Source organism: Carex rostrata, chromosome 8, assembly GCF_964058835.1.
Source record: "Carex rostrata chromosome 8, lpCarRost1.2, whole genome shotgun sequence".
Classification (NCBI taxonomy): domain Eukaryota; kingdom Viridiplantae; phylum Streptophyta; class Magnoliopsida; order Poales; family Cyperaceae; genus Carex; species Carex rostrata.
The window spans coordinates 5622852-5683799 of record NC_135925.1 but is presented as its reverse complement, the minus strand read 5'-3'; the positions used below and the strand labels follow the sequence as shown (position 1 = coordinate 5683799).

The window sequence follows — 60948 nt, the reverse complement described above, 5'->3', positions numbered from 1 at the left end:
TTAAATAGTTCAGATTGTCTGTTTAGACTTTGAAAATTCAAAATTGCTTAATAAGAATCACTTGTTCAGTAGAACTAGATTAAGAAAAAGGCACCAAGGAGGTGAAAAAGGTGCTAAAGCCTCTTTAATTCAATACAATTGGCGTCTTAAGAATCTGAGCAAAAGGCTCAAAGGAGGTTTAATCCGGAACAAAGGAATAAATCTTAATCCGGATTAAGGAGATGTTCTTCGGTGGGATTAAGAGACTAAGGAGTCTGAAATAGGCTTAAGGAGTACTAAGGAGGGGTTACCGAACACCCACATGATCAGTGTTGAAGTTCTTATATAAATGTATTAGTCGGACTCTATTATATATGAATAATTATTTCAATCCCCACACTCCAGTACCCCCATTGTACCCCCATCTCTTAAACAGATTTTAACTTCCCATAAACTAACTAGTTTAATTAAATTAATTCAAAACACTAGTATAAATACTTGGAAGATAATAAATTAATACTTGCAAATTAAGATATTAATACTTGCATGTCTAACTTGATATAACTATATAGAGGAATCACTCAAATTACATGGGGAGAAGAATTATACATATTTTTAGAGGTGGGTTTTTTTTTTCTTTTTTTTCAATATCTTCCACATTTCTCACGCTCTATGAGGAATTTTGCGAATCTAAAACCACGAATGTATTCTACGCAATTTTATCTTTCAAATGAGATCCATGATGACGTACTTTCGGATTCATCGTCATACAAGTATTTATACCTCATTGTGCAAATATTTATACCGCATCGTACAAGTATTTATACCTATACTTGTAAGTATTTATCTCCAATCGTGGACCCCGCATCTCCGCATCACATTTACCTAATCGTCCCTGCGTCAACCTTTCTCTAACAAAAATAGTTGACCACATAGGTATAAATACTTCAGTGCATAGCTATAAATACTTGTAATACTTGATATTAATACTTTTAAATGTCAGCAGTGTCATATGTAAAAAATACTAGATATAAATACTTAAATGACGATGTATAAATACTTGTGTGATGACGAGCTCGAAAGTATGTTATCATGGATCTCATTTGAAAGATAAAATTGCGTAGAAGACGTTCGTGGTTTTATATTCGTAAAATTTCTTATAGATCATGAGAAATGTTGACGAGATTGAACAAATAAAATTGGGAGGATAATGGGGGTATGGGAGTGCGGGTACTCATATCATCTCCCATTATATATATATCACGTAGATTATACCTATGAAATTGAAAGTTTCTATTTAATTTATTTTGACGATTATCAAATTCTCAAACTAAAATTTTATTTTTCGTTATCTAAGCATCCAATAATAATGTATTATGGCGAAGTGCTTATGATAATATTGTAAATATCCAATCACTTTTATACTATGTGCTAATGCTAGACTTCGAGAGCTAGCGAAACAGAATACAACGAACTCTCTTTACAACACGCACATACAATTTGAATTAGAGAAATAAAATTGTATTTTTTGTGCCGATCAGTTTTTGCTTTGCTTGCGATGGATCTGATGAATCCACCAAAAATTTATAACGATCCGTTATAAATGGCCCGTGCGTTATAGGCGTGGGTTGAATTGATTTAGATTTCGATCGGATGGTTCAGAGTTAAACTCAAATGGTACGTTACTGCAGAGGATGCTAACTCATCTCGCCTCTAGAGGTGGCAACGATCTAGCTTGGTCTGAGTTAGGTCCTAGCTCAGTTTGTTAATTTTAGACCGAGCTATAGCTGAACGAGCTGGATATCTAGGACAACCGAGCTAAAACCTCAACTTAAAATCGTGACAAGCCAGCCCGAGTTAGCTCACACGCTGACAAACTGGCTCGCTGGATCTAACCAGATATTGTTTTAAGAAGAAAATGAATTATACAATTTTTTTGGATCGAGCTGAACCAAGTTGGACCGAACTAGACAGTATAAAATGCACACAAATTCATACAAATTCACAAATTGATGCCTAGTTGAACTAGTTCACGAGCTGACGAGCAAGTTAGACTCTAATTTGAACTCGTTAATTTTGAATCGAACTAGTAGCGAGCTGGCTCGTTAATAGCCCAGTCCAGTAACGAGCGAGCTGTTAGCGAGTGAGTCAGACACGAGTCACAATCGTGCCACGAGCTATGAGCTTTTTTTTTCCCACCCTTACACCTCCCACCCCCACACGGCCACACATCAATATTCTGAGTCCAAATCCTGAGGTAATTCACCGTATGAGTTTAAATTTGAACTGTCCTGTCAGAATTCAGATCAATTCAATTCAATTATGTAATGTATAGAGTTCTTTAAAAATTCGTGTTAGTATACGGGGAATGGACTGAGTTCAAACTCAAAAATTGAGATCACTTGGTGATATGAGCTTGAATTTCTCACATTATTGTCTTACATAGTATATTTGAACAATAATTCTAACTTCATCAAATATATGTTTTTGCACGTTTTGCTCGGTGAACGACAGAGTATGACATTTTACTTGTGATATATATTCAATTTATTTTCTTATTAAAAAAAATGTCTTTTCTTTTTCCAATTAATAAAATTTTCGGCAAAAATCTTTGCTTTCAGCCTTTACTTTATTGAAACAACTAATGACGAGTTGCCACGTGCACTCTATGATTGGCCCAGCTCATAGTCCGCAGATCATGGTTTTGTTGTAATGTTTATGGACCGTCAATCCAGATCCGACGACTCAAATTAAAACACCCATTTTCAAAAGGGTTTGCAGCGCGGTTTTGCCTCTTATTATTTCCTTTCTCACTTTGCACCCAAAAATAGATCATGTAACATCCAACATCGCTTTAAATTGCTCTAAAAAAATCCATAAAAAGGAAATAACTACTTAACCCTCCTAAAGTAAAACGAGACTTACAAAAAAAATATATATATTTTATTCATATTTTTCGGATTTTTTTATATTTTTATATATTATTACATACTTATTTAACTATTTCTTAGCAAAAAAAAAATTAACTGATACATTAATACGGACATGATCTCTATTTTTTCTAAAAAAAAAAACTATTTCTTAACGAAATTTCAGATAAGAGAAAAAAAAAATCCTGCGTGACACGCTGAAAAACACCTTACCATGCTGCGTTGTGCCCACTGCCAACATCGTGTAGTACAACACGACCTATCAAGTTTTAATTTTTTTATTAATATCTATTTTTAGAAATTATAATTTCATATTCTTTTCTTAAACATTATGCATCAAATGTTTTATTATAATATAAACTAAAATACTATTCTAAATATATATTATATTGTTTATCATAATAAATTAATAATATAATACATTACAATAATAAAATTAAAATAACAACAGCATTTTTAAATTTTAGTAAGACGGTCTTTTGTTAAAGTTATAAAACTGGTCATTACTTTTGATTTATTTTTGGATATTATATTAATCTTTACCATAAATATTATCCTCATGTTTTATACGTAACATTAAATTATTCAAAAAATTCCAAAATAATCTTAAATGTTTATATAGATAAACAGCACATTTTAAAGGGACCATACAAGAAAGTTTTGAAATATTTCATTTCCAACAGACAAACAAACGCTTTTGTAAATAACTGCTCTTTTTTATAAATATTTATGTTGCTCGGTAATTCCCGACAACCTTAAAAAAGAAAAAGAAAAAAAAAAAAAAAGCACAGACAAACAAACAAACCTGTATATTATAGTAAGTTTTTATATCTTTACAAGTAAGCTTTATCTAAGATACATACATTAGCCGATAAAATAACAAAATTTACAATATATAATCACTCTGTAAAAAATAAAATTAAAAAGGAAAAAAAAAAGATTTTATACTAGAATCATCTCGTCAACCAAATCTCTCGTCAGTTCTGTTATGAGACCACTCGTCAAGTGTTTCTCCAATTCTTTTGCAATTTCACACTTCTCAAAATGCGTTTGATTCCAACCAAATTCCCACATGCAATTGGCATCAGGATTTCCACCCCTGATTTCTCTCTCAATGATCCTCTGCAAATCAAACTTCTCCGACTTTTTCGCATAATCCAAGCTTCTAATATCAGAATCCAACTCTCTGATTAGAGAATTTAAGCCCTGGATTTTGATATTCTTACAAATGTCGAGTCTTGTGGCCTTCCTTTTAAGAATTTCATGGACAGTGTGCAAAAGAGCTGTGTTATTTTCCTTCTCCAAGGGTGTTTTGGTAATTTCAAATTCGACAGTAGTTACTTTAGTTGCGAATAACGCTTGGGATAAATCAAGGAATTCAGGATCACACAATAACATTTCTTTGAGTAGAATCTGATTCTCTGTAAGCAAATCTTCATGGTATACATTTGTAGATCCCTTGGTGCAATCACATGAATCTGTAAAGGGGTAAATTATTTTTTGTTAATGCGTTGCTGTAAATTAATTGAGAAATCAATGTCCTTAACCAATTACTACCGCCACGCTGCTCTGGTTATGCTTAAAGTACTGGTAATGGTTAAGCCCCATGGTAGCACCTACTGGCCAGTGGTACTAACATTGTACTGGTACCTTGAAAAGTCTGTCAATACAAGAAAAAGTACATTCTCAGTACATTTCAGGCCAGAAACTAATCTATATCAGATACCATTACCAGCTGTTAGGATCCGGTACAGTGGTTAAAGATAAACAACAGTCCATGCATTGATTTCATGTATTCTAAACAGGAAAATAACTTCATACCGGTTTGTTCTTCTTCAGGTACTAGTAGTTGTTCTTGTCCAGAAACTGAGGTCTGTGGTTCTTGGTGTGCATCAAGATTCGTGCCAGATATTTCATACTGTATGGTTATAAAAAAACACTCAAACATTGTACAATCTGTAAAAATTATGTATAATGAAATAAGTTTCGTAGACCAGATAAGAAGGAAATCTAGTACTGATTTTGGTTTTTTGGTTTCAGTTTCTCTACCCTTTTGTCAAGCCTTATACATACCAACTGGTACCGGTTACTGCATGTATCCAGTCAGTACTAACCTGTGATACAAGTACAATACTGGTATGACATTACATTTTGCCACACTGTGTGGTAATGAAATGGTAGCTTTTGATCCATGCTGGTTAAATACATAATAAATGATAAACAAATGACTTACATTATTTTTTTCATTGGAACTCTGATCAAGTACCACTTTGCCACTATTGATGTCATCTTTTCTCACATCATTTTCGGCCAAATCTGCAATTTTGACCTCAGTTTGTCTTCCCTTTTCCTTCCCCAATCCCATCAAAACTTTATTTTTCTGCACATGCTTTTCTCCAATTTTGCATCCTTTCTCTAACACTTTCTTATTCTTAGATTGCCACATATTACCATCAACTTCCTTCTTTTTGTTTATCGAGTTACTGACTACTACTTTACCAGGAAGAGAATTAGTTATGGACCGTTTCTTCATTAAAGCTTTATCCATACATTGAACTTTCTGAACAACCTTTTCTGGTGCAATGACAGTCTTTTGCTTGACTACATTATTTGGTTTCTCTTTTTTCTTTTGGTTTCGTACTGTATGCACCTTTTCATCATTCCTTTTTGGTGGGATGTTTTCCGCATTTATTGCACATTTTCCAAATAGGCCCTTTTTACTGTCAATATAAGTTCTTGTTATCCTCTCTAACCTAGTTTCTTCTCTGGCTTCAACCTGACACTTTGCTGACATGTCATTTTCTTTTTTTCTAGATTGCTTAATGTTATCTACACTTTCCTCCTCTTTTCCTTGAGGCTCCACTTCTTTGATCTCTACCTTTGGTTTTACGGGTTCTGGCAAATCCTCTAGCCCCATCAATCGTGCAATTACATTTGGTATTCTCAGCTTGCTGTACTCAGAGTTCCCTCTGGAAGAGTTACTGTAATTAGAATTCATGAAATTACTATTGCTGGTATTTGCATTTGTACCACTGTTCACGGACCTTTGGAAAGAATTGCTCTTCTTGTCTGAATTCAACTTACTTCGTTTAGGAGACTTCCTTCTGATATCTTTCTCGCTTTCTTCTTTATCTTTAAGCAATAAAACCTGATTTCTATTGGATGCACCCATGTGATCTGAGGCATCTTGTAACATTATAAGCATATTTAGAGACTCCTCTAATTCCATGGCTAAAGAGCCTTTATGCTTTCTACCATTAGAATATGCACTAATCATCTCACTTAATTTTTTTTTAAACCCAAAATTTGGTAGAAGTAGGAATTCGTTCCTATTGCTTGCCCTTCCATTTGACGGGAATGGAGAATTTGGGCTTGAGAAATGGATTGATCCACGATGCGTAACAAACTGTGTACCGACCTTGGTACGGCTCAGGACCTCTATGTTTTGTAGCTTACCGGTATTGCTTAATGCTAGTGCAAGTGCCATGGACACATCAGCATTGGCCATTGATGCTGTTTGTGCTTTTCGGTATGGTACAATTTCTTGTGATGATGCATTTAATGTGGGTTGTTTAGTTTTTCTCTGAGGAGAAGGAAGTCCTTTATTGTTGCTGCTCTGTGGATGCTGCATAAATAGTACAGGTATGTTAAATAATGAAGGAATAACAATATATCATTACTACAAATGATATATGCTACATATCTAATTCTTCAATAACATTTTTTTGGGCTTACAAAATTATTCTTGGTTGTCCCCTGTGCACTTCGGAAAGATCTACTGGAGTTGGCTTCAGCATCTACATGCCAAATGGTAAGTAGTCTGAGAACTAAAACTTTATCATGTTGTCAAGGATAATTAGATAATATATCATGACTCAATCAAGAGAACTCCAAGAAAATTGATAGCAGCATTTATTAATAAAAACACAAATGCAAAAAGAGCCTGTTGCAGTGTTGCTTGAATTGATACAGAAATTATCCTTTTCATGTTTTAGTGGTACAAAAATTTCTCTCTGATGGAAGTTAGCTTTTTCTAGGAAACTTGGAATAAATTTATGTAAAATTTGTTTCACATATGCCCTTTTAAAAACGTAACCATGGCATTTCCATTTGTTTCTTGGAAATCCTAGCATAAACAAATTCATACAGTTATTTATTTCACAAACAGAAAAAAGGTAAAAACAGGAACAACGAGATTTTCAAATGACCATATAAGCATAATTCATGTAGTCTAAAATATTAAGAATATAATAACATAGTTACTTACTAAATGAAGGGCTAGTGTGGCTTGATCGTTGCCCCGATGATGCATATCCAAGCCGTTCTTTTCGTGTACGGATATCACCCAACAACTTTTGTGCAAAATCTGAATTTAAATCAGGTCTCCTCGCCATTTTAAAAATGGAAGTGTCCAAAGTCTCTAGCACATATGTTTATTTAGATGTTATTTTTCCTAGATATTAGGGAAAATAGAGGCATCAGGGGTTTCCTTCCATTGAAGTTGGCAGTGCATATTTCTCACTTTTTAGCTTTTATTTTTGTGTCCCAGTGAGTGATCAAAGTTGAGACTTGAGAGGGAAAGGGAGGTGAGGGAGGTGAGATGTCATCTCTAGTGGGTATTATCCCACTAAAGTTTGAAGTGTAAGCTACCTTTGATTTGGTGTGCCAGTAACTGGTTGGATCGGGTTTCACTGCCCGGATCCAATAATATATTGGTTATTGGCCTACTGGGACGCATAATTCATTGTTCATCAGACAAGTTCCTTTGTGTATCTAAGGAAAACGGTATAGTTGTTTTACTCTTTATTATTGATTTTTCATTTTTTTACCCTTAATCTACCAATAAGCGAAAGGAATATATTTGGATATCATGCGTAATTTTTAACTCCAAAAAAACCCGTTATACATCCCGGCCTACTTACATTTTTTTTATTTGTATTGTTTCTAATCAACCGAAATTAAAATTAAATTATCCGGAAGAAGATGGTGGCTCAGCGAATCGTACTTATAAAATTGTATTGTTTAATTGGTATTTTATACATGGGACCGATAATGGGTTTGTCGGGTATACTGTCAAGTTGGGTCAGGTTGAGTTGCATCAAAGCTTTACCCCATTCCAAGCAAAGTCTTTGGTTGCTTTACGATTTTTTAGCACCTCCTTGCAAAGTTCGTACAAGTCGCTATAAACTGTGCGTCAGGCATGTTGACTTACATGCAAGTGGGTAGGTTTCTAATTTTCTATACAAGATTCATATCACAATATCTTTGGCGGTCCGCGCCTCTCATCTAGTCATCTGTCACTTACTGGTGCTCAGGAATTCAGTGGTGCTTTCTGTCTGGCTGTCCGTGCACAAATTAGCTGGCATTAGGGGCGAATAAATTGCTCATGACTCGTAATTCACTTATTATCAACTCGCTTAAATTCGCTCATTAACAACTCGCTCATTAAGAATTTGTCACATTCAATTCCAAATGAATCAATGAATTATGTTGATGCTATTCTAGTTTCTAGGAAGAAATTTTGTAATATGTTGATGCTATTTTAGTTTTTCAAGAGAAACTTTGTAATATGTTGATTCTATTTTTGTTAGTTTCTATTAGATTTCTATTCTATTTTATTTAAATTAATTATGACAATTTGTTAAATTCTGTTACTCATAACTCGTGACTTGCTCATAACTGGCTCATTAAAAACTCGCTCTTTTACTTAATGAGTCGAGCATGAGCATACCCCAACTCGCTCATGCTTGCTCATTAATCACCCGTAGCTGGCATGAACCTATTTTTCCCGTATTAATCAAGGGAGCTGATAATAGTACCCGCAGGGGGACCACCGAAAATTAAATGTGAAAACATAACTTCTTGTGGAGATCGCAAAAACTGCACAATACGAATTTTTTTCCTAAAGTATTAATACCTATGAACGGAAATATTTATACCTATAATGTAAACAATTATTTATTGCGTGGATTATGTAGCGCAAAGATAACAATGCCAGCGCTAGAGTACTCGCACTGTACCTGCGCTACAATACCCGCATTGTACCCGCACCAAATACCCGGGGACCATTGAAAATTAAATGCATAAATGTAACTTCCTACGGATATCACAAAAACTCCACAATTTAATTATTTTTTTTCTGAAGTATTAATATCTATGCAATTTTTTCTTTCAAATGAGATCCATGATGATGTACTTTCATACTCATCGTCACGCAAGTATTTATACCTCGCCATACAAATATTTGTACTTACACTTGCAAGTATGTTTTACATATGACATTGATAGTATTAATATCTAAGTATGGAAAATATTTATACTTATACACTGAAGTATTTATACCTATACGCTGAAGTATTTATACCTATGAGGTCAACTATGTTTGTTAGAAGAAGGTTGATATGAGAATGATTGGAGAACTCGAAAAGAGATTATCATAACAAGTTAAGCATCAAAGTATTAATATCTTGGTGTAAGCCTAATAATGATGAGACCTACACCAATATGAGGTTAGCGCTATCATTATTAGACTTACACCAATATGAGGTTAGCGCTATAATTTGGGAACCTAAAGAAGCTACTTGAAACTAACCATGATTTTACCAATGGATGCCACTTAATTGCATCAGGTAGGCACTATTATAATCTTGTTGGAGACCGATACATCCACAGGGGACAACAGTTATTGGGATTCAGAGGAAGATCCTATTCATGGTTTAGAGGGGTCAGACCTCTCTGTCTATCATAGAGACAGAGAGGAGATTGAAGCTATGGACGTTGCCTTCCTGCAAAACCCCATTGCCAATTCATCACTAGCTACAAGTTCATTAGATGATTAGCTACTACCTATATTCTGCTTAGTCTGTTATGCATGTTTTAGCTCTATGTTTTGTATGATTTGTATGTCATGCCCCCCTAACTGTTAGATGCTGATTAGTGTTTGCTCATCCTCTGATTGCTTAACAATCAGATTGATAACTAGCCTATTGGCTACTATTATGCTTTTGAGTACTGTAACTGCCAATATGGCACATTTTGTAAGAATAATTTATTTTCTAATGAAACTGGTGGCCCATGCCACTTTTATCAAAAAAAAAAGTATTAATATCTTTTTTTTTTAAGTGCTAATATCTTATCTTCTAAGTATTTATATCTACGAAGGTATAAAAATCTAAGTATTTTTTACATATGACGCTGAAAGTATTAATATCTAAGTATTGAAAGTATTTTTATCTATGCACTGAAGTATTTATTTTTATGAGGTCAACTATTTTTATTAGAGAAATGTTGACGCAGAATTAGCATTGGGACTTTGAAGGGGGATCATAGAGAAAGGGTACTGTTGAGATTTTAGAATAATAATTAGTTGAGACTATATAATATCTTTTTATAATAATAATTAGTGAGCACAATATAATTAGTGAAGACCATAATACATTATTCATCTAAGTGCGGATACTGTAGCAAGGATATTGTAGCGCGGGTACAGTGTAGGTACTGTAGTGCGGTACTGAAATAATTATTCATTAATCAAATCCATCTAAACTCTTGAATTGAATTAAGCCAAGTTCCAAATACAACTAAAATTATTGGAGAAAATATGCGCAGTGCAGGTTAGATAGAACCTAGGCCAGTTGAGTTTGATTTGGGCTGCTTCGTTTCAGAGTTAAGCCCAATATCGAATGAGAATACATTATTTGGGCCTAGACTGGGAATATATCAATGTAACCAGAATATATTTTATTTCCGTTTTATAGAAACTACACGCAGAGAGGCAACCAAGGAACGGAGAAGTTGCACTTCACTTGCACAATAATTTCATTGGTCCATGAACCATGACTTTTTAAAAGAAAAGAATTAGCATTAAAATTACCTACCACTACTAAGCACACGCCAATTTCATTGTTTCTAGGCGCAGGATATATTGTTTCCATTTTCTTGGGAGACAATTTATACACAACACCTTTCAATTTTTACAGAACATTTTTTTTGGATGGACCATTTTACCCTTCAGTGAATTCGAACTCAAGATTGGCTAGGTATAGAAAGAGAATAGAGAGGATATGAACACAATTGTTTATTTTTAAAAATAGATGAATTCTCTAAAAATTTATATCTCATAGAAATAATTAAATCGTTAATTGAAAAAGTAAAGAAACCAAATTATTCTGAAATTTTTATTAATAACATGTAAAAATATTAAATTAAATGAAAATAATAAATCTTTCTGAAAAATTTCAAAATAACATTTTTTACTGAATAAGAATTATCCAGCGGACTTAAAAATATAAATTTCACTTAATAATCTAACGGACTTGAAATTAAATTTTATTTTAATATTAAATGGCCCTGCTTGGTTTGATGCTTTTCAGATGACACGTGCCCATCATGACTATTCAATGCTTGGTCCGCCAATCAAGTGAGCCATCAGCTATATATTTTAGTTATTAAATGAAGGTAAAATGGTCCGTCCAAAAAACGTGTTATGTAAAAATTGAAAGATGTTACGTATAAATTGCCTCCCCATTTTCTTATATATGCATGACATTAGCATCAATATATCAAATATCTAATCATTGCACTTTAAATATGAATTTTCTTTAGGCGGCTATAAAATTATCAGAGTAGAACTAGGGTGTTATTAAGCTCACAAAAGTTTTTGGTGAGCTTAACTCCAAAATTCATCAAATTAGTTTCAAATGATAAATTCAAACTATTAGAATCCGCCTACCTTACGAGTGATGCGTCTATATGTAAAAATTTTAAACATTCGAATTAATTTAGTATAAAGTCAATCGGTCAAAATTAGAAGGTTAATAAATTAATTTTAGTGCATTCATTTTTTGAACTTTTTTTTGACCGCTTGACTTTATACTAAATTAATTCGAATGTTTAAAATTTTCACATGTAGACGCATCACTTGTAAGATAGACGGATTTCAACAGTTCAAATTCGTCATTTGAAACTGATTTAATGAATTTTGAAGTTAAGCTCATCAAACACTTTGGTAAGCTTAAGAACACCCTAGTTCTACTCAAATTATCAAATTAAAGCCTGCCGACTATTCACAATCGCAAGTCAAAAGAAGAGAAATTATTCCAATAAAAGGTGTACATTACGCAGCTAAACGACAAGTGTTTTGCGGACAAGTTTATATTTCCTATAAAACAATGGGCTACACAAGTGATGAAATTATTTTATTCACGTTCCTTTCGTTATTTTTTTTTTTTGACGTGACGTTCCTTTCGTTATCAAGGTACAAATTGGGTTGGTTTCAGTTGTTGTCTTGTTGATCGATGAATCCTATGTGTAGTAGATCTTCCCAAGGAAATGAATCAAAGCAACGAATAAAATACCCGATACCGTACAGGTACAGGTACAGGTACATGTAGGGTTGGGAATTTTTTATTGGTAGTAATTAATAGAAAAGAAGAGAGAGAAACAGAAAGAGTACAGCTTTTTTTTATATGGGTAGTAAGATTGATACTGTTCATATCGATTCTAATTTTTTTTTTTAAGTTAAGATCGGTACTGTTCATACCGATTTAAATTTTTTTTTTTTAAGTTAGGATCGGTATTGTTCATACCGATCTAAACTTTTTTTTTTTTGCAAAGTTTGGATTGGTATTTTAAAACATATCAAAGTTTGGATCGGTACTGTTCATACCGATCCTAACTTTTTTTTTTAAGTTGCAAAAAAAACAAAATTAGAATCGATATGAACAGTACCGATCTTACTACCCATATAAAAAAAGCTGTACTCTTTTTGTTTCTCTCTCTTCTTTTCTGTTAATTACTATCAATAAAAAATTCCCGGTAGGGTCGGGTCTTTCCTAATGCATGCCTGATATACGTTTATTGGATCTGAACTTTTAGTGATGATTAATTGAGGATTAATTATTTAGTAGATCGTGATGGATTACTTTTATGTTAGTTGAAAGGAATAAAAAAAAGAACAAATAAAACAAAGTAATCGGCATTAAAAATTGATTTGTTTTTTTAAATATAATAACATATAATATTATTAATAAAACAAGCACCATTGATTGAAATTTTACAAAAAAACACCTCCACCGATCCTGCAGATCAGTGGAGCAAACATGTTTATGTTGCAACCGATCCTGCGGATCGGTGAAGCTGCTTTATATAAAAACTTTGCAACCGATCCTGCGGATCGGTGAAGCTGCTTTATATAAAAACCAAATCAATGATGCTTGTTATGTTAAAATATTTAAAATTAGTTCTATTTAAAAAAAAAAAAATCTTAAAAATGGCACCCCTAGTCTCTAGAATCACGCTGTCTATTTCTCTTCTACAACATAATCAAAACGAAATATCAACAAATCTAGAAAGAAGGAAGAGACAGAATAGCTTCACAACAACAACAAAAAAAAAAAAAAAAAAACTGCTTGTGCCCCTAAATATTACACTTGAAACTTAGTGAACATAACAACTGTCAAGTGTTAACATTATTAATGCAGATGATAACCTAATGCCGATGTAACATAAAGGTTGCACTTAAACAAAGCAAAACATTTTGGATCTATTGAAACACAGAGAATTTTTCAAGCTTTTTATCAATAAACTTTCTCCCAAAAAAAAATGTAAATTAAATCTTGAACTTTCATTGCACTAAATAAGTGTTTAAATATTGGTAAAAAAAATACTAACTCTCTCAAAATGACTAACTTGATTTTAAGAGATGTTCAAAAACTTGGTTGTTTTTAAAATCTAAGTACTTGTTCGGCACCTCAACTTTAACTTCTTTAGAGCTCTTTAGCTCTCCAATTTCACCGAACGGCCGTTCCTTAGAGGGACTTAAAGCCTCTCCTTAGACAAAAAAATTTAAGGTGAGTGTCCCCCTTCCTTAAACGATTCGCTTCCTTAGCGTCTCCTTAGTGTTTAAAAAAATATTTTATTTTGACAGTTCTGCCTCGTTGGAAGAGCTCCTTACACCCTGTTTGGATGGAGAGTAGAGGAAGGAACGGGAGGTAAAGAATAGAAGGGAATGAAATAGAATAGAATAGAAATGAAGATTAACATATTTAATTTATTCGTGTTTTGATGATTAATGAGAGAAAATAAATTTAACTTTCATTTCTGTCTTATTTCTTGTTTGGTTGATTAAAATTTAGGAAGTTAATGAGAAATTCGGTGATTGTTGTAGGTTTGAGGAAAAAAATTTGTATGAAAATTATATATGTAAGATATAGGGTTAGTTATTTGTGTGATTTTTTCTAAAAATATTTGTAACAAAAAAAAATTTCATCCGTTACACTCCAATTTGAGAGGAAAACTAATTCTATTAATTATAATAATACAAGATTAAACCTTTCATCTCCTGCACCCTTCACCTCCGACATAATTTTATCAACTAAACACGATTCAATGGAAAGTTTTTGTTCCTTTCCATTCCCTCCCTTCCTCTACTCTCCATCCAAACAAGGTGTTAAGGTCTTTTTATTATTTAATTGTTTTCTAAGTCTCTCCAATGCTTGAATGATTCCCTAGGCAAAGAAAGTTCATCTTCTGCAACTTTTGTAGCTGAACAATCACTCCTTTGGAGAGATTAAATATTTAATCCTGACTCCTCAAGGAGGGTTGCCGAACACCCCCTAAAGGATTAGCTTTGTATAAATGAAAATTCAGGGGCAATTTGATTCTTTTTTTTTTTTTTTTTAGTAAAAGTTGGAGGTCAAATCACCTAACTATTTAATACCTTTGTTATTACAACAACGAATTTCCTTCATTTGGATTTCGAATCCATGACCTCTCACATAAAGACCATGTGCCTTTGCCACTAGACCAAAGGCTAGTTCTCGGGGCCAATTTGATTCTTTTTACAAAAGTTCAACAACCAACTACGTAGTTTCTTTTGCAAGTTTAAGAATCAATATGATGCAAATGTAAGTTTAGAGACCAACTTGATTATTCTTTTGGGAAAGTTTCAAGGACCAGAGATAAAAAAACAAAAACTTGAGGACATAATTGAGCAAATGCAAATTTTAGGGCGGAAAAAGAAACATGCCTGAAAAAAGCTGTATCAGACAATTTTGCCTCGTATTGCATGGGATCAGTATTAAGATAGTCATCAAAAAAATACACAATAGATATAGCAAAATACATTTAATTAGACAGATAAATTGTAGATGATATCTTTCCTCAGAAAACACAGCAAAAGATGATATTTTATTTTTTGAAAAGTTAAAAGGTTAAATAAGTAATTACATAAAAAACGGTCAGTAGTTCTCAACTCAGCATGCACAGAAGTCGTACACTATCCAATTAGCTTCTTATGACAAAGAGTAACATGAACTAAACTCTCTACATACCACCATACAAAACTGAAAGACAAAAAAAATTGTTTCACAGTTTTCACAAAAGTCGTCGCCTGAAATTTCTGGTAGTACTTTGGTAGGTGCTAACCATCAAGCCAACCCCTATTCCAATCCCAACACACACACCAAGGCCAATACCAACCCCGACTCGCACTCCTGCATTGAACCAAGAAATTTCTTCATCCTCGCCTTCTAAAAACTCGCTGCCTTCTCTGGCATAATATATATTATTATTTTCTGTGTCAGTGTCACTATCAAGCTTGTGATCTTGGTATTCTGATACCTGAAAAGATATAATCACAATTACTTGTGTTAATTTGGAAGGTTGGAGTTTAAACTCTGATTATTAATTTTGATTAATTGATCGAGATTTTATCAGGTTCAGCAGTACATGTTGATAGAAATCTATCAGGATAAGGATCACATGGAAAACAGAACTGACTAGGCAATAAAGTATTAACTGAGACTGTTGAGACTAAATTCTGCTTGATGGAGGTTTACTTGTCATTAACTGAAATGATAACCATATTTTTATAGAGAAGGAGAGAGTAAGAGAGAGAGAGAGAGCAGTTAGTACCTTCAAAGTATCATGGCGAGATTTTTGTTGTTCTTCTACCATCTCATATTCTGGTATTGTTTGCAACATAATCTTTCTGTGGGTCTTCTTCCTCAAACCAAGCTGGACGGTGTTAGTCAAAACGATAGGTGTCCCTGAAAAGCTCCCCGCAACATATAACTCTATTACAGGATGCAACCCCTCCTGCCCCTTCAGAAAGCCATTGCATGCCACAGTTGACTGACACTTTATTGCCCATTTCTTCATTCCATTTCCGTGGTCATTATTCAATTCTAGGTCTCCTGTTAACAACAAATCATCCTTGTCAAAAACCTGAAAGCGCACGCTTCCTGTCATTCTCATGCTATCTGTGGTGACAAAAGTAGCTTCTTCTGAGTCTTTGTCAACCCGGTCCCGTCTGAGGGAAGAGGAAATCCACTCGGTGTAAATGCTGCTTCTAGTGCCGTTCACCTCAATAATCGTGTCAGGAGAGAGTGGTATATGGTTGAGCGTTAAGTGGTCCGGTGTGGAGCTATTTAGCTCACAATTGCTTATACGTATGTAGAAAATGCAGAGATCAAGCCACGGAGATGATCGCTGGGTGTAAAGTGGATGCATTATAATTTTCCTCCCGTTATCAGGTTTCAGATCCCCATCCAATGAGCTGTCGATTGGCTTCATTATTTGAGGCATAAGATCTTCAATTTAATTTGTGGGGAGGACGAAGGTTTGAAACAAGAAGGAGGCTTTGAGGTTCCTTCAACTGTCAAATAGAAAAGAGAAAGATTATATATTAATTGATTGCACCAAAACTAATACATACTTTGTTGATGGTAAATTAAAGTTAAACCAGTACTTGCTTTGATTCATGTACATAGTTGGTAAGCTACCAGAACGAATCAGTATTTGTCTCTGGATTGAGACAGGTACCAAATGCTCCGGAATAGTACAATTTCAGAGAAATTAAACATAATTTACAAAATATTTTAAATATTGACTGGAAAATATTCCAAGTCTTCAGGTAAAATTATCAGCATCATTGAGCGAGTTAGGTTTTCATCTGATAACAAAATTCAAATTAACATCAGAACCAGGCAACCAGCTTCATGCATCAAACAAAACAGAAAAACAAATTATATTCAATAATTGGACATGTTTCCTAGTTTTCAACAAAATTTCTTATCAACAAATTGGTTGAGTTTATTTTCCAATAGAACCTCAATTGAAAGAGCGTGAATAAAAAACCTACCAGTGTAAGCAAATTGATTAAAAATCCCCACTAAACCGAGAGATGTTGGTCAAAAAGCCCATAGCAAGGAATAGGCATAAATTGGGCAACAGAATTCGCCACAAATAAGATAAACCAAATCCACAATCAAATATAAATCGAATAGAAGTTATAATTAAACACTCACCCCAATAATACAATAAGGAAGATCTCCGTATCTATGAGCAATTCCTCTTCACTAGTTTCTACAAAAGTAGATGGGAAATAGGAGAAATTCTAAAGGCGAAACAGAGGGGGAAGAGAGGGAAGAGAGGGAAGGGAGCGATTGTGATATTTTCTCGGAGCGCGACTGTATTGAAATGGTACAGTACCTAATGGGAACAAGAATTAAAGTAGTGGAGACAGTAAAACCATTGGCCTTTTATTGTCATCTTGCTTGCTGTGTCTTTATCCGTAATGAATTTGATTTGTTTTTTGTTTTTTGTTCTCTTCCTTTTTAATTGATTTTGTTTGGTAGAAATTATGGATTTGCTGTGGCTTTTGAGTTTGTAGCCTTTGACTGTGGCTGTTCCGGAGTCCCGGACTTGGTGGTTGACTTTGTCGTTGAAAACAACTGGCGTTAAACCTAATTTTAGTTTCTGTTGGAGGATTATGACTGAGATTTTGCACGCGCAATAAATATTACTAAAAAGGACATCAATTTTCAGTAACTTGAAAAAGGCAAGATTCATAAGTCAGAAAACCAATCTGAAACTTCAATATTTTATACGGAAATAATCATCCGATATTGCATTACGATCAAGTATTGAATTTTCAGTTTCAAGTCTTTCTTTCTTTTTGCGTCTATGGCCCATTCAGATATGAATATAGGGGTGCAAACGGATCGGATAGTGGTAAAATCACATCCGTATCCATTTTTATTTTTCGAATACGGATACAGATATGGATCGAATATTAACCGGATACGGATACAGATATTTTCTTTTTATAATAGTGAATGACTTAATTTTTTTCAAAATACATATTAAATTATATAATATATATCTACTATTTAAATACCAATAATTAAAATTCAAAATCATATATGTATCCGTATCCGCACATATATTCAGATATCGAATATCCGTATTAAATTTTCAGATACGGAATCGGATACGATCGGATAATATCCAACCTGTTTGCACCCCTGTATGAATAGCTGCCCATCTCTCTCCTAAGTGGCTCGAAAAGTTTTCAGCGAAATGGAGACCTCTTCGTCGGATTGTTCCCATAGTTGAGTCAATTCTTAGTGCATCTTCTACACCTGGCGTGCACCCTTCTCTCTTAACTGTGACTGTGAGTGGGCCCTCCATTCCTGCCGTGTCTATTCCTCTGGTTGCATCTTTGGCCTCTCCTGTCGTTCCGTGTGAGCCGCGTAAAGACCGACAGGGTCCTCTACGGCTCTACCTACAACTTTGGCCCATTCTCTCGTGGAGGCGCCCCCTGATAAAACAATACATTCAATAAATATCTCCAGTTCAACAATTGAAATCAATTACTAAACAGTAATAATAAAAAATTTAGAAATTAAATAATCCACCTCTATATTGGTACAATCAATCAAATACTTGAGAATTAAACACTTAGCCAATAAAAATTAAATATTTGACCAACTCATCTTTGAAAAAAAATTTCTTATTAAGCAATTATTTTCAACAATTACTAAATAAGTAATAGCCATACAATCCAACAATTATATTAGCAATTGACACATCAGATTAACAATCTAAAAACAATTACTATAGATGCTAACCTCCCAAAAGCACCAAACAATAGAAAAACACAAACAAAGAAATTTCATACAAAAATGCAAAATAAAGTGACATTTAGGGGCTGTTAAAACCAATTAAGATAGATCAGCGTGGGCTAATACATTAATAGATAGGGAGATAATAAATTGATCATATCATATCAATGAAACAAGGGGAATGATACTAGTTCTTGTCTACCAGGTGTAGATACAATACATCAACCAACCATATATAACATCTTGCAAGCATAAACAATGTACAATACAAAGGGGGTTAAATTGAAAAAAAGGGCCTAATAAGAGTAGAGTTCATTCGAATAAAGGCACTCGTCAACTAGTTGGCGTAGATTTGGGTTCTCCAATGCTGCCGCCACTCTTTCTTTGTCATTTAGCTGTTTGTTCACTGCAATTTTCAAACATGCATTATTGGTAAGATTTGTTTATACCAAGGTTTAAATAAAAGTACTTCCTACGATAATATTTTGACTAAAATTGCTAAACAGGGCATGCCATAAGGTATTTGACGAGTGCCTGACCAACTTATTAACATCTAATAGTTCTTGGCTGAATCCTAATGATCAAGTATTATTCTTTTCGAACAATACGGAATTAAAAAGGACATGGAACAATTTTAGAGATGTAATTGCCAATAAGGTACTGCTAGTGGTTGGAATGCTAGCTCAATAGAAATACTTGGAATTTTACCATGTCATTCATTAGTACATTATTTTTTTTTTGGCCAGTTGTATTAAAATTGCACACATGAGGCCAGATGATTCAACAGTTGAAGCGCTTAATCACAGGGTTTAATTGCCTGGTTGAGCAACAAAGGCACGGGATGGTTGGTGGGTGGGGTTGGGAGGGTGGTTCAGTGTGTACTGTACAGCATACAGCTGTCAAAATAACTGTGTATCGGATAAGAATTAAAATTTCTTCATTACACGTGCACGGCAAGAGAATAGCTGTAAAAGAAGAGCCTCATGACACTCTGCATGTAACAGTACATATACTGCTACAGAATATGGCCAGATTCCAAACTGACTGGGACATAATATATGAGTTTTCTCAAAATTTTAAGGGCCTATTAAGTGTCACCAAGAGCCAAAATTAAAATAAACATGTTAAAAGCTAACATGCTAATTTGATGCAATGTACATATGTACCTGCTTCTTCATTTGTAAGAGAGCCTGGGGATACCTTAATGTCAACCTTCAGAGAAAAAAAGGACAAATTACTCCAGAAATTTTAATTTCAACTTCCTATAGCTTAAAAAAGATTTAGCATTCACCATTGGTCATTTTGTTCCCACTACATTTCATCTTCCAAGAAAACAGATGTCAGTCTCTGATCTACTGAGGGTACTACCAGAATAAGGAAAATTGCAATACTTCAAATTTAGTTTTCCAAATGTGTGTGGATCCACTGACAATGAATTAACTCAACAGTCTTCACAATACTATCAAATTAATTTAAAAAATATTTTCAAAATTAGAAACTTTTTTATAACTCAACAGGCTGTTTATGCCATTTAAGAGTCATTTGATATTCCAGCAAATGCCATTTAATATGGACCATTGTAAACTTCAAGTTGTTTGATGAAAGATAAAACTTGCATTAAATTTATCATCTTGATGTGCATGACAAACAAGTAGTATAATTCACATTCTTAATGTGGGATTAAAATTAGAAACTTATTTTAAGATTGTCAAGATTGCCTTAATAAATCATTATCAACGGATCCCCACTTTTTGCAAATTACCTTTAGAACTAACCCACATTTAAATTTCCAGGCACACTCACTAGCATGGATAAATCAGATTAATCTCAAATTAATGTCAGAAAAGAAAAGGTGGGATCATGGGAGCATTTGTCATTTAAATTTAGGCAGATCCTCAAAAAGACGTCTAACCTTGAAGTGAGGAGGGAAGCATTGCATTAGTTTAACTCTCAGGCACAATCCTATCACAGCTGCCATACTACAGTGTTGGACTGTAGGTGTGAATGTTATTCTGCATAAAATAAAATGGTCACAAATTAAGTTGTAATTCAACTCTTAAGTTAACAATAATTCCTTGTACTATCCTTGCTATAGTTTCCTTTATATTTTTAGAAACTAGAAGTATTATTCATCAACTAAGAAGCAGTTCCTAATTCTATCTTCAAAATCAAAGTACCTAACGACAGTCAGCTCAGGCCCATTAGTTGCTGGTACAAATTAAAAAAAAATGTTTATGTTCATTCTGTAGTAAAATCAGGTACAAGTTCCATCACATTTGTAGATCAATCTAATAAAAAATTACTAGTTTTCCTATAATCAGCCCGCATTATACTAATAAGCTACGGAAATGAATGAAATTACGAAAATTGATTGATTATAAATTTACTGAATCCGGCCAAGCCTCTCATCTACAGTGATAGACTCCTCTGAAAGAACGCTAAGCTGCTCCAGGGAGTAGGGATGCTCCGGATCCCTTATATCCCTCACAGTATCTAAAAATTCAAACGCAAATCAAACAGAACGGGATCAAACTCAAGCCTATTCCAGGGGAAAAATTCGAATTTAGTGAAGAAATATGTGAAATTGACCGAAGACATCGAGCGCGTCGAGTACATCGTCGGGATGGAGATGGGTCAAGGGATGATGCGGCGGATCGTCGGCGCGGGATAGCCGCTCCCTCCGCTCGTGCACCACTGGGTTTGCGTTGATCAGACCCAGTGTCATCTCTCTCCTTTTTCTCTCTCTACTAGATTCCTAGGATGATTGACGGTCTCTAATAACTGTCTAAGTGAAAAGTGTTTCTTTTAACGAGACTGAAAGCGTTACTGAACCTTAAAATGTCTCCATTTTTATTTTATTTTATTTTATAAACCATAATTAGAAAAAAGATTTTTATGAATTGATTACATTTTTTTTTACAAAAACTATAAGAACTGAAATGTCATTTCGGTTCTGGTTTTTTTTTTTTACCAAAATGACATTTCAATCCCAGCCGTTTTCATAAATTTCAACAAAAGAAATACGTTGAAAAATTGTAAAAAATACCGGGGAGGCGGGGACCGAATTGCCATTTTGACCCCAATTTTTTTTTTTTTTTTCAGAATCAAAATAGCATTTCGGTTCTTATAGTTTTTGTAAAAAAAATAATTAAGTTGGCTTCATAAAAATCCTATTTCTAATTATGGCTTATAAAAAAAATTCTTTTTATTTCTCTATTATTTCTTCATTTTAAAAACTTTAATACTATAAAATTCAAAAAGTAAATATCAAAATAAATTAATTAAATGTAATATATATTATTTTTTCTATGTATGTGTAGATATTTACAATATTTTAATTTTGTTTTGATTGATACCAAGTGTTTACAAAAATATACCGATATAGATAATTTATAATTTTTTTTTTTTTAACTTATTGATCTATATAAAAATAAAACAAAAGAAAATTATGTGTGCGTAATAATAAAAATAAAAATCACATCTAGCGATTACATTTTCGTAGATAAATCTTATTTTTTTTACTAATGAAAAATAAATAAAAAAGAAGTAAAAACGTAATAGGAACACAAAAAATAAAAGCCATTTGAGACCACAACTTACTGTCCTTAACCTAGGGGTGCAAACGGACCGGATAATATTCGACTGTATTCAGATCTGTATCAAAAAAATTGATATGGATATTCGATGTACGAATACGGATATGATTTTGAATTTTAATTATCCGTATCCAAATAGTAGATATATACCATATAATTTAATATATATTATGAAAATATTTATGTACATATCTACAGATATCCAATATCCGATTCATATCCATACATATCCGTCTAATATCCGATCTGTATCCATATCCGTATTCAAAAAATAAAAACGGATACGAATATGGTTTTAACTAATCCGATCCGTTTGCACCCCTACCTTAATTTTATCGAGGAATCATTTTCTATATAAAATGACTGTCGTCCGTTTTATCCATACAAACAGTTCAATATTTAAATTTTAATTTAGGGTAAATTTTAATAGATGTCACTAAACTTTGTCCTTTGTTACAAATTGATCATTCGAGTTTGATTTGTTATTTCATAGCGGCTTAACTTTTAATTTATCTTAATCAAGTCATCCAATAACTTTTCCGTCTAAAATATTAACAAAATATTCTCATTTTGTCCAAAATATAACAAAATATGCTCATTCCATCCAAAATTTTAACGGAACATGTTCATTCCATCCAAAATACTACAGAAAACTTATATTTTATTAAAAAAAATTAATGAAAAAATTATGGGGTGACTTTATTGAGAAAAGTTAAAAGTTCAGTAGTTATGGAAGAATAAATTAAATTTAAATGACCAATTCATGATAAAGAATAAAGTTTAGTGACCTGCAGCAAAATTTACCCTCTAATTTAAATTAGTAAAGATGCCATTTCAGATAGCATTCTTAAGAGTGTTCTTTTTATTAACAAATTTTCTAAATATAATTTCTAACAGTTTAAAGTTGTAAACTTTAAGTTAATATTTATTCTAACAGAGACAAAAAGAAGAAGAATTGATACTAACGGTTGGTTTGTCTACAATAGAGATCAATATTTTCTTTTTCAATATCCTAACGGTTGATCGAAATCATTCAACATAATTATCATATGAATATGTACTTGTAATTTTATATATTTATATTTTTTTACTATTTTTTAAGACAGGTAGAAAATCACTTGATCTGAAAATTTTGGACCATCCAAAAACAGTGATTTTCTATCTATCTTAAAAAATAGTAAAAAAATTCTAAAAAATATAAAATTCCTTCTGCAAGTACATATCATATGAAAATTATTTTGAACGATTCAGATCGATCATTAGGATTTTTAAAACGAAAATATTTATCCGTATTGTGGACAGATATGCATAGTACCATAGACTCAACTCTTTCTTTCTTTTTTTTTAAAGAATGCAATAATAAGTTGCATGTAGGTAGTATATGTTAAAACTTAAGAATCCAAGATAAATTGTGTAAATAAGTGTTGAAAATAAAAAGGAACCAAAGGAGTGATCTCAGATTTATCCATCATAGATCAAGCTGGCTAGGATTTAATCAAGTGTTTATACTTTATAATATCTGTACTTGTTGACTTGTTGATATTATTAGAAGCAGAATAAAAATAAACGGTACACTGGTACACAGTTTTTTTTAAAAAAAAAACCTTGTCAGAAGCTGACACGGAGACACTGGTACAGAATAATAAAAATAACAATTAACCCAACGGCTAATTAAATAGCCAATATGTATAAATTTATCCACAAGTGTAATAAAAATCAGAAAAGCATATAAAATATTTTACAGCACAAAAAAAAAAAAATCCGTTGGATCATTTGTTTTTTGCAATTCTCGGTGAACATATAGAAAATTAACGATTTTGATGAAATAAAGAGAGACGAGTATCATTTCATAAATTATCTATAAGCCCGAGCAATAAAAAAAAAATATACAAATTTGAAAATATGAACGTCACATTTATACAAATCATTTTTTTTTTCTTTAATAAGCAGCATTGCACTGCAAATTCTGTTATGAGAACAATAAAAGTTAACTTTAAAAGGACACTAGTGTGACTAGTTTTATGCAAGTTAAAAAGAAACAACCACAAACAGAAATCAGAATCAAACATTCTTCAGACACTCCACCCGAGTCAGTCGCTATCTGGTACGAGGTATACACTGCATGACTGAAAAACAAATAGTGGAACATAATCCCACCTAAGATCAATATCAATCGTATTAATATTCATAGTAGTACTGTACCAGGGAGAACCATGTACCAAATAAAACAAATTATAGTAAAGACGTCTAATTTTAACTTTGTACACGCAAAAATATATTATGAAATTAGATTTTGAAAAATGAAATTATAGAACTTTGTACACGCAAAAATCGGGATGTTAAGATCATCAACGAAAAAATTGGTATTAAATTTAGAAAATTCCGCCGAAAAATCATATAATAATCAAGTGATTGATCGCGTTGTAGAAAATTGGTATGCAATTATTAACAAGCAGTAACTTGCTGATACTTTATTACGCTACGACAGAAACAGATCTCTTTTTTTTTTTTGAAAACTTGGTAGGTGCGAAACAGATCTCAATTCAAGGAAAAATTATTAGGGAATCTTTTATTTATTTTGAAAAACTTGACAGAGGCTGTCAAGACTCTATTGAACAATCTTTTTAACTGTAGCTAATCCGATTGGGAGCCAACTCTGCTGCTCTTCAAATAGGAGAGCAAAATCCTATTATTCCAAATCCAACCGTTCATCTGTATTGGGATTCGTGCACAAAAAAAATCGACGCTTAGATTTTAAATAACAGGGTTCCCTTCTATTTGAAGAGCAGCAGAGTGGCATCCAATCCGATTGGGTCACGGATACAAGATTGCCTATTATTTGTATATTTATCCGAATAAAAGTACATAACAAACAATAAGTTCTAATTGGTGTATGATAAATCGTATTAAATTTCACATTTTATATACAAATCACAATTACACTATTAAACCATTTAAGATTGGAATCATATCCGCCCTATTAAAACCCATTAAGACATTGCATAAGTTGATCGATTTAGAAACAGAACTCTTAAATATATAGACAACTATTTTTTATCGAACCATGACAAACAGAACAATTATCAAAATACAAAATAAAATCGAACTATCCAACATATTGATGATAGTTTTATCAGCATTTGATTGATGCCCAACGTTTCAAAATTATATTAAATTTGATACACAACCTCATCTAAATTATGATGATAAATTATGTATCAAATTTTAAACGAAAGGGGCATATTACAATCCTAAACTAAGATCTGTCATTTTATCTTTTTGGATCATAATTACCGTTCAATCAATTATTACAATTATCAAATAAGTTGTTGTCATAACCTCTCCTCTAATTGTCAATTCTACATAAAATTCAAATTAATACAAGAGTAGACTGGACAAAAACCTCTAGAAGATTCGCAGTTTGTTATGTGCCTTGACAGAATTGGATTTACCTGTAGGTGTTCTGGGTAATGGGCGATCAACCTAGGCAAAAATATCCTTAACCGCCAAAAATCATTCCCCACTCTTAAAACTAGTATATCAAGTCCGATTGTCTGGGCAAGACAAACTTGACACGAGGTTGAGCAAAACCCGCCAAAAACATTCGACGTACAGCAACAAAAAGACACTTTTAAGGAGATAAAAGCTCAAGCAGAGTCAGTTTTGAGGCTCGCTGTTCCGTGACGTCTTTCCTTCTTATAACGAGACTGGTCAGGATCGAAACCTCCTTCGCCAGCTCCGTATACGGCCCAAGATGGTGTCATGGCCATGTAGTCTTTGCTTGTAAACGTTTTTTCTGATGCCACCTAAATCAAAATACAACAGTAGTAAATCAAAATACAACGGTTTCTCAGTTTGCATGATGCTTCATGCAGCTTTTAGAAAGAATTCTGTTGTTGAAGAATAAGAGAAATCGGCAATTAAGGCCGACAGATCCATAATTATGAAAGCAAGTTAAAACCATTCAAACGTTAATTCACCCTCAATTAACCTTTAAGTATCTCAAAATTACGTCAGCTTACCCTAAACTGATCAACCCAATACAAAATAAAACCCACAGGTACAAAAAGAAGACAAAAATGAAATTTAAACTAGGATAATTTTTTTTGCCAAAACAATGTTGGTTCTCAATGATCAGCACATGTCAAGTAATGATGGTTGAACAACATATCTAACCTACTGGATAGATTAGTGCAATTAAACTTGGTTTAAGCAATTTGCCTTGATTACAATGTTGGTTCTCAATGATCAGCACATGTCAAGTAATGATGGTTGAACAACATTTCTAACCTACTGGATAGCTTAGTGCAATTACCCTTAGTTTCATAATTTACACTCAGAGTAGGCTTCAACTAATCAAATAAGCAATGAAAAGACAACAAATGAGTGATAACCAATCTGTCATGCTACAAGCTCTTGCATTTAACATACCAGTTGGTGGAAACGCTCGTAGTCGATCCATGTGTACCAGTTTCCATCAATCTTGAACTTGTTGACCTTTGCGAGAAGAACACAACAAGAGTGCACATGTTCGCATGCCACCTCATATACACCATTACTTTTCAATGCTAATGCTTCTGAGAAGGATTTCACATCAGTGTGCCACGGGACATTCTCCATGGTCAGTTTTGAGGTCGCCGTTCTGTAACATAAATTACACATCGATTAAAAACTTTGAATGAGGAGATAAAGACCAGAGGCATTTTGTCGAAGGACTTTGATTTATCCTAGCATTGCAGAGAAAAATCCTACATTTAAAAAAGTTACAATTGCAGACAACATACGCATAACGTGATTTAAGATACTAGTAGAATTCATCTCTATGGATCTCCGGATAAAGTTCATCTGGTTTTGCTTTTTAGGAGAACTGCTCTTGCTAAAAATTGGGTTCTGATATATTCATTTAACTTTTTCAATTGTAATAATGAGTTGAAATATGGCCATTGTAATATATACAGATATATTAATAATTTATGTGGATTCTCTGGCACTCTCAAGTTGGCTTAATCAATCCCCAGGGTGCTACTGGTAATTATTTTCCATGATGCCATTTAAATTATTATTTGGCACAATCTCGTAATGCTAGGTTGTCTGTAGAAAGAGAAATACTCACGAGCCACAGTATGTGACACCCTTAATTTCCACAAAGTCTGGTTCTCCTAAGCTTAGCAAACGTGAATATGCGTCAATATCATCAGCATTCCAGCCTTTGACCAAAGTCAGCCGGTACACTGTTCTCTGGGCCTTATCTTTCAATGCCTTGAGCGAATCCTATAAAACCAAGGTGCACAATTTAAGAAGAATGGTTACTTGTCATTTGAATAAATCAAGCCTTTTTGCTAAGACTATGTAATTAAACCTCTGGTAATAGATGGGCTGTTCCAGACTCTTTTTTTAAAATAAATAAATAAACCAAGCCTGGGTTAGAATTGCTCTTTCTGTTTCTCCATACCAAGGTAGCCACAAGAAGAAGTAGAATAAGTTATTTTAGAGAAAGCGTCTTACGAATAATGAATTCCCCTGTTCTCCCAAAAGCAAACTGGAAATAAGGTTCATTCCCTAGTCCCGACCCAAAAAACTAAAATAAGGAACTGTAAAGAGGAAAAAAAAATGAAACTACCTAAAGAGAACTCTAAATTAATTTTCTTTTGTGTTACTTACTAAAAAGCGCTCCCAGAAATCACCAAATAAAGGTCTATCAATTGCCTTTAAGCTGTCCTTTGTACCGGCATCTACACTTACATAAAGCTGCAATGATTTCAACAAACCACATTTTGTAAGAGTTAAATTCAAGAGCCCAATATACTTAAATTTTGGATTTAGGCAATGATATTTAGTAAATGCAACAGCAGCGCACAAAAAAAAATGTCACATAACCCTTGCAAAAAGAAACATCCTGTATGCCTTTTTACGAACATGAGGCGTCACCCCTGACCTTCCCATTTCAATTTCTTAAAAATGTGATCTGCAAACTCCACTGTTCTCCTTCATTGGGTATCAATCTTCAAGATTTACATTTTTACCCCCTCTTAATCCTTAGTACGAGCAAACCTGATACAATGGAAACTTCCACTATCTGGGAAATACAATGTATTTATTATGCAATATAAATATCAGGTTGTTTTTTCTTCTGATGGTAATTTCCTTTTCCTAGGCCTATACAGTTTATATGATGCTTCTCATTTTACATGAGCATGAGTGATTTTTCTGAATAAAATTGCTGCTAATTACCTGAGTAATTGGCCTCAATATCTTAATTCTATCAGGAAACTGTGCATTAGTAACCAGAAAGGTTGATATATGCCTTCTGTGCAACTCATCAACAAGTGAATTTATCTCTGGGTACATGATTGGTTCCCCCACAAGCGACAGTGCACAGTGTCGCGGTGCAAGGCCTTCGTCAAGCTGCTCTTGTTTCACCCCTATTAATGGGTTATTTTTCATTTTGTTATTTCTCTGATGTCAAGATAAAGAACATTTTAGTTACTCTTGCATAATAGGTGAACCCATCCCCCCAAACTGAGCTCCAATCTCCTTTTCTGAAAAGAAAATCACCAAAATGATCTCCCTTCACTCTTTTTCACAAGGTGAGTGAGAAAGTGAATGGGGACTACAGAACATGACCTATGATAGTAATAATCGATAAACAATCACTCAAATATGTTGTGAGGTATGTTATTTCCAATTGGGGTAAAATATACAAAATGTATGGGAGTTCTTCTCATGGGCAAGCAAAATCATTGCTATGCCATAATCTCATGTCTTGCAGGGGTAATATTCCAGGCCTTTCAAAACCTTTTAAACAGATATTTTCAGGCATTGTAAAGAGTACAAATATACCAGGTACGCCCTTCATTTGCTTAATCATCTTCCTGTGCTGGTCAATGGCACCATTAACTATTTCAAGCGGATCATCCATCTTCCACCTCCAGCTCTTTCCCACAGGATTTGTGTGGTGTCTCCAACAGAACACACACTTGTTAGCACATGCCAAACTTGGTGTCGCCTCCATGCACCTGGTATACAAACCACAAACATCATATAAGACACTGATGGCTACAGATTACTGGGGCCACATAGGTAACTCTAGGAAATGTCAAAGACTCATGTATAGGCCTGCAAGATGAGAAATGAATCCTACAAAGACAAATACTATCACAAACACTCTGTGAGATAGAAAATCAAAAGGTGCCCATCATACACATCTTTCCTTGCTATCTATTTCCTGTAAATCAGGAATACAAGGTTTCCTTTGGTTAATTTGATTTGCTGGATTAGCCGGTTGTTCCCTCCATCGTGCAAGCAACATTAGTGATTAGCCCACTTTTTTTATAGGTTATATATTTACTTGTGCAGCTTTCTTGATTGACCCAAAATCTGGAGAAATTGGCTAATTTAGTTATTTATTGCCTTTTTTATGTATCATTGATAAAATAGATAACTGAATTTATGGCAAAAAAGTTTAATGGCATGTTATATTGGACGGATAATGCCAAATATGCCCCTACAAGACCTTAGAGAACCTTATATAAACCCCTGCAAACAAAAATTAATCTTACATCAAAGAGAATTAGGGAAGCGATGTATGCCTTTAGTTCCTATGTTTTAGAAAAGCTAAACAAACAACTATTCCATTTCTATAACCATATTGAAAGACACATTGATAAGGGAGATCGTATACAGTCATGCTTTAAACCAAATGATGCAGTCAAGGGTACAGCAAGTGCCTATTGTGCATAATATTTCTCTGCAGGGTTATCTGTGATCTTGAAGGCTGACTTTTAGAGCACACATAAAAGAAATTGCCAGTAATAAGCATGTTACAGAGCATAAGAGTTAAGGACCTGTGACTCTCAATGCCATAAAAAGAGTGCTTGTAACAGCCACCACGACCTCTCAGTTGCGACTTAGTCCATCTACATAGCTTCACCCCACTATGTGAACCTACTATTTTGTAACCCTGAAAAATTAATACAAGCACATTTATACAGAGTGAAATTAGTTTTCTTTTCTTTTTTCCTCTTGCTGCAAATCTTTTATTGCATTTGCAAACAACATACAAGATTTCATACACCATGATATAATGGGATCTGGCACTGATATATTCCATTAAATATTGAAATATCCCTCAAAGTACAGAGAATTTTTTTCTTTATAAGACTAAATCGAACTCTGAATTAGCCCCAATAAATTACAATGTAAAGTTATAATACGAAGAGACTCAGAAGAGTTAATATAATACAAACTATCTTGGAGACTTTTGCCCTTTTTGCTTGTTTAAAATTACCATATATTCAATCCAAGTACATATGACACTGGGTTGTTTGAAAGGAAACATTGATATTACAAAAAATTGATCTGATAATAGAAAGCAAATTGAAGGAAAGCTTACTTGTTTCTCCAAGCTAGACCTAATAACAGGCGTCACCATCTCCTTCACACCATTTTCACCATTACGACCACCTTTAGGCAATCCTTGTAAAGAATTCTTATCGGGGATTTTTCCAGCAATATCTTCAATATCAACTTCACCAAACCCTGTTTCCTCCATTTCGTCAATCTCCACCATTTCCTCCAACTCTTCATCAAATCCATTCGTACTGATCTCCCCTTCTACCTCGCCATTCAACACCCTGGCAACCTTCACCCCCCATGCATCGAAGCCCATGTCAAGATCACCTGTATCCACATCCCCTTCCCAAACCGGTAGTAGCTCCTTTGCACCGAGCGCTCTCAACCATTTTGAAAAATCCCTTGCAGCCGCATTGAATGTGTCTCCATATGAAGCCGAGCCAACACCAAAGATTGCAAATTTGCAACCCGACAAAGCAAGGGACCCAACCCGGAAGTCACTCGCAGCATCCGCAAGGAACTGAGAGAAATACTGGGAACTGGTTGGAGGCTTACCATCCTGCCACGTGGAAACAACGAAGAGGAGGAGATTTTCGTTGAATAGGCGATCGGCCTCGTAAAGAGAGGGCTCAGTGAGTTCGAACTGGAGTGAATTGGAGAGAAGGAAGGAATGGAGGCGATGCGCGAGGGTTTTGGAGGTGTTGGTCTCGGAGAGGTAAAATATTTTTGGCGAAGTAAGAGGAGGGGATGAGTGGAGGCTGAGCCGACGGAGACGGCGGGACTTGAGCAAAAAGTAGAGAGAGGATAGAGAGAAGACGGAGAGGAGAGTGATGTGGATCTTAAGAGAGGTGGTCATTGAGAGGTGGCGGCGGTGACAGCTGCGGCGGGGAACGAAGGCGGAGGAGGGTTTTAGATGCCAGGTTTAGTTCAGCTTTTAGCTTTGTGCCCTTTTGTTCCTCGTCCTCCTGCTGTCAAAAAAAAAAAAAGGGGGCAATTCGGATCCCTCATGTTACCTGACTGAGGACAATTGAAACGGACGATCCAGGATCGTTCTTTTAACATAACACGAATCTCAAAGCAAAATACCCCCCGTTGGATCCCGAATAGGCACCAGCTGAGAATAAATCTTGACTGTCCATTTCAATTTGCTTGAGTCAGGTACCTGAGAGGATAAGGATCCGTCAAAAGGGGGTGCCCATTTTTACAGCACCAATTCCTTGATATACAGCACAATATAAATTTTGGGACGAAAATACCCTGTCCTTATTTTCATAGCACAGCACTTTCGAAAAACCAAAGACTTGGTCCAGGGATATTTTCGTTCCAAAATTTATATTGTGCTGTATACCAAGGAATTGGTGCTGTAAAAATGGACACCCTCAAAAGGGCAGTGCGACGATTTAAAAACTCTAGTCTACCAAACAAGTAGCCTGAGTTTTTTAAAAATACCCAAATTTAAAAATATTTTATTATAAATAACCACATTTTTGTCAAAATTTTATTTTTGTCCAAACCGTACAGATTATTTACGGTTTCAATTAAAAATTCAAACCATAAATATTCCTTACGGTTTGAATTTTTTTTTTTGATTTAAAAATTCGGACCGTATATATTCCTTACGGTTTGAGATTTTTTTTTAGCCCAACTTTGCATCTCTGGTTAACATATCAAAACACCTTAAAAAATCATGAAAATTTACCGACACGCATTCTTGACTTCATAGAATAAGACTATGAAGTTTCATACAAAATCTCAAAACAGATCGTGAGATATCGGCTCTCAAAAATTTCTCGAACTGCTGAAGGAGTGTACCTCTGATTAACATATCAAAACACCTTCAAAAATCATGAAAATTTACCGACATGCATTCTTGACTTCATAGAATAAGACTGTGAAGTTTCATACAAAATCACAAAACAGATCGTGAGATATCGGCTCTCAAAAATTGCCCGAACTGCTAAAGGAGTGCTTCTAAGCCCAAATTTGCACCTCTGATTAACATATCAAAACACCTTCAAAAATTATGAAAATTTACTGACATGCATTTTTGACTTCATAGAATAAGACTGTTAAGTTTCATAGAAAATCACAAAACAGATCGTGAGATAGCAGCTCTCAAAAATTGCCCGAACTGCTGAAGGAGTGCTTCTGAGCCCAAATTTGCACAATCTGTTCTGAGATATTGTATGAAACTTCACAGTCTTGTTCTATGAAGTCAAGAATGCATGTCGGTAAATTTTCATGATTTTTGAAGGTGTTTTGATATGTTAATCATAGGTGCAAATTTGGGCTCAGAAGCACTCCTTCAGCAGTTTGGGCAATTTTTGAGAGCCGATGTCACACCCCGCGGCCACGGGTCGTAACAGTCTCCTGCCGTAAGCATACAACGCCGTGTATACTTACAAGGCTATTCAAATCTTACTCAACAATTCAACAGATAATAATATAAACTAAGTTTATAGATACACAAATCAGAGTACACAGTCTGGTCAGAATATAATACAACATAAGTATCTCATCCGGATACCAACCATAAGGCCTACCCTAAATCTATACAACAAAACATATCTAGGGTTATCAAGTGGTAAGCTACTAAGGCCTACTACTCTCGTGCCTCTCCGGAATCAGTCGCACCAGTACCTGTAAAATAACCGGGAGGGTGGGGGTGAGAATAAATTCTCAGTGCGAATTTTGCCACAGTTTAGACTATTGGACTTGCAATCAAACTCTATGTTCAAAAATGAAACCCAAACAATAAACAGTGCAAACATATATATAAAATCATAAATAACAGAATGCCAATACTCGACAACAGTCAATCAACCTGAAACACAGTTCACGAAATTTCCAAGATGAATTTCAAACACAACATATATTTTGGCTTAACTCAATTCATTAGGGCTTGTAGCAATTACAGATGTTCTTTCGAGCTGAACCATTATCAAACCCACATCTGTAGGGTTACTGACACCTACAGATGGCCAACCGCTGGACCCTTTATCTGACACCCATTTGCAATCGCTTGGCTTAACAGTTTATTACGGTCTGGTTCAAATCATATAAAGAAAATCCTCTTTGGAATCATTCCAATAGTCGTAATATTCAATTGACCTTCAAAATGCATTAACCCGTAGGAGAATGCTACCGAGTCACAGACGTTACACATGTCACCCACGAACTCAAATCACATCTCATAACATAATCACCCTCCCTCGTCCCAACCGGTACTGGGAACATCGAGGGCCGTTCACCTAAGGCCATTTAGGATCCTGGGAATCCTGGCAAATTCATTGGATCCAAGTGCTTAACTTTGTAAATCCATTCACATACACATCAAATCATTTAGTTCGTGGTGACTTTCAATCAAAATCAGATCACAATAGATCAACATAACCTATAACCATACCAGCATGCAAATCATTCAATTCAGATCAATTCGAGTTTAATTTGATTGGGCTATGCAAATGCTCTACACAATTCAGTGATGCAATCAATGATATTCAACATGACAAACGAATACACAGTTTAATTCATGAAAATAAAGTATCAAACAAGTTCAAGAATCCCGTACCTTAGTATGACGAGCGTACCGCTTAATTTAAGGATCGGGCGTCTCGAATTGTCTCGCGATATCTTGCTCGACCGAGCCTACACCTATATTATACGTTTACTTGGTTTAATTCGGGTTCAGTGGTATATACGTTTACTTAGGGTTTGTACAGTCCCAAATCAATTATTTTCGGTTCCTTCTTTCTTATTAAAAATCTCATATAGCGGTGCACAAATGCATCTAGGCCCTCTAGCCATATACCATTTCACTTTGGTAACAATCAATCACCGTTTCACTACTTTGGTTCTCGGATCAATTCAATTTACCGATTGGTTAAACCCTAATTTGGTCAAAACCTCAAATTAACCGTTAAACGTTCTAAAAATTCAAGATCAAAAGGTAACCTTACCGATTATAAGTCTAATCAGTTGGATTAAACTAGTCAATTCACGATTATACTCAATTTGGGTTTTGGCACGAAACCCTAGAAATCAGAATTCACAAATCGGAGGAAATCGGGAAAAAGATTGACAAATAAACAAGCAAGGAGTGTAGAGGAACTAGTCCTCGAGCAATTCGAACACAAATCTCGAGTTTAAAACGAAAATCAGAGAAATCGAGAAATCGTAGATTTTAGAGAGAAACAAAAAGAGAAAAGAATACCGAATAGGAGAGTTAGAAGAGATCCACGGGCGTTTACTCGGTTCCGGTTTCGATTTCTCGCAACAATCGGGGGTTTGAGAGGAACGGGAAACTCTCTTGCTCTTTTTCTTCTCTCTTGGCAGAAATTTCACTTAAAATGGTAAAGGAATGAAGTGGGAGAGAGAGAGAGAGCAGGAATTATGCAAATAAGCCCTTGGAATCACCCAGTGCGGATCACTCACCCGCACTGGATCTGAGTGCGGACGCACTCGGCAGTTTGTAGGTCCTTCAAGCACTTTCCAGTACAAAAATCGGTGTCGGTGCGGGTCCTTCACCCGCAGTGCGGGTCACTTCACCCGCACTCAGCACTTAGTCAGTTTTCAGCATGAATTTTAACACAGAAATCACCCGCAGTGCGGGTGGCTTCACCCGCAGTCAGAACTTAGTAGATTTTTGGAATGAATTTTAACACAGAAATCACCCGCAGTGCGGGTGGCTTCACCCGCAGTCAGAACTTAGTAGATTTTTGGAATGAATGTTAACACAGAAATCACCCGCAGTGCGGGTGGCTTCACCCGCACTCAGAACTTGGTAGATTTTTTGGCAGAATTTCAGAAAAAGTCCGAGCGTAATGCGGACGCACCGACCCGCAGTGCGGGTGGCCTCACCCGCACTCAGTACTTAGCCAATTTCAGTTCAACACATAAAATCATGAGTGCGGCCGCACCCACCCGCACTCACAGAAATTTCAAAGGCAATTTAAGGAAAACAGAAGTCAGTGCGGGTCAGTCACCCGCAGTCACCTACCAGTGCGGACGCAGTGAGCCTGTAAAGTCTCAAATTCTCGAAATTTGACGCGGTTTCGATTCACACTTAACTTACTTAATTAGAGGAACCTAAATTAAGGTTTTAACTTCCATTTTGTTAACACAATTAACTTGATTCTTGTTTTTAATTCATTTGAATTTAATTGTAAAAATTTCGTAACGTAACAGCCGATATCTCACGATCTGTTTTTTGATTTTATATGAAATTTCACAGTCTTGTTCTATGAAGTCAAAAATGCATGTTGGTAAATTTTCATGATTTTTGAAGGTGTTTTGTTATGTTAATCAGATGTGCAAATTTGGGCTCAAAAGCACTCCTTCAGCAGTTCGGGCAATTTTTGAGAGCCGATCTCACGATCTGTTTTGAGATTTTGTATGAAACTTCACAGTCTTATTCTATGAAGTCAGGAATGCATGTCAGTAAATTTTCATGATTTTTGAAGGTGTTTTGATATGTTAACCAGAGGTGCAAAAAAAAAAAAAAACTCAAACCGTAAGGAATATATACGGTCCGAATTTTTAAATCAAAAAAAAAAATTCAAACCGTAAGGAATATTTACGGTTTGAATTTTTAATTGAAACCGTAAATAATCTGTACGGTTTGGGCAAAAATAAAATTTTGACAAAAATGTGGTTATTTATAATAAAATATTTATAAAATTGGGTATTTTTAAAAAACTCGGCAAGTACCAATTGTGGCAATTTTTTATTTATAGAAATTATTATTAAATAATAAATAAAATAAAAAGAGTATCATTATTTTTGGATGCTCCAAATTTTTTTTTTCTGGATTATTCATTTATAGCGTAGAAAAATGAAAGTATTTTTTTCTATTCATAATTGTTATTTAATAATAATTCCTATATGTGTAAAAAAAATCCCATTATCAATAATGAACTCTCCTCCTGTACATTTTACACTTGGGATCTTAGGATGTTTTGTCTTAACTCGAAATCAGATTCACAGTATCAAAAGTAAAATTTTAAATTTTGTATCTTGTAAATTATGTAAAATGTATAGAATGTATTAAAATATGTGGAGGATTTTAATGTCGCAAATGTTTTTATTTTTATTATAAAATTTAAAATTCAAATGTGGAATTTAAACATTTGATCGCATTCAATAATGAACCCTCCTCCAGTCCATTTACATTGGGGATTTTAGACTTGGATATGTGACGATGTCTTTAACTCGAAATCAAATTCAGAATTAAAAGTAAAAATTGAGAATTAGTATCTTACATATGTAAATTACTAAATTACGTAAGATGCATAGTGTATTAAAATATGAGGAGCATTTCACCGTAGCAAATATTTTTAATTATATTTTAAAATTTAAGAAACGCTGCCTAAAATTGCCAACGTGTTTTTTTATACCAGCGCAGGAACTTTTGAGCGTATTAAAAAGAGTTAATCATATGTAATTTTTAATGCACCTGAAAGGATCAATTATGTACAAATTTGATTTTATACGTAATTCATGAAAGATAGCAAAAAAAAATGACTTAAAAATAAAATAAAATTATCAATATTTTAGATCATTTTTGCCATATTTCATAAATTATAAAAAATAGTAAAAAAATTTCAAAAATAGTAAAAATTAATATTCTACAAGTTCATTATATAACCAATTTAATAAGTTATTTAAATCGAAGTTTGAATTTTTTACAATAAATTTTTGAGACCGTGGTACAAAAAAACTTGTGCTATCCATAGCACCTAAGCCTTGCTCAAAAGACAATACAAAAAGTATTATTATTTGTTTTTCCCTCCTTTGCCAAACTTGAAACAAGGGAAACTAACAGTTGGATCACACAGACACAATACTCTAAATACAGAAAAAACAAAAACAGCCAATGCTGTAGCTTATTATAATAAAAACCAACTTGAAACATGCGATAATAGGTTTAAGCTTTTAACAAATCTAACAAAAGCTAAACAAGGTCACCTCATCCTTGTGGCAAATGAAATCAGGTAATTATCTCTTTGCATGCCAATTCTCGATTGCCGAGTACCAATTCCACTGGAAACAAAGTGCAACGAAGCGCATTAATCCAGCACCAAGCACCTCCAATAGTGCCGTCACAGAAGATCTCTGCGGGGACAGGCCAGCAGTTGCAATAGCCAGCATGGCCCCCTCAAAATTGCATGGAATTATAAACCGACCCTCTTTCAGCCCACGCAGAGCCTTCTTCACAACATCCTCTGCCTTCATCTCACCAGACGACCCCACAACTATATTTGTCAGCTCAGGCCTTTTCTTTTGCTCTGCACGCACGTATAGTTTGATATCAGCCATAAGAAACAAAACTTGATAAATAAAACACAGCCCTGGCCTCTCTGATGCTCTTTGATTTTAAATATTCTTAGTTTAATTGTAGGGTTTATGTGTATTATGCGGTAGAACTAACAAGGCAGTCGGTGGGACAACTAAATTACTAAGTTGTTCCTCTTGGGAATTGTATGTTCCAAACTTTCTTTTTATTGGGGTACTAATTGTTTGCATATGGGGCATTTTTCCGTCTGAATGATGGACTAATTTGGTACTTCATCCCTTGGCTTTGCTTCCAACAACCTAGCATGTTGACTGCTTGGTTGTCTAAGAACAGGTGACAGCAGATATCAGTAATTACCAGTTTTGTTTAGAACGGTAAATTCTTTGTTAAACAAAAACGTCAAACAATCTGTTCAATACATGACACTTCTACAACAGTAATCTAACTTTTAGATTGATTTTTATGACAAAGATGGACTATATAAATGCCTATTACTTTTGAATTTATGAAGTAACTGTCTTCAATTTTGCTTTGACACTGGTAGATCTCTATCACTTTTAAAATTAAACGCTATAATCAGGAGTTGATACCCCTCCTTTATACCAATTACAAGGAAAAAGGACGATTTTAATTGTATTTAAAAATGACCATTATACCCCTCCTTTATTCTGCACATTCAAAAATGACCATCATACTTTGTTGCAAATTGTGTTTAATTACTCAAGAAAGAAAATAAAGAAAGATAATTTTATGTTATGAATGAAGAGTATAGCTATTGTGAGCTTAAGCTCACCAAGAAGTTTGCAAGCTTAACATAAAAATGTTACTAGATTGACTTCAAATGATGAATTCAAACAACCCATTATTGAAGATCATTTTATATAAGATGAAAATACTTGTTGAGTCCGGCATTGTAATTGCAAATCAAACTTTTCAAGAGCGTTTTATATAAGATTAAGAGGTTGGATACTGCTTAAAAAATGCACAAAAACAGTTCGTCACCTAACATCCTGATCTTATAAAAAATTAACTCAAAAAAAGGAGAAATTTGGAATATTAAGCTTGGCTCGTCAAGTAGATCAAGGTCAACAATTTGAATTTGGCACTGTTACTGATCCAGCGATTGAGGTTAAGCTCACAAACTCCTTGCCATGCTTAACATGAAACTAGCTTTACCCTTTGAATGAATTGTAGGGGAATTATAATGGACATTACTCGCAAATTAAGACAAGCCCCTTTGTGCTATGTAAATAGAGCTTTGTCAATGTAATCTATCACTGAAACAAAGATCAACTAAGGAGAAAGGACAATAACAAATGGCACAGCTCTAAAAGTTGAACAGTTAAAAAGGGGTCCTATTACCAAATTAATCAACTTGAGCTTTTACTGATGCAGGTAACTTAGAAGGACAAGATCATGTAAGTGACCTTTTACCAATTTGAAAATTTCCTGCCTTCCTGGGAAAAATTGCTTGTAATTGTACAGGGAAACTGTCATAACAATTAATAACAACTACGCGTGTTTGAAATATTTACCTTCAGCTAAACCAGGAGTAGCCGTATCCGGAGGAAAAATCATAGAGACATGGATGTTGTCAGCAATGACCTCTTGTTGCAACGCCTCTGCTAAACCCCTCAATGCAAATTTACTTGCTGAATAAGCTGTGTATCCATAGATTCCCACCTACATTCAATAACAAACTACGACTTCAAAAACCAATTAAATTAAACAGAACTATACTGGAAATTGAAAATGATTGAAGGAGAGAGATAGAGACCTGGCCAGCTTGAGAAGACATAATGGCAATGGAGGCCGGCAGTTGAGTTTCACGGGTCCGCCTCTTCATGCCGGGAAGAGCAGCCTTAATTAGATGAAATGTGCCCATTAAATTCACATCTATCATAAACTTGGCCTCCTCCAGTTCCTGTTTCTCCAGTTCCATTGGCACAAATACTCCCTGGTTGCATACTAGCACATCCACCGGCCCCGCCTCCTCCAGTGCCTGTGTAACCGCCTCTGGGTCCCGCACGTCAGCTACCAAAACTCTCGCCTCGTGTCCCGTCGCCAGCTTGATCTCTTCTCTCGCTTCCTCAAGTCGCTTTAAGTTTCGTGCTAGGATTGACACGAAGGCCCCCTCCGCAGCGACCGCCTTCGCCAGTGCCAGCCCGATACCGCTCGATCCGCCCGTGATCAACACATGGCGGTTCTTGATTGGTACCCGCACGGACTTCGGCCGGGTCAAGAAGGATAGAACCAGGAAGGCTATAAGGAGGCCTAAGGGAATTAGGAGCAAAAGGAGAAGAAAAGGAGATGCCATTTTTGTTTACGAGAGAAAATCAACAGAACTGAGGTGAACGAGAGTAACGAAACGAACAGATATATAGGCTGTCTTCGGTCAAAATGTGGCACTAAAAGCCATCGGTATGTTCGGCAACAAAGTTTAGTGTTGCAGCTTAAGCTGTGCTAAGGAGAATATTTTCGGGAATAATGAAGCTTAAATTGTATAAAAATGCTGAGGAGTTCTAAGTTGGCACTTTGCATTAAGTTTGGATTTTTATTAGCTTAAAAATTTGCTTTAAAAAAGTTTAAGAAAAGTGTTCTAAGCTTGTCTAAAACATTGTTGTTCGGCCAGTTTAAATAGCTAAGGAAGCTAAAGTCTCTCTAAGGAGGCTAAAACCTTGTTGCCGAACATGACTGATATCGGTCTTAATTTTCTGGAATTCACATCCCCTCAGATTATTGGGCTGAGTACAATTGAATTAGACGGTCTAAAATTGTTCTATTTAACTTGATGCGAATCTCAAAGCACAAATAATACTGCCTCCTCTGTCATCCCAAGCAAGGATCGGCTGGGAGTAAATCTGGGCCGTCCGTTTTAATTATGTTGAGTCAGGTACCTGAGAGGATACGGATCCGCCTTTTTGCCGTATAAAACAGGATTAGATGCATATTGATTGAATGGGATCAATTGACATTTTTTTTTTTTTAATTTTTAGATATATATGTATGATTCTTTATATAATTTAGAGTAAAATACCGTTAGTACTTTAAAATTGGCTCTTATTTTGAACATGAAAATTTTGTATGATTAATCTCCATTCACGATTGATTCTCATAGTCTGAAAATCTGACTCTGTCTCTAGTATAAAATATGTAATGTTATTTCACTCTAAAATGATATACTTAATCTTCTAAAATTTTAATTTATAGCATACTTTGTTAAATATTGCCACATATACAAAAAATTTATTACAAAATCAGAGTTCTGTATTCTTGTTAAAACTCACTCAAGGGTTATTTGAGTCAAATTAAACTAATGATTATTAAATGAAAAAAGAAATATTTAATATGCAGTAGTGCAGTCCAGTGACTCCAGTCACACGGTTAATTTGTGCATTTTTAATAAATTTTTATATGCATTTCTATAAATGTGGAATCTATAAATTGATTCATGAGATTTTACACTTGCGGGATTTTCTTTGTTACTCAGAATCTCATGACATTCGAACGGAAATAAATTTTCTGCTGAATTTGCAGTTGATCTTTGTAAGAAATTCGGGCATGAAATATTTACTTCGCTTAAATTCACACTTAAAATAGTTTAAACGGTTTAAATCAGAATAACAGCATATTTATTTCCCATCACGTGACCATGAGATCTGGATCTGGTTTAGGTGCCTATCTGCTGGGTTATGTTGGGATTTTTGCATTGGAAGAGGCGGGGGCCAGGGAGTAATAACTAAGAGATCGAATCTTCTGCTGCTCTGCATCTCTGGAACTCTGCATCTCTGGAAGTAGAAAATTTCTATCTCTAGAGTCATTGTTGGTGAATCCGAAGTGGATCTGATAATTTCAGCCTCATCCTTGGAGGCAGATGACCCGGTTGCAAAAAAAACTAAAATGCAATTTTGTTGTAAACTCTTATCTGATGAGTCACTGACAAACAATTCTGGAATTTAATTGAAGCCGTCGCACTGGACCGCTTGCATGGACTTCCTTGCCGTGGTGAAGACGGTCTACAGAAGACGACCATGAAATTCCAATGTAAAATGGTGTCACTTGGTCCGGTAAAGAGGTTTAACAACAGGGACAAATATGAGCGGAGAATTAGATCTGTTTGGCGTTCAGTCAACTGCTGCTAAATTAGATTAATAAGCGATAGTTTGACCGAGGGATGATGATCTTTTAAGAGGGCACACATTTCCGATTTTTTTATTAATAGAAAAAATAAAAATAAAATATCAATACTGGGGTTTCGAAAAATAGAAAGAATCAGTTAATTTGGTCGTTAATGATAACTAATTAATAAAAAATACTATAGAACGTTATGGTCTATGAAATCCAACTACAATGTTTTTTTTTTACATAAAAGTGAGGTTTTTTTTACCAAAATAAACAAAAAAACAGTGTAGCTGGACTTCACAGACCATTACGTCCAGCCACAGTACTTTTTTGTTAATTAGAGATCAGATTAACTGAACGTTATGGTCTATAACGTCTAGCTACAGTGCTCTGGGCATTGTAAACCATAACGTTTTTTCTATTTTTCAACATCTAGCAAAACTGTTTTCATTATCGATATTTTATTTTTATTTATCCAATTAATTAAAAAATCGGTACATATTTGGTGACTGACTCGAATTATAGTAGAAATTATAATAACAATGTCAAAATGTCAAGTCACTTGCACGTACATAGTACAGCTTGTTGCTATCTTGTTGTCTGTTTTAAGATTAATAAATGGACGAAAATTATGGTTTGGTGTTAGCTAGAATTAAAGCCCAATAGACACTAGTTGAGAGCTAATTCAGGCGAAAAGGAAGTAGAAAGCAATGCAACTAAATTGGAAAAGAAATAATACTAGTAATAACTAGTCGTTTTTTCTTTTTCCAAAACATTATAATCTGGGAGAAAAAAGTATATATATATATATATATAGGGCTGGACTACGCTATTTTAAAATGAGTTGGTGCTCCACGCCGCCATATTTTTATTTTGAAAATCCAAACGACCGATCCGAACCGTTAGATGTGATATCCATATTAAAATGTGCTTGGAGACCAAATTTTACCTTTTTTGGAATTTTCTTACTATCTATTAAGTATTTTTGAAAATTGCTGATCCGATGGTCTAGAAAATTTTACTATTTTTACTGTTCACAGCAAAACAGAAATTTTGAAAAATGCTTAATAAATAATAAAAAAAATCCAAAAAATGTAAAATTTGGTCTCTAAGCGCATTTCAATATGGAGATCACATCTAACGGTTCGGATCGGTCATTTAGACTTTCAAAATAAAAATATAGCGTGAAGTACAAACACGTTTTACTCCATGGAGTAGCGTAGCTCATCTCTCTCTCTCTCTCTATATATATATATAGGGTCCAGCTAATTTGCTGCCGGCAGCATTTTAGCCGGAGGTGCTGCCGCCCTTATTTATTTCTGTGATGTCCAAACAACAAATCCAAACTGTTAGATGTTTAATCTATATTATAATCTACTTGGAGACCAAATTTTACATTTTTTGGAATTTTTTTACTATTTATTAAGCTGGTTTGAAAACTGCTGATTTCAGTAAATTTCTGCAGCATTGAAATCAGCGGTTTTCAAACCAGCTTAATAAATAGTAAAAAAATTCCAAAAAATGTAAAATTTGGTCTCCAAGTAGATTATAGTATAGATTAAACATCTAACGGTTTGGATTTGTTGTTTGGACATCACAAAATAAAAAAAAGGCGGTAACACCACCAGCAGCAAATTAGCCACAGCCTATATATATATATAAAGTCATAGTGTGAACTATCTCTTTTTCAAACCATTATAATTTTTTCCCCAGGCTGTGAATTTTCTCTCTTCCATTGTTATTGATGTTTAAGTCAAACAGACAACTTATTATTACTGATTTCTTTTATTGTTAATTGCTGGTCAATATATGAAAATAAATATGAGAGATACAAAAATGTATTTTTAAAAAAATAAGCAAAATGAAAATTCTGTATTAATCACTGCAATGATTAATTTTTTCTATGATTGGATAACAAATTTATAAGGAAAAGATTCGTTATGAAATTAATTAATACATATTATTATGCTATTGTTTATTTCATTTTATTTAGTTATATTAATAATTATTGTATTAACATCAATCATTTATATAACATATATCAATATTTCAGTTTGTTGACCTTTTGGAACTATAAATTTTTAAAAAAAAAGGGAAGTCGGGAAATTGAACGAAATCAAGCCCACCAAATAAAATAACTGACATGCCTGTCTTTCATAACAATTGAGTATTGACTAATCATGTCTCATATCTTTTATTTTTATTTTTAAAGTCTAATCGATCCGAATCACTCAACATAGTCACTATATTTAAATATGCCTGAAGATCAAATTTTTATTTTTTTAAAAACAATTTGCTATTTTTTATATTTTCGATAAGTACAAAATCGTTATTTATCAACAGAAACAATGATTTTATGTCTATAAAAATATATATATATATATATATATTTTTTTTAAATATAAAATTTGATCTCCAAACATATTTTAATATGAATATTATATTGAGTGCTTCGTTTATTTTAAAAGCAAAAATAAAAAATATAAGACACAAAAGACGTGAGGTTAGGGCTGTCAAAAAAGCTCGCGGCTCGTGGCTCACCTCTAGCTCGCTCGCTCGGTAGTGGACCGAGCTGTTAACGAGCCAGCTCGGCTCAGGCTCGGGCCAAAATAAACGAGCTGAGCCAAAGGTCAGCTCGGACCGGGCCAGCTCGGCTCGTTAAGCTACAGTGGATTTAGGGTTTAGTCCCGTATAATTTTAAGTCTAGTCCCATTTTCAAAGGCGCAATTATGCAAAATTGATGTATTTTCGGTTTGGGAAGAAAAGACTTTAGTTGCTTGAAGATGTGTATGCTGAACAATTTCTTAAATTTTTTGAGTGAGATTTCTTATTTTTTTAATTTTGAATTTGTATAATAAAGTCCAGCGAGCCAGCTCGGACTGGCTTGTCACAAGCTGAGCCAGGGATTTTGGCTCGGGTGACCTAGGTCCAGCTCGCTCGGTCCAGGCTCGGGCCAAAATAAACGAGCCGAGCTAAAGCCCAGCTCGGCCCGAGCCAGCTCGTTTACAGCCCTACGTGAGGTATTGAAACCATCTTTATTCTGATTAAATCTAACTCGATTAAAAGTCAAATAAATAAATCAATCATTTGAACACCCTAATCTCGTACGCTGACAGCGCATCATTAAAAAACAGAAACGACGCTAGCATAGCGGTCAGAAAATGTATTCGAAAGTCGTAAGGACTAATTTTTATAAGTAGACTTTGTTTGATTAAGGAACCAGCTCGTCCTTGCCACTAAATAATCAAACAAAAAAGGGTAACAAGTACTCGCTAAGTAGTCGTCACGGCAAGCCAACTTGATTTGAACTCTCAAGTATTCAACATAGGATCTGCTGACTTCACCCCTTTCCATACGGTTCCCAGTTCCCACATTTTTTTCCGAGGAACGCGATGCTCTGGTAAGCAAATGATTAAACTAATTAATAGTTACTTAATTAGAAACAATTTTATCTATAGCAATTATTAAAGTAACACGTAAGGAAACAAAAATACTATCTGATTTTCAATAAATCTAGAAAGATTTGACTCAATGAGTCCGATCCAAATATATGGATCGATTTTAATGGTCCAGATCCATAAATAAATATATATATATATATATATATATATATATAGAGTTAGGCTGGGGTGCTATGGATAGCATAGTGGCCTCTATGCTACGGCTCAATATTCGAGTTTCCAAAATCCAAACGGTCGATCCGAACCGTTCATCTTATTCTCCATATTAATATCTGCTTGGAGACCAAATTTTATAATTTTTTGAATTTTTTTACTATTTATTAAGCCACTTTGAAAATCGCCAATCCAACGGTTTTACTGTTTTGTGCAGCCACCGTTGGATCAACAATTTTGTAAAATACTTAATAAATAGTAAAAAAATTCAGAAAAATGTAAAATTTGGTCTCCAAGCATATATTAATATGGAGAATAAGATGAACGGTTCGGATCGACCGTTTGGATTTTGAAAACTCGAATATTGAGCCGTAGCATAGAGGCCTCTATGCTATCCATAGCACCCCAGCCTAACTCTATATATATATATATATATATATATATATATAGGATTTGGCTAATATGCTATGGGTTGCATAGAGGCCTCCCGTGCTACGGCTCAATATTCGACTTTTCAAAATTCAAACGGTCGATCCGAACCGTTCATTTTGTTCTCCATATTAATATGTGTTTGGAGATCAAAATTTACATTTTTTGAAAATTTTTTACTATTTTTTTAGATTTATTGAATATCGCTGTTTTTTATGGTCCAGATTTGTCTGAAAAACAGCGGTTTTCAATAAATCTAAAAAAACAGTAAAAAATTTCCAAAAAATATAAAATTTGATCTCCAAACACATATTAATATGGAGAACAAGATGAACGATTCGGATCGATCGTTTGGATTTTGAAAAGTCGAATATTGAGTTGTAGCACAGGAGGCCTCTATGCAACCCATAGCACCGTAGCCAAGTCCTATATATATATATATAGTGACTAATATACTTTCGGTAGCATATGGGCCGAAGTGCTACCGGTCCAAATTTGAAATTTCAAAAAAAGTCGATCTGAATCATTGATCTTGTTCTCCATATTAATATGTGATTGGAGACCAACTTTTACATTTTTCTAATTTTTTTTACTATTTATTAAGCCACTTTGAAAATTACTGATCCAATGGTGGCTTAACAAAACAATAAAATCAGAAGCCACCGTTGGATTAGCGATTTTCAAAGTGGCTTAATAAATAGTAAAAAAATTTAGAAAAATATAAAATTTGGTCTCCAAGCACATATTAATATGGAAAACAAGATGAACGGTTTAGATCGACCTTTTGGATTCTAAAATTTCAAATTTGGACTGGAGCACTTCGATCCATATGCTACCGAAAGCATATTAGTCACTCTCTCTCTCCCTATATATATATTTTAAACGGTGAAAAATGAGAAATTTGTATGCGACATTTCATTTGATGCTAAGTTGACTCAATGAGTCAGATTAAAAATTTTTTTTTTAATTTTGATAGAGGCCGATCATTCTAATTTTTTTTAAAAAGAAAAACTTGAATCTTCATTATTAAGACCGATTCATTTATTATCTTATTTTTTGTGGCATTTAAATTTCAAATTTTTCAATTGATGTCTATTTTTTTAAAAATAAAATATATCTATGGATCTGAATTATTGAGACCGATCCATATACTTGAATCGGACTCATTGAGTCAAATTATTCTAATTTGTTAGAATTCAAATACCTTTTCTGTTTTCCATGTATGGATTTAATAATTTCTATAGATAAAAAAATTTCCCCGAGACTCGCAGGGATTGAGAGATTCCCACAATTGAGGTAGTAGTCTCGGCCCAACCCGTATTTTTAAGGATCTGGGCTGATTCAGCCCACTAACTCGTAAGCCCAAATGGCCCAAACTGTACTTCCATCCAAAACAAACAGACAGTAAACGGCTTCTCTAGTCTTCCTATCCAAAACCAAAACATCACTGCCATGGCCTCTACTGCTTCGTTCTTCACTTTTACCACCGCTTTCCCTCCTAGGCGCCACCATTTCCGTGTACCCTCTATCCGTTCTTCTCACCGCCGCCTTCTCATCTCAGCTTCTCTTCTCTCCTCGGAACCTTTTCTCCGATCTGACCACCGATCAGAGCCAGACGATCCGCACCAAGCGCCTGAGTACAATTCACTCGACACGTGGACAGAGAAAGACTTGAGGTCTTTTCCATCGCCGGAACTGGAGGTGATTCAACTGGAGGAGTTACCAGAGCAATGGCGCCGCGCCAGAATTGCGTGGCTGTGTAAGGAGCTGCCCGCTCACAAGCAGTCCACTTTTGTTAGAGTTCTCAATGCCCAGAAAAAGTGGATTTGTCAGGATGATGCCACCTACGTTACGGTTCACTGCATGAGGATCCGCGAAAATGAATCTGCCTTTCGGGTAAACAGTTTTCTTATTCCCGCTTATCACCTGTTTGCTTAAATGCCTGTGAATTTATGGAGTGCTGCTTTCAGTATTTATTTTCCTTAGTTTGGCTCTAGCAACTTGATTACCCCTAAGATGTTGTCATCAATAAAGTTTCAAAGCTCGTTCTTTGTCTAAATTTCATTGTTTACAATATGTTTAGTTGTCTTTACTTTGTGATAATCTGATCTCTTTCCTTTAGTTCTTAAAAAGGGCATTTCTTTTCAAGTATCTGAATGGCAAATGGATTATTTTACCAGGTCTATAGCTGGATGTCCAAGCAACACTGGTACAATTTCAACTTTGCTCTTGCCACAAAGCTTGCCGACTACTTAGGAAGAGACCGCAAAACCGCAAAATGTAGGGAGGTGTTCGATGAGATTATTAAACATGGGCGTGTGCCAAATGAGTCCACATATCACATCCTTATAATAGCCTATTTAAGTGCCTCTATGGATGGTTGCATTGATGAGGCATGCACTATCTACAACCAAATGGTACAGCAAGGCGGTTATAAGCCACGTCTTAGCCTGCACAACTCTCTATTCAAGGCACTTGTAAGCAAGACCGGTGGCACATCAAAGCATTATTTGAAGCAAGCTGAGTTCATTTATCACAATTTGGTGACATCAGATTTGAAGGTTAGTAAAGATATTTATGCTGGACTCATTTGGCTACATAGTTACCAAGATAAAATAGATAAAGATCGAATCATTTCTTTGAGGGAAGATATGAAGCGAGCCGGCTTTAAGATGACCAGTGATGTGCTGGTCTCAGTCATGAGGGCTTTCTCTAAAGAAGGAGATGTAGATGAAACTGAGAAAGCATGGCTTAGACTCCTTGAAATGGGATCTGAAATCCCTTCCCAGGCTTTTGTATGTAGAATGGAGCTTTACAGTCGAATCGGTGAGCCCATGAAATCCTTAGAGATATTTAAAGCGATGAAGGAAGTACAGACACAACCATCTATCTCGGCTTATCATAAGATAATAAATGTCATGTCAAAAGCACGGCAAGTGGAGATGGTAGAGACTCTCATGGATGATTTCATTGCAACTAACATGAAGCATCTCATGCCAGCATTTCTTGACGTGATGTATATGTACTTGGATTTGGAAATGCATGAGAAATTGGAATCCATTTTCACAAAGTGCCTATCACGATGCCGGCCAAACAGGGTTCTATACTCCATTTATTTAGAGTCCCTGGTGAGAATTAACAGCATTCAAAAAGCTGAGGAGATATTTAATGAGATGCAAAAAGATACTACTATAGGTGCTAATGCAAGAACATTCTATATGATGTTGAGGGGGTTTCTTTCTGCTGGAGAGTATATCAAGGCTGAAAAATTGCACAACATGATGCGTAAGAAGAAGTATGAGATACAGCCTGACTTACTGGAAAAGATTAAAAATGGCTTATTTCTAAATAAAAAGGTTGTTGTTGATCAAAGAGTTAGCATAAAACTCAACCCGGAGCAGCGCGAAATCTTGATTGGTTTGTTTTTGGGTGGTACTGAGGTAGCGCCAGATGAACACAATAAAAATTATGCAATTCGTTTTGGGTTTCGACAGGATTCTGATATGCACTCAGTTTTGAGAATTCACATTTACGAGCAGTTTTATGAATGGCTTGATGCATCAGATAGGTCGGTAAAAGACGAGACTGATATACCTTACCAGTTTTCTTCCGTTCCTCACATGCATTTTAATTTCTTCGCAACACAGTTTCAGATGAATGGGCTGCCGGCAGTTCCAAGGCTCATACATAGATGGCTGTCACCTTGTGTTCTTGCATACTGGTACATGTATGCAGGATTTAAACACTCGTCAGGTGATGTTTTGCTGAGATTGAAGGGTGGAAAGATGGATGGTGTGGAGAGAATTGTGAAATCACTCAAGGAGAAATCAATCATCTGTAAAGTAAAGAGGAAGGGGAGGGTTTTCTGGATAGGCATGCAAGGGAGCAGTGCTGATACTTTTTTGAAACTTATAGACCCGTACATGTTGGATTGTCATGAAAGGGATGATTATTCAAGGCTAAGGGACATCAATTTTGGTTATTCTGATATTGACTCAGAAGTTGATTAGCTAGAGTAATTGCCTATTTGAGAAATATTCTCAGATTTTGAAGTGTTGGCAACAAGTCATTTGTTGGTTAGGATTTAGATTGAAAATTGTGTGAATCTGTGTTAATAGTAGTTTTCTATAGAAGAACAGCACACTTGAACTCTTCTGTGGCAAGAAGATTTGTTTTATTCCTTGAATTTTGCTAATACACATTCCCCAATTAACATGTTACATTGAGATCTGTGCGTGTGCGTGTGCGTGTGGCTGTGTGAGTTGATTTCAGCAACTAAGAAAAGTTTAGGTTTCAGCACGTAAATATTCAGCTGTTTAATTTTGTGAAGCTTTAGTTTACTACATCTGATTATCAGAAACAAATAAACAGTCGGTATTCAACTCGTAAATTTAGTACTAGGTTTATCATTGCTTACTTGGGGCGCAGTTGGAATGTCACAAGGATTAATGTAATAATGCTACTGGGCTCTTGTGTGTTAGAATTGTTTGAAAAAACTGTTAATACAAATAGTGTTAAAGATATATTAATTTTGTGTTGTTTAAAAATAGTGCAAATGTCGTTGGGTTGTATAGCGAGAATAATGCTGGAATGAATAAATAGAATGAAAGGCTGTGCCTGTACTATCCTCAACCATATTGGTTTTGAATTGCAAGCGGAATAGAATAGTGATGCTATTCCGGAAATAAAACTTTTCTCGGTGTATCATAAAACAATTGCTTTACCAAGTGCCAAAGAGTGGTGCAAATATACAAAACAGCCAGCTATGCTTTACTATAAACATAAGATTTAGCAACAGCTTGAAAATAACTTCAATAAACTCCTACAAGCTGGCATTAGCCTTGAGTTTATTCAGAAAGTAATGAAAGGTAGTTCTCAAAGAACCAAAATGTGGTTTTTGCATGTTAGAGAGCAACCACCTATAGTCTTCAATTGCCTTATCAGACAACGGCTCCAAGAACTCGCACCTCTCAAGTATATCCCTAGGTGGCATGCCCTCCTTGAGATTTGTATCCAGTTTTGGTTTTCCACGATCCTTTTCTTTATGTTTTGCTTCAGGCAGGACAGATTGTTCGAGGTATAGTGGGGATGAGCCTGGGACCACCACTTCCCGAAAAGGTAAATCCCTAGCTGTCTGTAAGCAGAAATCCATCCATTGATGGATAATTGGAGATGGCCCCCTCACTCTACCACCAATTTGATGGGTCTTGAACTTAGTTGCATTCGGTATTGCCTAAAACAATGAGCAAAGATGTTACATAGTCATACAGAGTAGAAATGACAACTTAGCCCATCAGTTGGGTAAAATCATCGTACAAGCATCTTGAGTTTCAGGTCATTTTCAGTGACACAGATTGGACACTTTTCTGGGTTCAAATTTTTTATGATTAAGTCTGGTAAGCCGGTCGTTCTTGGGTCATGGCACAGAACTGATATGGAAATTTATTTTTTCTCTTTTAAATTGGGGAGGGGTGGACTCGTTTGGTTGTTATGTTGGATGGGTCAGTTAAGGCTTCAGTTATGCCTGGTTGGATTAAATTCCAGTTACAGGTCTGGTCAGGGTCAGGTCAAATACAAGGTTGATTCGGATTCCACTCCGGTTGGGTTAGATTGTGTATCTTCTGGTTGATCTTTTGGTCTGGACATATTTTACCAAATTGAGTTATCAGAATCTTCAGTCTCAAAATTGATCTTTTGGTCCGGACAGATTGTTTAACTCAATTAAGGTTAAAAATTAACAAGATCGAAACAAACCACCTACCCATATATCGGCCCATAAGCTAGTGCCTGACTGTGGAACAATGACAGCCACGTCTGACATGCGCTTTGCGGCAGGGATGACATCTCCACTCCAGCCGACAACAACCCACACATCTCCAGTTGCAAAAGACTTGATGTAATGAACACCGTCAAAAAGCCGAACCTGCCCAAAAAGGCATTATTTCAGCAGTCATAGTGCATATAATATCCATCTAGTTTAATATCAAATTAAGTACCTGTCTTTGGAAAACTGTGAGGCATTTTAGGACAGCTTCCCTGCCACCAGCAACCTGCGATTCCATATCTGTTGTGTTGTACGAAGCACCAAGATATTTCAAGGTAGCACCAATAACCTCTCTAGGAGAGTCCACCATTGCTATCTTCCCACCCAATTCTGGCCTCCATAAATCATCCCAATCCTACCATTTCAATAACAAACTAATCAACATTCAGATCTATTCTGTAATATGTACACATGTACACATCAGATTTTTCTTTTCTTGTAGGGGCATATGGGAAATTTACTCCACAATTCGAAAGCAGTACATCTGAACATGCGATATTTGAAAAATTGCTTGCATACACAGGATGTTCCCACGAACCAACATATACAAGATAAAGTTGACCAAAAGATATTAAAGATCATCTTAGTAATTTTTTGGAGAAGAGAATACCTCAATTGGCTTCAGGTTGTGCTTTTTGAATTTGCTTTTCTTGTACGCTATAACCATTGTTCCCCATCTGTAAGGAGCAGCCCATATTTCACCATTTGGATCCAACTCTCCCTTACAATTTCTGCACAAATAAACCTGAAATCCCACTGTAATCCTTGCCTAGAGACATGTCACGAGAAAAGAGTACATACAAGCTCCTCACCTTCCATCTTTGACTCAAGTTTCTGAACCAGTCCTGCTCTTGAGCATTCTTTATAGGTTCAATCAAGCCCTTGGAAATGGCATAACTAAGCCACGAGTCTCCAATTGAAACAATGTCAGCTGACATGGCAGATTTCGGTCGCACTCGGCCCTTGTCAGAAGCCAAGGTTAATTCAGAGAAGATTGAATCCAGATTTGCTCGATACTGGATATTTAATTTCAACCTCTTCCCTTGCACTTGAATGAAATCCTAGTTTTCAAATAAATCTCAATTTAACCAATTTCAACATAAATTATTACCATTTACAAGCAAAGTAAAAACTCGAAAAGTAAGGGAACCTTCATCCAAGCTGGAGGTATAGAGCCTTGGAGCGCAACAATAGTCAAAGGCACGGTCAACGAGTAACTCGTAGACTTCCAATTTTCAAATGCAGCATTCAACTCTCCATCCTCAAATCCCTCGGTCACCACCGATTCTGAGCTCAAAAACACACTCAGTTCAAATAACTCCAAATTTCAACTCTCACGCATCAAATTAGTATTTTAATATTGAGCTAGCACACCTGAGATAGAAGGGAGCGGAGCTGTGGGGATTCGATGGGGCGCACAGGCATAAGCGCGAGAGGCAGCGAGGAAGCAGGCGTAGGTGACAAAGTGAAGCAAGAACAGCGAGTGACGCTTGATTAAGTCGTAAATTGGAGGGGAAGGCGTGGAGTCGTCCGAGCGTGGGTTAACTGCGCGAGGTGTTGTGTGGGAGAACACGAGGAGATGGCCTTGGGGAAAGGAGGAAAAGAAGGGTTTGAGAGATATTGTCGGAGAACTGGGAATTGAGGACTTAGGATAGGAGGGGGAAGGGAGAAGGGGGTGGCGCAGATGGTGTGAGAGAGGAGGTTGGAGAAACCCCATCGGTAGTCCAGTCCCCTCGGCGCCTTCCTTCGGGAAGGGCTGCTTAGATATCAGTGCTTTTAAGAATCGGGGTGTTCACTGGATCCGGTTTAGTCGGTTTTAATCGGGGTGTTCACTGGTTCGAGTTATTTTGGACCGAATGATTTGGTGTTTTCAGTTTAATGGTTCATTCCGGTTGGTTTGCTTTTTAAAACCGAATTATAATTTTAGTTTGATTCAATTTGAAATTTTTTAAAATCAAAATAACCGAAACGATCAAACTTTTATATATTATGAATTTGATTTATTTCTTAATCAATTGTTTTAAATACTTCGGTTTATTCTTAACATCCTGGTTTATTTCTTAATATACTTCAGTTTATTATTTGTTTTAAATACTTCGGTTTATTCTTAACATCCTGGTTTATTTCTTAATATACTTCAGTTTATTATAAATCAATGCTTTAAATAAAAAAATTAATATATTTTGGTTTGAATCAAAAAAATCGAAATAAAACTTTGATTCGGTTCAGTTTGGTTCGATTGCTATGCTAAATTGGTTTGGTTCGGTTTTATTTTTGAAACTCAATTATAACTTTGATTTGCTTAGTACACTGAACCGAACCGATGAACACCTCTAATTATAACTACTTAAAATATTAATTGAGCGATTATTTTGCTCCTTATCTTTCTTCTTTCTTCTTAACTTGTACTTTAGGATAAGAGGGAAACCCTCATTAAATGGAAGGAAGGGGACGGGACGACAGAGAGACAATTATTTGAACAATAAAACTTACACCGCAAATCGGGGTGATAGCTTTTGCCAAAATCTCCTTGTAGTTCTTCTCCGAACAGTACTTGCTCCCTCTCCAATTTTTCTCTTCCGAAGCAAGTGAGCTCATCTGATCAACTCAGATTTCGCGAGCTCTCACATGAAATTTGTCGTTCCTTTCCTCCGCATCCCCCGTCTGGAGCTAAACCTCAGAGCCTGCTTTAGAAGAGGGGAGAGGAAGTGTGACTGAATTCGTTGGCATTATGTTACTGGATGTTATGTTTGGTGACTTGATGTTTTGTTACTGGACTAGAATAGAAACCTCTGTTCGCTAGAATAAATAATAACAATGCCCAGTAACCTCTGTTCGTTGTTCGCTAGAATAGAAAAAAAATAAAAACAAGCAACAGTGGACATCCCACTATCCGAGAGAAATAAATCTGCTACGATCGGGATTGTAGGGTTCTAAAATTCCAAATTCAATCTTTTATTGGTTTTGAGATTCGTGCATAAAAAACAAAGGTTTATTTCCCTAGGATCGTAGCAGATTTATTTCCCTATGCGAGTGATTGATCTCCTCCATAGTCCATAGCTCCATATTGAACTTAGCATTTGAGATCCGTTTGTATTTTAAATTATTGTTTATGTTTTTTTTTTTTTTTTTTTGTATTAAACATCTATGCTAAGCGTTCCTCTTTTATTCCTTTTGTTTGCCCTTTGGGTGAAAAACTTGGTATTCGGATGTTCTCTCTTTTTAAACACCAAATTGTTCGTGGATGTTTATTTGTAATTGATATGTTAAGACTATCCCTGTGATCGGAACCACAACTTTCTCATTAAATGAGAAATAGAATTGACGTATTTTAAAATTTTCAGATCGGAAAATACTTAATAAATAGTAAAAAAATTCAGAAAAAATATAAAATTTGGTCTCCAAGCACATATTAATATGGAGAACAAGATGAACGGTTCAGATTGACCGTTTGGATTTTGAAAAATCAAATTTGGACCGATAGCACTTCGGTCCATATGCAACCAAATGCATATTAGCCACACTCTCTCTCTCTCTCTCTCTCTCTCTCTCTATATATATATATATATATAGAGTTAGGCTGGGGTGCTATGGATAGCATAGAGGCCTCTATGCTACGGCTCAATATTCGAGTTTTCAAAATCCAAACGGTCGATCCGAACCGTTCATCTTATTCTCCATATTAATATCTGCTTGGAGACCAAATTTTACATTTTTATGAATTTTTTTACTATTTATTAAGTATTTTACAAAATTGTTGATCCAACAGTGGCTGCACAAAACAGTAAAACCGTTGGATTAGCGATTTTCAAAGTGGCTTAATAAATAGTAAAAAAATTCAGAAAATTATAAAATTTGGTCTCCAAGCAGATATTAATATGGAGAATAAGATGAACGGTTCGGATCGACCGTTTGGATTTTGAAAACTTGAATATTGAGCCGTAGCACGAGAGGCCACTATGCTATCCATAGCACCCCAGCCTAACTCTATATATATATATAGAGTAAGGCTTGGGTGCTATGGATAGCATAGAGGGCTACGGTGCTACGGCTCAATATTCGAGTTTTCAAAATCCTAACGGTAGATCCGAACCGTTCATCTTGTTCTCCATATTAATATGTGTTTGGAGACCAAATTTTACATTTTTTGAACATTTTTTACTATTTTTTTAGATAGGTAGAAAATCAAATATCTGAATGGTGCAGAATTTTTTAGATCAAGTGATTTTCTACCTAGCTAAAAAAATAGTAAAATTTTTTCAAAAAATGTAAAATTTGGTCTCCAAACACATATTAATATGGAGAACAAGATGAACGGTTCGGATTGACCATTAGAATTTTAAAAAGTCGAATATTGAGCCGTAGCACCGTAGTCCTCTATGCCATCCATAGCACCCAAGCCTTACTCTATATATATATAGAGAGAGAGAGAGAGAGAGAGATGGGCTATGGTGCATTGCAATGCATGAACCCCCTTATGCATTGCACTATAATCACGGATTTAAAGTCCAAACGACCGATCTGAACCGTTAGATGTTTAATCCATATTGAAATGTGCTTGGAGACCAAATTTTACATTTTTTGGAATTTTTTTACTATTTATTAAGTATTTTTGAAAATTGCTGTTTTGCTGTGAACAGTAAAAAAAGTAAAATTTTCTGGACCATCAGATCAGCGACTTTCAAAATTGCTTAATAAATAGTAAAAAAATTCCAAAAAATGTAAAATTTGATCCCCAAGCACATATTAATGTGAAGAACAAGATGAACGGTTCGGATCGGTCGTTTGGACTTTAAATCCATAATTTATAGTGCAATGCATAAGAGGGTTCATGCATTGCAATGCACCATAGCCCATCTCTCTCTCTCTATATATATATATATATATATTTTTTTTTTATAATTTAGTATCCGATTAGTAAATAAGTTTGAACTCTATTAGATATTTAAATCCGATTAGTGTCCTACTATGGTAGAAATACTGGATCCGCCCCTGACCAGACCTGATTGGATCTTATTTACTTGTTTCAGAACATTAATTTTTGAGGGGTAGAGAAGGGAAAAGAAAAGAAGAGGAAGGTGGATTATATATACAAACTATTCAAATCAGAGTGTAGAGGAGGTTAACTGTTTACATTAACTCTATTTACCAACTCAAGAATATTAATTTTTAAGGGAGAGAGAAGGGAAATGCCGAAACCTAAGACCGACTTGGTCTCAGACCAAGACTCGGACTCGGTACGGTTTAATTGTTCTTCAATCTCCTTTTATGACCTGTGCACAACAGCTAAGATGGGGTTCTCGAATCCCACTAGTTCATCATTTCCTATGATGATTAAATTACAATATTAAATTAAGTTGTATTTTCTATAAAATTTTATTACGTTATTATTTTTTAAGTTTGACTATTTAGATTTTCTAAGTTATTTTAATTATGCTAGATTTTTCAAAAGTTATTTAGAACTTTTAAGTTCATTATGAGTTGTTAATTTCTAAGTTAGACTTTTAGTTTTCTTAAGTTATTATTATGTGATGGATGTATTATAAGAAGAGATGACATGTCATTTTTTCTTCAAGTTTTTGATAATATATGAAATATTTTTTTTTATCTTCTCTCTTGAGATTTCTTCCTTCTTTGTCTAAATTCTTTTTTTTTATTGTTTAACATCTCACTAAATCAAACAAAACTTGTATACGCAAAGTAGAGTTTGAGATGTGTTGTCGTAAAGTGATATCAGAGCAACATATTCCTCTTCTCATTGTTGTTCAATATCTCACTAAACTAAACGAGACATGTACACACAGAGTGGAGTTTGAGACGTGCTGTCATCATAAAAAAAAAGAACAAGGACGTGAACTCTATATACAAACTATTCAAATTTTGTAATATTCAAATCAGAGTGCAGAGAAAGTTAATTGTTTATTTTGTCCTCTCCCTTTCTCTTCCCCACTTGATTTGGGAAGCGTATCCTTTGTGGAGTTTTTCCGTGCGGAGCTTTTAATCTGGTCTATTCGTTTCGGATCGGAGGGACTCAATTAAAAGTTCTGCAAATTTTGATTTTTTTTCAATTCGGGCAAGATCTGATCTGGTTCGTCCAATCCGAAACGAACGGACCAAATTAAAAGCTTCGCACAGAAAAACTCCACAGAAGATACGCTTCCCTTGATTTGCAGAGCCTCCACGTTGTTCCCATACAACATGAATTGATGAGATACATATATACTTGATTCAAACGAAACAAACTAAAATTGAAAGCTCACTAACCAGCCTTAATAGGTAGGTATAGGCAAATTGGTTTATGGTCCAGACCTCAAAGTACACATCCAATCCAATTTTTTTTTACTTACTGTTTTCTTAAAAATAATAAATAAAATTGATATGTTCTGAAATAAAAAACTACAATTAATATGGGTTCTTTTTTTATAAAAAAAGGCCAAAGTCTAGTTTTATTACGAAACATAGTTAACTTACAATTAATATGGTTTCAAAAAAAAATATATAATTTTATCAGAGACGCAACTAATAACTGCACACCACCCAGAATAGAGTGAATTCGTCTGCATTAACTCAAAAGGGAATCTTTTGAGTTAATGAATCTTGACCATCCGATCTGTTTCAAAATTCATGCAGATTAGATCTGCACTAATATTAAAGAGCCCCCTATATCTTAAGCAGAGGCCGGATTGACTCCGTTTAAAATCAAAGAGTTGAGATTCATTAACTCAAAAAGATTCTTTTTTTGAGTTAATGCAGAGGATACGCATTCGAATAGAGTTATAGTTATTAGCTGCGCACTTAACTTTTCTGTCAAATGAACTGAGTAGCTGGCCCAGTTGGGTACGCAGCTAATGGCTAGTTGGCTGTCCCTGCTCTGTGTGGTGTTTAGCTATTAGCTAAGTTTCGAATAAAATTGAATTTTTTTTAATTCATATCAATTCTGTTTATTATTTTTTATAAGATGATAACAAAAAAAGTTCCAACACATCCAATACCTCACACTACGACAGCTACATACCGGTATGGTACACGCAACAGTATCGTCATGTGGGTCGGATAATAGAGGATGAGATTACATGATCATTTTTTTTTTTTTTTTTTTAAAGGCTAAGGAAGCCCGTTTCATTGATTGAAACAGTTAATTACATCATTATTCACAGCCAGATGACTGTGAGAATGTTCCAAAACAAAATACCAACTAAAAGATCAACTAAACCAACACTTAAACCAACAAGTAAACTGCAACAAAGCCAGATCATAGTCGTGGCAAGGAACCAAAAGTACTGTAAGAAAGCTAAACATAAGCCACATAACATTGGGATTACATGATCATAATACCGTACCAATTACTTGTTATTTTCTTTTGTATTTTGTTCCAAGAAAGGATAGAGGCCGGTCACAATTGATATGAGAAGAAACAGTAAAAAAGAATTTGAATGAGTGAAATATATCCAAGGAGTGGACTTCGAACATGAGCACGTAAAAACTAGCGATCCACATATCAGAATCATAATATAATAATAGTTAGAGATTATATAGGTCTTAGATCATAGAACTATTAATTTAGAGTCTAGAACGTAAGCTTAAAACTTTAACTCATATGATTGATATTTGATAGTTTAAGCAGAATATAGTTTATTAGTATTAGTATTATTATATTTATTATTGATACTACTACTATTATTATTATTATTATTATTAATGCATCTTTTTTTCATAAAATATTACAAACTTTATACGGAGAACTTACATTTTGAATTGTGAGTTCTTAAAATAAAGTATCTAAATCTTGAATTGTGAGCTCCTCTAGCACACAGTATTCAAACAGAATTCAAATTCGCTCCATTTTTCTTTTCTTTTTTAGAAAAAAACACCCTCTTATTTTCTCTCTCTTAAAAGAAGAGAAAGAAAGAAGGAAGAGAAATAGAAGAGCCCAGCACTGTGTAGCACAGTGGCTGAGGCATATGCTCCCATGTGGGGATTCCTAAGTTCGATCCTGACTAGCAGGATTTAGAGAGTGTGTGTTTGAGCTAATGTAAAAAAAAATAAAAAAAATAAAACAGAAGAAGAGAAAGAAAGAGAAAAGGGAGAGAGAGAGAAAAAAAAAAAGCACAAGTATATCTTTTTTCAAAAGAAAATAAGCGGATTCAAATTTATTCAAGTAATACAAAATTTTAATTTTTTTATCATTAAAAAATCATAAGATGTATCTTGTGAATTTTATGGACTAAACTGGTAAATAATTAAGTTGTTGAAACTTTATGCTACCTGCTGAATAATTCAACAGTTGTAATATTAAAAAAAAAATGAAAATCAATAGTATAGGTTGAATTTCTTTTTCTTTGTATTATAGATAAAAGAAATCGGCTTCTTTCATACTTTTATCTCGTGACTTATATACGTATACAACTAATTTGTTGATTAAAACAGATAAATCAGCTCCTCAAAATAAAAAATAATTAAATTATGGCTAGTTCTGCGTCCACACATTGCTGTGAAATGCCGAAATTGTATAACAATTATTCGTGCTATGAATTAATATTTACATTTTTAATTAATAATCGACATAATCTTCATATAAAAATATACTTACATATCAAATTTCATATTTTTTTTTACCTTTTTTAGATAGATAGAAAGTCACCTTATTTAAAGATTTTAAACCATCCGTAAATAGTGATGTTTATCTATTTATAAAAGTAATAGTAATAATTTAAAAAAAATATAAAATATGATCTTCAAATATATTTTCATATTAAAATTAATATTATGTTGAGCAGCTTGAATTGAATCGACAACTAACTTTAAATTAAAAATATAAATTCATAATACGGAGTTGCATATTGCATAGTACCATAGCCTCACTTGTAATAGTATATTTAATAAATTAAGTTGAGAAACCA

At 34.7% G+C, this 60948-nt stretch overlaps 7 protein-coding genes across 8 annotated transcripts; 1 reads left to right on the top strand and 6 right to left on the bottom strand.

The window, feature by feature from the left end:
- Positions 1-3703: 3703 nt before the first annotated feature.
- Positions 3704-7690, bottom strand: LOC144558667 (uncharacterized). 2 transcript variants are annotated; one of them, XM_078307514.1, is made up of 5 exons: positions 7177-7690; positions 6645-6706; positions 5143-6534; positions 4731-4827; positions 3704-4387 (listed from the first exon to the last, which is right to left on the bottom strand). In XM_078307514.1, the coding sequence occupies exons 1-5, from the start codon at positions 7301-7303 to the stop codon at positions 3852-3854; spliced, it is 2214 nt and encodes a 737-aa protein (XP_078163640.1). In that variant the 5' UTR covers positions 7304-7690; the 3' UTR covers positions 3704-3851. The 2 variants fall into 2 exon arrangements, with proteins under 2 accessions (XP_078163640.1, XP_078163641.1); XM_078307515.1 differs by lacking the exon at positions 6645-6706.
- Positions 7691-15079: 7389 nt separating this feature from the next.
- Positions 15080-17365, bottom strand: LOC144558448 (uncharacterized protein At1g01500-like). Its single transcript, XM_078307291.1, has 3 exons — positions 17219-17365; positions 15825-16566; positions 15080-15530 (listed from the first exon to the last, which is right to left on the bottom strand). The coding sequence occupies exons 2-3, from the start codon at positions 16494-16496 to the stop codon at positions 15285-15287; spliced, it is 918 nt and encodes a 305-aa protein (XP_078163417.1). The 5' UTR covers positions 16497-16566; positions 17219-17365; the 3' UTR covers positions 15080-15284.
- A 1523-nt stretch (positions 17366-18888) lies between these two features.
- Positions 18889-21608, bottom strand: LOC144558738 (MIP18 family protein (DUF59)). Its single transcript, XM_078307589.1, has 5 exons — positions 21407-21608; positions 21205-21310; positions 20730-20829; positions 19984-20029; positions 18889-19223 (listed from the first exon to the last, which is right to left on the bottom strand). Exons 1-5 carry the CDS (start codon positions 21540-21542, stop codon positions 19114-19116), a joined length of 498 nt encoding a protein of 165 aa, XP_078163715.1. The 5' UTR covers positions 21543-21608; the 3' UTR covers positions 18889-19113.
- A 4074-nt stretch (positions 21609-25682) lies between these two features.
- Positions 25683-31718, bottom strand: LOC144558088 (flavodoxin family protein / radical SAM domain-containing protein). Its single transcript, XM_078306800.1, has 8 exons — positions 30806-31718; positions 30258-30373; positions 29254-29429; positions 28645-28835; positions 28075-28161; positions 27527-27684; positions 26845-27055; positions 25683-26219 (listed from the first exon to the last, which is right to left on the bottom strand). Exons 1-8 carry the CDS (start codon positions 31619-31621, stop codon positions 26061-26063), a joined length of 1914 nt encoding a protein of 637 aa, XP_078162926.1. The 5' UTR covers positions 31622-31718; the 3' UTR covers positions 25683-26060.
- Positions 31719-37575: 5857 nt separating this feature from the next.
- Positions 37576-40440, bottom strand: LOC144558736 (3-dehydrosphinganine reductase TSC10A-like). Its single transcript, XM_078307587.1, has 3 exons — positions 39837-40440; positions 39595-39742; positions 37576-38051 (listed from the first exon to the last, which is right to left on the bottom strand). The coding sequence occupies exons 1-3, from the start codon at positions 40374-40376 to the stop codon at positions 37762-37764; spliced, it is 978 nt and encodes a 325-aa protein (XP_078163713.1). The 5' UTR covers positions 40377-40440; the 3' UTR covers positions 37576-37761.
- A 7184-nt stretch (positions 40441-47624) lies between these two features.
- OTP51 (endonuclease) lies at positions 47625-50438 on the top strand. Its single transcript, XM_078307583.1, has 2 exons — positions 47625-48120; positions 48405-50438. Exons 1-2 carry the CDS (start codon positions 47677-47679, stop codon positions 50232-50234), a joined length of 2274 nt encoding a protein of 757 aa, XP_078163709.1. The 5' UTR covers positions 47625-47676; the 3' UTR covers positions 50235-50438.
- A 409-nt stretch (positions 50439-50847) lies between these two features.
- LOC144558733 (putrescine-binding periplasmic protein-like protein) lies at positions 50848-53823 on the bottom strand. The gene is made up of 7 exons (XM_078307584.1): positions 53423-53823; positions 53199-53335; positions 52861-53109; positions 52659-52793; positions 52221-52403; positions 51986-52147; positions 50848-51457 (listed from the first exon to the last, which is right to left on the bottom strand). The coding sequence occupies exons 1-7, from the start codon at positions 53763-53765 to the stop codon at positions 51047-51049; spliced, it is 1620 nt and encodes a 539-aa protein (XP_078163710.1). The 5' UTR covers positions 53766-53823; the 3' UTR covers positions 50848-51046.
- Positions 53824-60948: the final 7125 nt, after the last annotated feature.

What these genes read in the sequence shown, in the direction of transcription:
- LOC144558088 (XM_078306800.1), bottom strand. Translation starts at nt 31,621, where the DNA reads ATGACCACCTCTCTTAAGATCCACATCACTCTCCTCTCCGTCTTCTCT. An exon ending in TATGGCATTGAGAGTCACAG is followed by an intron (nt 29,430 to 30,257) that starts GTCCTTAACTCT and finishes TTTGTATACCAG; the next exon opens with GTGCATGGAGGCGACACCAA. An exon ending in TATTGAGGCCAATTACTCAG is followed by an intron (nt 28,162 to 28,644) that starts GTAATTAGCAGC and finishes AAATCATTGCAG; the next exon opens with CTTTATGTAAGTGTAGATGC.
- LOC144558736 (XM_078307587.1), bottom strand. Translation starts at nt 40,376, where the DNA reads ATGGCATCTCCTTTTCTTCTCCTTTTGCTCCTAATTCCCTTAGGCCTC. An exon ending in TGTCTTCTCAAGCTGGCCAG is followed by an intron (nt 39,743 to 39,836) that starts GTCTCTATCTCT and finishes TATTGAATGTAG; the next exon opens with GTGGGAATCTATGGATACAC. An exon ending in TACTCCTGGTTTAGCTGAAG is followed by an intron (nt 38,052 to 39,594) that starts GTAAATATTTCA and finishes ACGTGCGTGCAG; the next exon opens with AGCAAAAGAAAAGGCCTGAG.
- OTP51 (XM_078307583.1), top strand. Translation starts at nt 47,677, where the DNA reads ATGGCCTCTACTGCTTCGTTCTTCACTTTTACCACCGCTTTCCCTCCT. An exon ending in AAAATGAATCTGCCTTTCGG is followed by an intron (nt 48,121 to 48,404) that starts GTAAACAGTTTT and finishes TTATTTTACCAG; the next exon opens with GTCTATAGCTGGATGTCCAA.
- LOC144558738 (XM_078307589.1), bottom strand. Translation starts at nt 21,542, where the DNA reads ATGACACTGGGTCTGATCAACGCAAACCCAGTGGTGCACGAGCGGAGG. An exon ending in CGACGCGCTCGATGTCTTCG is followed by an intron (nt 21,311 to 21,406) that starts GTCAATTTCACA and finishes TTGAATTTTTAG; the next exon opens with ATACTGTGAGGGATATAAGG. An exon ending in GCTTCCCTCCTCACTTCAAG is followed by an intron (nt 20,030 to 20,729) that starts GTTAGACGTCTT and finishes TTTTCTCTGAAG; the next exon opens with GTTGACATTAAGGTATCCCC.
- LOC144558448 (XM_078307291.1), bottom strand. Translation starts at nt 16,496, where the DNA reads ATGCCTCAAATAATGAAGCCAATCGACAGCTCATTGGATGGGGATCTG. An exon ending in CTCGCCATGATACTTTGAAG is followed by an intron (nt 15,531 to 15,824) that starts GTACTAACTGCT and finishes ATATCTTTTCAG; the next exon opens with GTATCAGAATACCAAGATCA.
- LOC144558667 (XM_078307514.1), bottom strand. Translation starts at nt 7,303, where the DNA reads ATGGCGAGGAGACCTGATTTAAATTCAGATTTTGCACAAAAGTTGTTG. An exon ending in GTTCCAATGAAAAAAATAAT is followed by an intron (nt 4,828 to 5,142) that starts GTAAGTCATTTG and finishes ATAACCATACAG; the next exon opens with TATGAAATATCTGGCACGAA. An exon ending in ACCTGAAGAAGAACAAACCG is followed by an intron (nt 4,388 to 4,730) that starts GTATGAAGTTAT and finishes ACCCCTTTACAG; the next exon opens with ATTCATGTGATTGCACCAAG.
- LOC144558733 (XM_078307584.1), bottom strand. Translation starts at nt 53,765, where the DNA reads ATGGGGTTTCTCCAACCTCCTCTCTCACACCATCTGCGCCACCCCCTT. An exon ending in TACCTCCAGCTTGGATGAAG is followed by an intron (nt 53,110 to 53,198) that starts GTTCCCTTACTT and finishes TTTGAAAACTAG; the next exon opens with GATTTCATTCAAGTGCAAGG. An exon ending in TCACAGTTTTCCAAAGACAG is followed by an intron (nt 52,148 to 52,220) that starts GTACTTAATTTG and finishes CTTTTTGGGCAG; the next exon opens with GTTCGGCTTTTTGACGGTGT.